Genomic DNA, 64,223 nt, shown 5'->3' with positions numbered 1-64,223 from the left:
TTTTTTTTGAGACGGAGTCTGGCTCTGTTGCCCAGGCTGGAGTGCAGTGGCCGGATCTCAGCTCACTGCAAGCCCCGCCTCCCGGGTTCACGCCATTCTCCTGCCTCAGCCTCCCGAGTAGCTGGGACTACAGGCACCCGCCACCTCGCCCGGCTAATTTTTTTTTTTTTGTATTTTAGTAGAGACGGGGTTTCACCGTGTTAGCCAGGATGGTCTCGATCTCCTGAACTCGTGATCCGCCCGTCTCGGCCTCCCAAAGTGCTGGGATTACAGGCTTGAGCCACCGCGCCCGGCCCAAAATGAGTTTTTTCAAAGGCACAAAGGTAATGTACTGGAGAAAGGATAGCATTTTCAACAAATGGTGCCAGAACAATTGGATATCCATATGCAAAAATCCCCCAAAACTTGGGTCTATACCTCATACCATACAAAAAAATTAATTCCAAATGGATCATCAACCTTAAAACTAAAACTATAAAACTTCTAGAAAAAATATAACCCTAAACCTTGGGTTAAGCAAAAATGTAGATATAATACCAAAGTACCATCCATGAAAGACGAAACATATTAGACCACCAAAATAAAAAACTGCTTTCCAAAGACACTGTTAAGACAAAAGACCAGTAACCACGAAATTTTGGCAAAGCTAAGTCTGATAAAAAACATGTATCCAGAATATATAAAGAATTTGTGGCTGGGCACCATGGCTCACGCCTGTAATCCCAGCATTTTGGGAGGCCGAGGTGGCCAGATCACCTGAGGTCAGGAGTTCGAGACCAGCAACATGAAATCCCGTCTCTACTAAAAATACAAAATTAGTCCGGCGTGGTGGCTCATGCCTGTAACCCCAGCTACTCAGAAAGGCTGAGGCAGGAGAATCACTTGAAGCCAGGAGGTGGAGGTTTGGTGAGCCGAGATTGCTTCATTGCACTCCAGCCTGGGCAACAAGAGCGAAACTCTGTCTTAAAAAATAAAGAATTCACAAAGCTCAATAATAAAACATGGGGAAAAAATGTGAACAGAGTTGAGAAGATACAGATGGCAAACATGCACATGAAAAGATGTTCAACATCATTAGTCATTAGGGAAATGCCAAATTAAAGCCAGAGAGATACTGCTACACACCCAGAAGAATGGCTAATGTTTAAAAAACTCACCATGCTATGTGCTGTTGAAGATGTAAAGCAATAAGAACTCCCAAACACTGCTGATGGGGATGTAAAACTGCACCACCACTTTGGAAGACAGTTTGATGGTTTCTTAAAACATTAAAAAGACATCTACTTTATGATCCCGTATTCCACTCCCAGGTATTTACCCAAGAGAAAAGGAAATATGTGTCCATGTAAAAATTTATACATGAATTTTCATAGCAGCTTTATTTGTAATAGCCAAAAACTGGAAACAACTCAAACGTCCATCAGCAGATGAATGGATAAATTGCGACACACCGTCCGGCGGAATACTCGGCAATAAAAAGGAACTACTGGTACACGTGAATGAGTCTCAAAATAATTATGCTAAGTGAAAAGCCATATAGAAAAGAGTACATCTGGCTGGGTGCAATGGCTCACGCCTGTAATCCCAGCACTTTGGGAGGCTGAGGCGGGCAGATCACTTGAGGTCAGGAGTTCAAGACCAACGTGGCCAACATGGTGAAACCCCGTATCTACTAAAAATACAAAAATTAGCTGGGCTTGGTGGTATGCGTCTGTAGTCTCAGATACCTGGGAGGCCGAGGCAGGATAACTGCTTGAATCTCAGAGGGGGAGGTTGCAGTGAACTGAGACTGCACTCCCGTGTGTGGGTGACAAAGTGAGACTTCACCTCAAAAATAAAAAAGAAAGTATATCCTATATGATTGCATATATCCCAAAATCTAGAAAATGCAAACGTAAAAACAGAAAGCAGATCAATGGTTGCTTTTGGATGGCGGTGGACATGGAGAGGCAGGAGGGAGGGATTACCAGGAGTCATGAGGAAACTTTTGGGGTTGACAGGTACATTTACTATCATGATTGTGTTAGTGGTTTTATAGATGCATACATGTGCAAAATCTATCATATTGCACATTGTAATCTTGTGTAATGCTTGGAATGTCCACTTTTTGTGTTTCAATTATACCTCAAGGGTTATTTTTAAAAATAAAATATTTTTAAAAAACAAGCTGAGGCTGGGTGCAGTGGCTCACACCTGTAATCCCAGCACTTTGGGAGGCTGAGGCCGGTGGATCACGAGGTCAGGAGATCGAGACCATCCTGGCTAACACAGTGAAACACTGTCTCTACTAAAAATACAAAAAATTAGCCGGGCGTGGTGGCGGGCACCTGTAGTCCCAGCTACTTGGGAGGCTGAAGCAGGAGAATGGCATTAACCCAGGAGGTGGAGTTTGCAGTGAGCCAAGATCGTGCCACTGCACTCCAGCTTGAGTGACAGAGGGAGACTCCCATCTCAAAAAAAAAAAAAACCCAAGCACAAAGGCTCACGCCTATAATCCCAGCACTCTGGGAAGCCAAGGTGGGCAGATCACAAGGTCAGGAGTTCAAGACCAGCCTGGCCAATATGGTGAAACCCCGTCTCTACCAAAAATACAAAAATTAGCCAGGCATGGTGGCAGGCTTCTGTAGTCCCAGCTACTCAGGTGCCTAAGGCAGGAGAATGCCTTGAACCTGGCGGGGCGGAGGTTGCAGTGAGCGGAGATCATGCCAGCCTGGGCAACAGAGTAAGAGTGTCAAAAAAAAAAAAAAAAATTATATATATATGTATGTATGTGTATAGTGCATAGTTGGAAAAGAAAATACTGGTCTTCACGGGTGACTGGCAGCTAGCTGTAAGTGGAAGAAGTGCATTTTCCTTTCTTTCCAGGTCCCAGAGGAAAACCTCCATGCTGGGTTGATAGCAGCAGCTAGGATCAGTTGCCCAATACTCTGGATTCTCGAGATAAAGACCGTCTGCAGAGGCTGACCTTCCTGCAGGCTCATGTCCTAAAGCAAATTATTTGCACTCAAATATCCTCCCTTGTAGGACAGAAAAGAAGTTCCCAAGTCTTGGTCACATTGGGCCTGTGGAGTACAGTATCTTTTCTACATATTTGCTTTTGATGTTCTCAGCATCCCTGCAAGGCAGGCTGAGGTGTGAGGAGTCTCAGTCCCAGGGAGCTGAAGGCAGACTGCAAGAGCTGGGTATGGATGCCGCACTCCTGGGCCTGGGCTGCCTGGGTTTTCTTCAGCCTGGGAAGTACTTCCAAACCCACTCCTCCCTAGTCTCTTACAATCCTGTGGGAGGGCAAAGCCTAAATCATCATGGCTCCTTCCACCAACTAGCTGCAGATCAGGAAAGTGAGGTCCAGGGAGGTCCTGACTGGCTTTGCTCCAGGGACAATGAGGCTAGAGGTCTGTTCCCCACAGGAGGACCATGATGGTTCTCCTGCTTCAAATGGCCTCTTTGGAAGGGGCTTGCTCATGTAGGTGAATCCTGGGGCTGAGCAGCCTCAGTGACAGTCCCTGAAATGGCTGCAGGTGAGGGAGCAGCATGCAGGCATTAACGTCACAGACTGACATCAGGCCACCTAGACTTACATCCTGGCTCCTCTGGTTTCTGGCTCTTTGAAGTTGGACAAGAAATCCCCTTTTTTTTCTTTTGAGAGACAGAGTCTTGCTCCGTCACCCAGGCTGTGGTGCAATGGCGCGATCTCAGCTCACTGCCACCTCTACCCACCAGGTTCAAGCAATTCTCCTGCCTCAGCCTCCCAAGTAGCTGGGATTACAGGCGCTCACCAACATGCCTGGTTAATTTTTTTTTTCCTTCTATTTTTAGTAGAGTGGGGTTTCACCATGTTGGCCAGCCTGGTCTTGAACTTCTGACCTCAGGTGATCCAGCACTTTGGGAGGCCAAAGCGCTGGTATTACAGGCGTGAGCCATGCCACCCGACTGACAAGTCCCCTTTCTTAACCTCTTTCTGCCTCAGTCGACTTACCTGGAAAACAGAGCACCTACCTTCTTCAAATGAGAAGAGAATTAAAGGAGTATAAGGCCATCAGAACAGTACCTAGCCCAAGGGAGGCTATGGAAGTGCTTGTTGAATTAAAAAATGGCTTAATCTCTGGCCTAGTCCCAAAGGTTTGGGTTCCTGCCATTGCTACCCAGAGAGCCCTGGGTGGAGGCCCTGCTGACATTGAAGAGTGCCTGCCCTCCTCCCCTCAATGCGGTAGACACTTTCCAAAACTTACATCATCTTCACTCCAGTGGGATAATGGGAGGCTTGGTGTACCTCGTTCCCAAGATGAGGGAACAGGCTGTGAGAGGACCACATCACCAGCAAGTGACAGGCTGGGACCAAGGCCAGGCCTGTCTGCCTCCTAGACTAGGCCTGTGTGAGGACCGGCCTTAGTACAGCCCACCTGCTTCCTCCTCTGTTTAGAGCTTGGGCTGGAGCTGTCCTGGCCAGAGCTCTCTGCCTCACCAGGCTGCATGAGCCACAAGCTGCCACTTCCTGGAACTTGGTGGCCCTGCCCTGGACGGCCTTGCTGGTGGTCATGAAGGCTCCGTGAAAGCTGTGAACGCCTGCATGGCAGTGAGGCCAGCCTTCCCCACTTGATCCGTTTCAGGCTCTGGCTCCGCTACTACGTCGTGTGCTTCTGTCCAAGAGGCAGAGACTGAAACCATCTGCCGCCGCCTGGATTCCTGCAGAGCTTGCCTAGGACACCAGCTCAGGTCCTTGTGCACCATCCTGGTAGGAATCTCTCAGTGACGGTGGAGGGTTTGTGGGCTGGCTTAGGGCCAGTGGTGGGCAGAAGTCAGCAGGGCACAAGGGACTGGAGAGCTTGGCATTTCTCCAGCAGGAGTTTCAGGGAGAGCTCAGATGTCTGCTTATGTGACAGGTTTATCAGCCTGCCTGGCCCAGGGCCGGCGCTCATAGTTTTGATTTAAATAATAGCTTGCTCACAGAATAAGTGCATGTTGGTTTGAGCTTTCATTTTCTCATAATCCTCTCTGCTGGCCCCTCCCACCGTCTACCCCATTTTGCCTCACTCTAGGGAGCCTGAACCCCCTGTTCCAGAGTAGGGGCATAGGGAAATGCCTCTATGGCTTCTGAGCTGCTGGGCAGGGCCAGTCCCTAAAACAAGGAGAGCTGGGAGGGGGCTGGACCCTGATGGAGTGCTGAGAGCTGAAAGTCCTATTTAACAATGGGGAGGGAGCAGAAACCCCGAAAAAGTAAAGGCCTGGCCAGGTCCCACGCAAGTCAGGAGCAGAGCAGGGCTGAAGCGTGACATCTCCAGTCTCTCCAAAGCCTTTAGGTGAAAAGTCCACCTAAAGCAGTGAGATCAGTGGGGCCTAAGGAAGATCCTTTTCCTCACTGCCTCCATCCCAGTCCTGGGACCCAACACCGTCCCGCCCTCACCCTCCTTGACCATCTCCTTCTGCCCTGAGAGGCTGTTAGGCATCCAGCCAGCCTGGGAATGTGCTGGAATCTGTGCACCACGGGGGATGGATACGCCGCTCACAGTCCTCTGTGGGCCGTGGCTATGAGGAAAAGTCAGAGCTGGTGGGTTGGGGTGTGTAGGCCCAGGAGGACCCCTGCCTCCTCCTTAGCCTTGGAGCCTCCCTCTGCTGCTGAGTTTCTCCTCCTCTAGCAGGGGCCCACTGCCCCCAGACCTTACCTCCTGGCTCAGCACATGATTTCCCTACTCTGGGCCTCAGTATCCCCCCGGACATCTCTAAATTCCTTTCCCGCCTGCCCTGCCTGTCTCCTGGTTGGGCTGAACTGTAACTCCTCACACAGGGCTGAGGGTGACTGTGGCATCAGGCTTCTGGTTGGGAGCCCACTCTGATGGTGCTTGGGGAGGAATGGACACGGTTCCCCCTGCCAGGGACAGCGCTAGGACTAAGGCCCCCTGCTGCTGGCTATGCCCACCTCCACCCCCCACATGCTCTCCCACATGGGGGACCCCCAAGGCCTAGAGGGAACACACAAGCACTTTGTGGCCTGCTGTGTCTCCTAACCCCACAGAGCTGCCCTTCGCCAAGTACAGGAGGCCTGGGACTGGGTACTGGGGGTGGCAGGCAGCACTGTACCCTGTGGGAGGCAGGCACCAAAACCAGAGGCCCCTGCCTCTGGTCTGTGCAGCCTTGTCCCCCGCCCAGAGGGCTCTGGTGGCAAGGCTGGCAGCCCGGGCTCGACGTGAGCTTGCTGTGGGGCTCCATGTAAAGCTTTGCTCCTCCTGGGGCTCCCAACCCGCTCCTTCGCAGCTCCCCTTCTCAAGGAGCCCAAGCCCTGCCCAGCTGTGAGGGCCTGCTCCCTGGAGGCCTCCTTTAACTCCCCAGCCCACAGGGATGGACCCAGGACCCCCATATCTTAGACTCCATGGGGGATTTCCCCAAGGAACACCTGGGGGAAGGTCAGTGTGACCTTTGTCCCTCCCTTTTGGATAGACACAGCCACCCTTTCTCCCCACCCCAGCAGCAGGGCTGTTGCTCAGTGACCCTGAGATCGGTGATGCAGAAAAGCAGAGGCGGGTGTCACTTTTTATTGCGGGGTCCACACTATGGGTGTTGGGGCTCCTCCCACTGAGGGAAGCCTGAGCCTTTAGCCGGGGCTGGCCTCCTGGCCTCCTATGAGTCCATTCTCTTTCTGTCCCTTTAATCTCAGGCTGAGCATTTGCACTGGATCTCTGGGTGCCTGTGAGTCCTCCTCGACCTTCATGGCCCACTACCATGTGCTTTAGAGCATCACAAGTCAGTAGCAATGAGCCAGGTGGGTGGTGGGTCACCTGGTGCAGCAGGCCCGGGGCTCGGGTCCCAGCCCAGCACCTGTGGAATCCCAGGTGGAGGCAGGGGTGGTGGTTCCGGCTGCACCACCCTCAGGCTCAAGGTCCAGGCCCTCGTAGATGGTGGGGAGTGAGGTGCGCTGGCTCAGCCGCCGGCGCAGGCCAACCAGCAGGGGCTGGGGCAGGGAAGCCACATCCACGTTGTTGCCCAGGTCTACCCAGGCCAGTGCAGGGAACTTGGTGGTGTCCTTGATGGCGTCGGTGAGCTTGCGGGCAGCAGCCCGCGTCAGCCGGTTGCCGTTGAGCAGGAGCTGGGTGAGGCGGGGCAGCGCCCACAGGCTGGGCAGCAGCAGGTGCAGCAGCTCATCACTCAGCCCTGTGAAGCTCAGGTCCAGCACCGCCAGCACAGCACCGTGGCTGCTCAGATAGTGTGTGATGTGCTGCACGTCCCGTACCGACAGTGGGATGCCTGAGAGGTCCACAGTCTCCTCTGCCAGTGGAGTCTTCTGGAGGCTGCCCTTGAGGCTATGGGAGGGTGGCAGGCAGGGATGGACTAGGCAACCAGGCAGTCCCCCCACTGACCAGAGACAGTGACCTGTCAGGAAAAGCCCAGGCCTATGGTCTGGCAAAGCCAGGTTCAAACTGTCACTTTCTTTCTTTTACTTTTTTTTTTTTTTTTTTTTTTTTGAGACAGTTTTACTCTTGTTGCCCAGGCTGAAGCGCAATGGCGCGATCTCGGTTCACTGCAACCTCTGCCTCCTGGGTTGAAACGATTCTCCTGCCTCAGCCTCCTGAGTAGCTGGGATTACAGGCATGCACCACCATGCCTGGCTAATTTTATATTTTTAGTAGAGACTGGGTTTCTCCATGTTTGTCAGGCTGGTCTCGAACTCCTCACCTCAGGTGATCCGACCGCCTCAGCCTCCCAAAGTGGTGGGATTACAGGCGTGAGACACCAAGCCTGGCCCAAACTGTCACTTTCTAAGTGGGTGGCCATGGGCAATGCTCAGAGCCTCTGTTTCCCCTTTAGTGAAAATGGGACGTGGTTGTTGTGAGAATTGAATACACACACAGTAAGGCTCTATCTTCATGAACTATTATTTGAAATCTCACTGTGTGCCCAGCATCTCCACACTTGTTACATTGACATCTCACTTATTTTTCAGATAGGTGAGATAACTCTTCCATGGCCACACACCACTAAGTGGGGAACCAGATCCCCAAACTGAGATGCTCTGACTCTTGAGCCCACATGTTTTTTTCCCTGTGCCACTTCTGAGGTCGATTCTTTTAGAGTAGGGAGAAATTCTTCTACAAAGGGATGGCTATTAGGCTGTACAGGGCACCAGGGCTAGAGAGGGACAGGCCCAGGGTAGTGGGAGGGGAGGTCCTGGATGTGCAGGCTGGGGACCTGCCCTGGGGGAGGGCTTCCTGTGTTTTCTCGGAAGGGAAGTTCAGAGACTGAGAAAGGACCCCCCCCACCCCGGCCCCACCAACCCTCTAGGTCTCTCCCCAGTTATCTGAACAGAGCCAACTAGGCAGACAGGCCTTTTGGGGGATTGACAGCAGTGAGCACACCCTCAGGACCCCCACCTGCCATGGCAGGGAACAACCTTGTGCGGTCCAAGCTCAGCGTGGCCTGTTAGGCCCAAGGTGGGAGGGCAGACAGGGGAGGCCTGCTAAGGTAAGCTCCCGGCAGCAGTTCAGGCCCCTGGGCCTGGGTGCCTGTGGCCAGCTCTGGGCTGAGCCTGTGTGTGAAGCTCCATGGATAGAGTCACTCCAGGATGGAGTGTCTGAGAGGGACCCATGGCAGAGGGAGGTACTGGGCAGCCACGGAGGCCTCAGCTTTAGGCAGCCTGGCAGTGGCAAAGAATTCCCAACAAGGTACAGGAAAATCAGGGTAGAGTGTGGCCTTAGGTATGCCACTTCTCCGAACCTCAGTTTCCTTCCCTCTAAAATGAGAATCACTATCCAGAATCTGCCTCCCCCACAACCTGTTGGGAAGTCTTAGCTGAAGATGCCTTCTGAGGTCACCTCAGCTGTTGGGTGGAGGGCTGGGGTGTCCAGGTCTTGTAAGAGGCCAGGGATTGAGGGACGTGTGAATGGCAGGAGGCAGGACTGTCCCATGGGAAATGGCAAACGGGTCACTCAGAGGGCTCAGCTTGGCTTGGGAAGCATCTGCTGCCACAGGTCAGGCTGACTTCCAGGGTAGGGCCCTCATGTGGACCAGGTGAGGGCCTCACCAGGTGGGATGTCAGCACCAGCCTCTTGGTGAGAGTGCAGCCTGAGAAGGGACCTTGGAACAGCAGTGAGGAGGGGCAGTGGCTAGGCTCCCCTTACCAGCTCTGGGTCTTCCTCTGGCACAGGCCGGACCCTTGCTGCTGCTTCGAGTGAGGGGTGAGGTGGTAGATGAGCTGTCGGCAGATCTTCTCCGAGGACTTCCAGAGCTCGTAGTCCTGTGGGAGGGCAGCGTCACCATGGTGAACCTGAGCCCCTCCTGCCCACCTCAGGGCCTTGGGGAGAGGGGCCCGGGCAGCCAAGTGTGTGTGTCAGCACAGCCGTGCACCATGCATCACTGAGCTGCCCACCAGGGCCTCCCCCTCCCACCCCCCAACCCGGCTGTAGCCTGGCACAGAGCCAGGGGAGGCTGCCCTCTGGGAGCTGGACAGGCTGGTCCAGTCCCGCAGTGCCCGGTGGGAGGAAGCCCAGACAATGGGCCCTTGTTCCCTGTCCTCAGGCCCAGGGCCAGCGTCTCGGGCTATCAGCCGGCTGCCTGCCCACCCTCAGCACCCCTCGGGGACTTGCCACAGGGGGAGGAGGCCAGACCAGGCCCCTCGAGGGAGCCCTGCTCCATTGACGCCAATCCCAGGGAGTAGGAACAAGCCAGGTCAGCATGTTCTTCTTCCTCTCACTCTCCAAGCGAGACTGCCCCGTGGGGTCTGGGTCTGGGCTGACAGGGCTAGGTGATGTAATGTTCTACAGCACCACCGCCTGGCTCTCTCTTAGTCCTAACTGGGCTCCTGCAGAGGCCCAGCTCAGGGCGGAATCCAGGGTGCGCGGCCCACAAAGCTGGCACTGAGCATGCTCCACTGCATCCTTTCTCCAGTCCCTCTGTGAACAGCCCCAGGAGCAGGCGGCACACACAGCAGCTGCAAGCCCTGGCCATTCCTCTGATGGCTGTGGGGTAGGCTCAGAGTCCTAGGGGCTGACTATGCAGAGACCTGGGCATTCAGAGCTGGCAGGGCCCATAGCAGATACCCTTGTTTTGGTGCGGGACTCACTGTGACTAGGAGTCGGGGGACAGTGGCTGGTCACATGGCAGCCTCATGGCGGCTCGATGCTCATGGCAGGACATCTGCAGGTGCTGTCAGAGTGGGGCAGCCGTGGGGTAGAGGCTGCAGGTGGCAAACTCCACCCCAGCAATGAGGAGGGCCTTGCTTATGACCCCAGCTGTTGTGGGTGGAAGCAGTGAGCACCTGTCCCCAAGGGTGTCTGTACAGGATGGAGACTGGTGGACAGAAGGGAGCTCTAGCCAAGGGCGGCTCTCTTCTGGCCCAGGAACTCAGAGGCTGGGGGTTTGGTTCCGTTAGTGGATTTCTCAGAACAGTTTGTGTCCCGCAGGGTCCCCATATGACTTCTGCCCAGCTAGTCTCCCCTGCCTGGGTCCCCAGGCCTGGTGCACAGTGCTGCCACACAGAAAACGGGTCTGCCCAGGACTCTGAGGGTCCTGCAAAGCACAGCTCACACTTGCTGTAGCTGGTGGCCAGCCTAATATACTGATGCTGGCAGCAGGTCTCAGACAGGGACTGTGACTTGCCTAAGGCCATACAGCAAGCCATAGAAGGACCTAGCTTCCCAGACCTCAGCCCTGGGCTCTGCTGGCCCCTGTCCACCACAGTGCCCAGCCCAGCGCCCATGCCTGCCAGCCTCACCTTCTTGGGGCACTGCAGTTCCCGGGCCAGGTTCACAAGCAGGTCATGGGAGATGGGGTCGACCAGGTTGAGGAAGGCCACATCTCTGTAGAGGATGTCAGTGAGGAGGGTCCCCTCAAGGCCCAGGTCCTGTGAGTGAGTGGTGAAGAGAAAGTTGAGTGAGCCAGTCGGGTCTCCCATCTCCAGGTCCCACCCCAGCCAGCCAGATGCTGGTTATGCCCCTTCCTGTCTCCATCTCCTCCCTAAGGCTGGCTGTATTCTCCCCACAGGCGACCATGGGCCAACTGTCCAGTGGTGGGCAAACCCTATCATTTTTCCTTATTTATTTTTTTTATTTTTTATTTTTTATTTTATTTTATTTATTTTTTTTTTTTTGAGACGGAGTCTGGCTCTGTCGCCCGGGCTGGAGTGCAGTGGCCGGATCTCAGCTCACTGCAAGCTCCGCCCCCCGGGTTTACGCCATTCTCCTGCCTCAGCCTCCCGAGTAGCTGGGACTACAGGCGCCCGCCGCCTCGCCCGGCTAGTTTTTTGTATTTTTTAGTAGAGACGGGGTTTCACCGTGTTCGCCAGGATGGTCTCAATCTCCTGACCTCGTGATCCGCCCGTCTCGGCCTCCCAAAGTGCTGGGATTACAGGCTTGAGCCACCGCGCCCGGCCTCCTTATTTATTTTTTGAGACAGGGTCTTGCTCTGTCACCCAGGCTAGAGTCCAGTAGTGTGATCTCGGCTCATTGTAACCTCAGCCTCCTGAGGAGCTGGGGCTACAGATAGGCACTACTATGCTTAGCTAATTAAAAAAAAATTTTTGTAGAGATGGGGTCTCACTATGTTGCCCAGGCTGGTCTCAAACTCCTGGGCTCAAGCGATCCTCCCAACGTGCTGGGATTACAGGTGTAAGCCACTTGGCCTTCGTGGACCCTTTGGATAAGTAGAGGGGAGGGACATGGGAGCCATCAGGGAAGTGATAAGTGAATTCCAGAACCCTTAGACCAGTTCCGTCAAGGTAAAGTGTTAGGCTATGACACTGCCTTCTCTGGGCTTAGGGCTTATCAGTGGGATTCTTTGGGGTCTCTCCTCTTATGGATGGGGGTTTGCTCTTCTTATGACCCCTCAAATTCCCCTGGCCCCAGCATTCCCTTCAGACCCTTTGCCTTCCCACCTATCCCTTGGTTTTCCTGAGCTGCTGCCAGCATCTGTTTGCGGACAGGTCTGGATCCTTCCCTTGGGGGCGGACCTCTCTCTCAGATGTCTCAAAGGCGTGCTACCCTGAAGCCGGCCTCACCACCCATGCCCCATGCCCCAGTTCAGTGTAGGGCGCCTCCATGCCCATCTTCCCAGGCACTGGGGCCAGAAGCCCTGGAACCCCCCAACACTCTACCCTCCTCCTCTCTCTCCCAGCTCACCTAGTCATCCCTTCTCTCCCCACCACTCCTGCCAGGATTCAGGCCTCCAGCCTCTTCTCCTACCCATCCCTCACCCCACCGCCTGCACAGACCTGCCCTGGCCTTCCTGCCTCACTCCTCCACTTTCTCCTCCTGTCTACTCCCACAGGACTGGTATGGGGCTGAACACTTTCAGAGGGTCTCTCTCTCTCTCTCTCTTTTTTTTTTTGAGACCGAGTTTTGCTCCTGTTGCCCAAGCTGGAATGCAATGGTGTGATGTCAGCTCACTGCAACCTCTGTCTCCCAGGTTCAAGCAACTCTCCTGCCTCAGCCTCCCGAGTAGGTGGGATTACAGGCATGCGCCACCATGCCTAGCTAATTTTGTATTTTTAGTAGAGATGCGGTTTCTCCATGTTGATCAGGCTGGTCTCGAACTCCCGACTTCAGGTGATCTGCCCACCTTGGCCTCCCAAAGTGTTGGGATTACAGGTGTGAGCCACTGCGTCTGGCCCAGAGGGTCTCTTTAGAGGAGAGATTGAGAGCTGATATGGCAGCCACAGCCAGGAGGGGCCTCTAGACCCCATGTGGGCCTTCTCCAATCCATAGGTGATATGCTGTGTGCGTGGGTCCCAAGCACAGGAAGTTGGGCCAGGCAGGGGAGTCCGTGGGTCACAGCTGCAGGGTCCTTGCAGGTTATGGAGCAGGATAGGCCCCTGGCTGGACCTCAAATCCCAACCTCTGAGACAGAAAGAGGTGACCTAGCTGGTCTCTGAGGACCCTTCTTTCCTCCAGTTTCCCAACTAAAATGCCCAACTGGTATCTTGGGCTCCAGACGGCATCCCAGACTGAGATCCCTGCCTCTGGGTGCCTGGCTGATTCAGTGCTGCTCTGCTGTTTGCCACAGATGCCAGCTAGGGAAAATCCAGAAGGAAGGCTGGCTGATGAGCCTGGCAGACCCAACAGGGCCCCAGACCGCAACCTGCCAGCCTGCCTTCCGCTGGTCTAGACAGCTCCTCTTAAAGGGACAGCTCCATTTTTCCAGCCTGCTGAACCCAGAGTTGGAGGAGGTGGAGAAGGGTAGAGAGGAAGAAGGGCACTGGCCCTGGCTTGCCCCACTTTTTCTCTATGGACCCTGGGATGACCACGTCTCCCCATGCCTCAGTTTCCCCATTTCTAGTATACCTTCTGCAGGCCAAACACCTGCATGGCTGACTTCCTGCTTACAGGATGGGGCAGGTAGTGGTGGCAGCTGCTGCAGCGGGTGGGGACGGGGTGGTGAGGAAAGTGACTTGCCCAGGTGATGGTGGGACCAGCATCCTGGGACGACCCAGGGCTTGGGATCTGGGTTTAGTGTACCTGGTGTGTATAGGAGCAGGGCTACCACTGGACCAAGTGTTGTGATGCACAGATACTAGGGGTGTGTACTCTAAGGGCATAAGCTGCCTGCTGGAGAACTGGTGATGCATGCGGTGACTCTGTGTAGGCTGCCATGGTGTCTTGGGATGAGGCTGCACCGGCAGACCAGCCCTGGGTCCTCTCTCCAGGGTCCAGTGCCTCCCCAATCCTGGAGGAGGGGGAAGCTACCTTCTTCCATTGTCTCTCAATACAAGATGATTCGACCTCACTTGCCACTCCTCCCGGGGCCCTTCCCATCTTGCCAGGGCCTGAATCTGAGCTTTTAGCACCAGGCTGGGGCCACCCTGAACACACACAACCCCTCTCAAACCGCAGAGACCGGGACACACTCAGCGGCACCCTTCTCCATACACGGTCCGCCGGCCTCACCCAGCCCTCGCTCCAGCCGGCCGCCCTCTAGCCCACTCAAGACCCCGCGCCCAGCAGCCCGTCGCGCCCTCAGAACCCGTCCGTGTGCGCCCAAGACCAGCTCCGCCTCGCCTCCCGACCCATACATGCCCACAACCCATAACCTCGCGCCTCCTAGACCCCCAGACCCTCCCTGGCCGCCAGCCCCGGGGCGGCCGGCTCCTTCTCTCGCCTGGCGCAGGAGGCGCAGCAGCTGCCGGGCGCGCTCCGGCCGCCGCTCGCGGAGCGTGGACTGGATCTCGCGGAGCCACCGCACCCGGCGCTCGTAGGGCGCGGGCCCGCAGCCGGCCGCCGCCCCGGCCTCGGAGCCTGCCTCGGGCCCGGCCCGCCGGCCCAGCCGCGCCCCCATGGCCACCGCGCGGCGGGCGCCGAACTCACAGAAGGCTGGACGGTCTGCGCCCCGCCTCCGGGGCCGCCCCTAGTCGCCCCGCCCCCACCCACCCCGGCCCCTCCCCGTGCGGGTATGAAGGCTGAGCGCCCGCCCCACTCCGCGCCGGAGCGAGGCCAGTGGGTTCCTCAATTTGGCCTGATCTTACTGGAGGAGGCCCTGCCTGTGTCAGTCTTGGCGCTAGAGTCCAAGGACCTAGAGTTGCCAGGGGAGACGCGGAGCTCGGCCCAGATGAGGTGGCTTTTGGCACCTCTCTACCTTCTGGCCCAAGTGCTGACTGGGGAATAGTCGCTTTGACGGTGCAGAGCATTCCAGGCGGGTGTGGGGGTTCCACTGCGTGTGCCAGCATTAGGTATTGCCCCCACCTGCTTTTAGAAATCTGCCCTGCATGGTGAATCTCCGTCTCTACTAAAATACAAAAATTAGGCCGGGCGCGATGGCTCATGCCTGTAATCCCAGCACTTTGGGAGGCCGAGGCAGACGGAATCTGAGGCCCGGAGTTCGAGACCAGCCTGGCTAATATGGTGAAACCCCATTTTTACTGAAAATACAAAAAATTAGCCCGGCGTGGTGGTGGGCGCCTGTAATCCCAGCTACTTGGGAGGCTGAGGTAGGAGAATCAATTGAACTCGGGAGGCGGAGGTTGCAGTGAGCCGAGATAGATGGTGCCACTGCACTCCACCCTGGGTGACAGCAAAACTATGTCTCAGAAAAGAAAAGAAAAGAAAAGAAAAGAAGAAAAGAAAAAAAGAAAAGAGAAAAGAAAAGGAATCTTCCCTGCAGCTGGCAGTTGTGGTGTAGGACCTGCTCACACTGCATGGACACTCCTGCACTGGCAAATATTTACTGCCACCTACTTTTTGGTTTGGGGCAAGCCCCCACCTCTGACTCCAGCCTGGGGAATAAACCGGATGAAGAGTGAGGTTAACCGTTAAGCCCAGCTCTAGGCAGGCTGGCAGCAGGCGGGCTGTTATCTGCCACTGGCTTCAGTCTTCCTCCCTGATAAGGGGTTGGGGGGGTTGGGGCAGGCAGGGTGAGATGGGGGCCCTGGCTCTTCTGAGGACCAGGGTGAAGTACGGACCCACCCTGCTCAAGGAGTATCCCACTTCCCAGGGCCCCCTTCACAGAAGTCTAGGTCTCTGTTGGAGGCCTGCTGGGCCCCTGCAGCCCCAATCCCAGCTCTGGGACCCTCACATCTGGGTGGGGGATGTTTGAGGCACTTATCTGCAGTCCCCACTTCCCCAAGCAAGGAGCATGTGTCTAGCCTGTGAGGATGGGTACCTGTTGTGCAGGAAGGACTGAGCACCGTCCGAGGGCATATAGTGAGGGACAACAGCCAATCACCTGTGTGTGTGTGTGTGTGTGTGTGTGTGTGTGTGTGTCTGTTAATTACCCTATGAAGATTCAAGGTTCCTTCCTTTGGGTTAAGCACTGCCTGCCCAGAGATGGTAGTAGGGAGAGGGCAGGGTGCTAGGCTCTGTCTTCCTGTGGGGCTGGGTCCCTGAGATAAGACAGAGGACAGCAGGATGTCTTAGCCCCTTGACCATCCACAGACCCCCAACCCCTGCTGGAGTGGTACTTGAATCCCCTTCTCCCCTGGTACCTGCCAGCTGGACCCAACAACCTCTCCTCCCGCTACAGTGCAGCCAGTATTGTCCTGAGGCCACCTTGGCACCATAGGTTTCCTCCCTGGCAAACCTGCATTACGGCCTTGCGTGCCTTCCTCCAGAGCCAAGGCGCTGTTGCTGAACTGAAGTGGCGACAGACCGGGTCAGAGCTTTAAGCAGCAGCCCCAGTGCCCTAGGGACCTCTCAGACCCCCTGCCCAGAGCAGGCAGCAGGTAAGCCCTCCTCCCCTTCCCCTGCAGCCTCAGGGCTGGAGCCAGAGCTGGGAGGGCTCCCAGATCCTGACCATGTCCTCCCAGAGGCTGAGCCAGGCCTGGACACTGTCCCCTCGAATGTGAGAAGACTGGGCAGGGGGAGGGGAGGGAGGAGGGGATGGAGGGCTGAGCCTTGAGGCATGAAAGAGGCAACCTAGGCAGTGGTATGGGGGAGTGCCCAGAGCTTAGAGTCCTGTGGAAGGCAGAGAACTGCCCCAGCCCCTGCCTCTCATCCTCCACCCTCTGTGTCCCTGGCTGAGAGGTTCCTAGAGGACATTTTTCCAGCAAAAGAGGGAGGGTGATGGCTGGGCCTAGATCCTTGAATGGGCTTTTCTCTGCCTACTTGCAGGGCGCCTAGGGTAAATGGGCTCTTGGAGACAATTTCTGACCTAACCTGACTTGAACAGGAACCCCCAGAGGCAGAGCTATCCCCTCAGGCGTGGGGGCGTGATTCCACCTCGCCAGCCCATGTGTTCTACACGGAAGGCTGCTGGCCCCTCTCCCTGGGGTTACCCTGAGCAGCAGAGCTGTGCTTGTTGAGACCCAGGGGGTGGAGGGATTGCGATATTGTCCTCTCAGCTCCCAGGGCTGATGTGGGAGCTCAAGGGCTTACCCTGGATCCTTTTGGGTAGCCCTGCCATCCCTAGGGAGTCAGTGAGGTCAGAGGTTGGGAGCTGGAGAATCAGGTAGGGAGGACACAGCTAGACCTCAGGCTCTAATGGGAACATACTAGGCTCCAAGTGGGACCTGCCAGGAGACAGAAATTGATGACAGCCACACCTTTGGCGTCTCGAGCCCTCTGCCATCCATGCAGTGGCCCAGTTCAAATGACAGGAACACAAGGTCCAGTTGGCTCAGTGGGCTGGTAGAGGGCTGTAGCCAGGGCTGGAACTGGCCTTGCACTGCCTCTGGGCCCTTCTCTACCCACCTGGTGGTATTCTTCAAGCCTAGGATGAAAAAGGCCAGCTCAGGGTTAATGTAACCTCAGCATGTAGCTGGGTGGCACTGAGCCTCCTGGTAGCCACTGCAAAGAAGGATACAGAATGATTTGGGGGCATTCACTAGGAGGAAGGAAGCAGATGGATACTCTGTGGAGACAGGATGTCCCCTGCGCTTGCTCTACAGTTACGGGTTGTCAACCTTCTGCAGGGCCAGGAATTGTCATGAGGCTGTAGTAGGCAGCAGAACTTGGCGGTGGGGGAGGGTGAGATCACAGGTATAGGCTCAGGGCCTGGATTCAAATCCCCTGGGCTGCCACTTGTTGGATGTGTAACCAGAGACAGAGTAAGGACCTGCCATAGCAAATTACACAACCCACTTCCGTGGCTTAAAGCAACAGAATAGTTCTGGAGGCTAGAAGTCTGAAATCCAAGTATAGGACAAGGCACGCTCCCTCTGAGGACTCCAGGGGAAGATCCTTCCTTGCTTCTTCAGCTTCTCATGGCTCCTGGCAATCCTTGGCCTTCCTTGGCTGCAACTGCATCATTCCAGTCTCTGAAACCATCTACCTGTGTGTCTGTGTGGCCTTCACATGGCCTTCCTTATTTCTGCAATGGGGTCTCACTATGTTGCCCAGGCTGGACTTGAACTCCTGGGTCCAAGCAGTCCTCCTGCCTCAGCCTCCCAAGTAGCTGGGATTATGAGTGAGTGCCACCATGCCCAGCTCACATGGCCTCCTTGTAAGAACTCTAGTGGCTGGGTGCTAGATCACGCCTGTAATCCAGCACTTTTGGAGGCTGATGCAGACAGATCATGAGGTCAGGAGATTGAGACCATCCTGGCCAACATGGTGAAACCCTGTCTCTACTAAAATACGAAAAAAAAAAAAAAATTAGCCAGGTGCGGTGATGCGTGCTTGTAGTCCTAGCTACTTGGGAGGCTGAGGCAGGGGAATCGCTTGAACCCGGGAGGCATAAGTTGCAGTGAGCTGAGATTGCGCGACTCTACTCCAGCCTGGCGACAGAGCAAGGCTCTGTCAACAAAACAAAACAAAACAAAACAAAAAAACTCAAGCTACTGGATTTAGGACTCATTCATTCTTTTATTAATTTTTAATTTTTTTTTTTTGAGACAGAGTCTTACTCTGTTGCCCAGGCTGGAGTGCAATGGCACGATCTTGACTCACTGAAGCCTCCACTTCCCAGGTTCAAGCAATTCTCCTGCCTCAGCCTTCCAAGTAGCTGGGATTACAGGCGCCCGGCACCACACCTAGATAATTTTTGTATTTTTAGTAGAGACAGGATTTCACCATATTGGTCAGGCTGGTCTTGAACTCCTGACCTCAGGTGATCCACCCCCATTGACCTCCCAAAGTCCTGGGATTACAGGCGTGAGCCACTGTGCCCTGCAGGGCTCATTCATTCTAATCCCGTATGGTCTCATCTTAACTAATTACTTATGTAGAGACCCTATTTCCAAATAAGGTCATGTGAGGAAAAACCAACTCAAACCGTGTGTTTTGGCTGAATACGGTGGCTCACGCCTATCATCTCTGCACTTTGGGAGGCCAAGGTGGGCGGATCACTTGAGGCTAGGAGTTTGAGACCAGCCTGGCCAACATAGCAAAACCCCGTCTTTACTAAAAAATACAAAAAAATACAAAAATTAGCCTGAGTAGCAGGTGCCTGTAGTCCCAGCTACTCAGGAGGCTGAGGCAGGAGAATCGCTTGAACCCAGGAGGTGGAGGTTTCAGTGAGCCGAGATAGCACAACCACATTCCAGCCTGGGTGACAGAGTGAGACTCCATCTCAACACACACACATACACACAACTACTGTGTTTTCCTTCTGTTGTCACAAGACAACAATCATCACAGAAGACTTCTGTGACCAAATGTGTGGATTCTCCCCACACACCCAGCAAGAATCAATTCTGCAGCCGACGCCAGCTGGTGTCTTCCAATTCAACTCAATTCTCATGCTGTCTACCTGGAGATGGCCTCAGAAACCACAGGTTGAGGGCTTGGTCCCACAAGACCACCCCTCATCCCACCAGTCACAAGTCTGGGCTTTGGGAACATCTGACTAGCTGGCTTCTAGTTGGGGTTCCTATAGCACCCTCTTTGGGTTCAATTAATTTGCTAGAGTAGCTCACACAACTCAGGGAGACCTGTTTGTCCATTTATTTCAAAGGATGTTTTATTTTATTTTCTCCTCAGACATACTTTATCATCACTTAAAGTCAGTAGCTCAGAGGAAACTTTAAAAGCTACAAACAGGCTGGGCACGGTGGCTCACGCCTGTAATCCCAGCACTTTGGGCGGTCGAGGCAGGTGGATCACTTGAGGCCAGGCGCTGGAGACCAGTCTAGCCAACATGGTGAAATCCCGTCTCTACTAAAAATACAAAATTAGCTGGCTGTGGTGGCAGGAGCCTGTAATCCCCGCTACTTGGGATGCTGAGGCAGGATAATCATCAGCTGAACCCGAGAGGCAGAAGTTGCAGTGAGCTGAGATCATGCCTCTGCACTCCAACCTGGGCAACAGAGAGAGACTCTGTCTCAAAAGAAAAAAAAGATAAAGGCTACAAATGGACAATCAGATGAAGAGATACATAGGGTGAGGACTGGAAGACTCCCAAGTACAGAAGTTTCTGTCCTGGTGGAGTTGGACATGTGGATGAGTTGGGGTTTTTTATTGTTGCCCAGGCTGGAGTACAGTGGCACTAACTCGGCTCACTATAACCTCTGCCTCCCGTGCTCAAGTGATCCAGCCCCTCAGCCTCCCAAGTAGCTGGGACCACAGGCATGTGCCACCATGCCCAGCTAATTTTTTTTTTTAGTTTTGGTAGAGATGGGGTCTGTCTATATTGCTCAGGCTGGTGGTCAACTCCTGGGCTCAAGCCATCCACCCATCTCGCCCTCCCAAAGTGCTCTGATTATAGGCGTGAGCCACTGCACCTGGCTGTGGATGAGTTCTTATTCACCTTCCTGTCAGCCTCCACATGAAGTTCCCCAAACCCTGTCCTCTTAGGCCTTTTTAAAAATAAATTAATTAAAAAATTAAGGACAGGGTCTCACTATGTTGCCCAGGCTGGTCTTGAACTCCTGGTCTCAAGTGACCCACCCACCTCGTCCTCTCATAGTGCTGGGATTACAAGATTAGAGATGCCAGCTGTCAGGTGGCTAGATGGAGTCAGTGTAAAGTCCTAGAAGATGCATTTTAGTAAAAACAGCCACCTGACAGCTGGCATCCATCCATTCAGTGAAGATTGTTGGGCACTGTGGATACTGTGAAGGAGGCAGCAGTAGCAGCCGGCCTGCAGAGTGAGGTGCAGTGCCGGAGGGCTTCAGGAGGAGGTAGCATTGTGATCGGTGTCTGAAGAATGCCTCAGGCCATGACAATGGAGCCAGTGCAAAGTCCCAAAGATCAGGAAGGAGCAAGAGGAAAGGACGGTTCATATCCAGGCACACCCCTCCAGAAAAAAAAAAAAAAAGGGCCGGGCGCGGTGGCTCAAGCCTGTAATCCCAGCACTTTGGGAGGCCGAGGCGGGCGGATCACGAGGTCAGGAGATCGAGACCATCCTGGCTAACATGGTGAAACCCCGTCTCTACTAAAAATACAAAAAACTAGCCGGGCGTGGTGGCGGGCGCCTGTAGTCCCAGCTACTCGGAGGCTGAGGCAGGAGAATGGCCTGAACCTGGGAGGCGGAGCTTGCAGTGAGCCGAGATCGCGCCACTGCACTCCAGCCTGGGTGACACAGCGCGAGACTCCGTCTCAAAAAAAAAAAAAAAAAGAGGAAAGGATGGGCGCCAGCAAGGTAGGACAATGGGGGCCTCTAGAATGTTTTCTTCCCAGTAGGGGAAGGGTGTGCTCAGATTTACATGCTGAGTGCCTGGACTGCAATAGGGAAATAGCAGAGGGGCTAGGGCCTGTGACTGGGAGTCTCCAGGTGAGAGGATTGGCCCGTGGGGACTGGGGGTCAGGTGAGGCTGGGAGTGAGGTATAGAGGCGGGAGCAACTGGACAGGACCAGTGAGGATGCAGGGGCGGCTGCCCCGGGCTAGACTCTGGCTGCTCTGGCCGTTGGAGGTCTGGGGAGGCAGCTGCTTAGCTCAGGCTTGGGCACGTCCACCCGGCATGTCTGAAACATTAGCCAGCAGGGGTGCAGACTCGTCAGCGAGAGCATTCCTGAGCCCAGCATCCAAGAAGCAAAGGAAGTTGGGAAGGTGCTGCTAAGAGGTGGGGGAGGTCCCCAAAAGTCCAGGTGAGAGCATGGCGTGTGTGGAAAGTGCTGGGCAGTTTTGGCAGCAGTGAAGTCACGGGGGGCTGTGTGTGAACAGGTGGGGTTGGGCATCACCAGGGAGCCTTTAGACAGGAGCGGGTTGGCTCTCCTGGAGATCAGGCCATGGCTTGGTGTCGGGACTGGGGCATGGACAGTCTTCCTCCACCCCCAACCTCTCCTTGGAGCTTTGAGACACTGCAGATAATTAGCAGGTGATGTGATAAATACTACCTGTGGAGGGTGCCTTGGGCAGGGAAGACAGCTCTGCTCTGTCCTGCTCTGAGGTGCTCATCAGGAAAGGAGAGAAACTACTACAGGCCCAGTGTTGGAGCCTGGCCAGACCCTGTGAGGCCTCGAAAGTAGCCTACCAAGGGAAGGGAAAGCCTACCAAGATACCCACACTTTCAGTGGCTGGGGTTGAGTTTGAACCCAGGGACTCTAGGGCCCATGCCTCTGCCATCCTGCCTCTGAGTTTGATAGCTGGACTTGGTCCATCAAGTGCCGGGCCAGCCCTGCTGCTGGGTGCTCCCAGGCATGCACAAGCTGACAGTTCTGAAGGGCCCACGCATTTGGCCATGCTCCAGCCTGTGTCCTCACATCAAAGGTAGGTGCTGGAATAGCAAATGCTGCAGATGGCACGGGGGGTGTTGGCCAGGCTCTGGGGCCACAGGAGCTCTGCCCATGCCCACAGTTGGCCTGTGCTGACCTCCCTCCATCACAACTGAGTGGCACCCGCCCTTTCATTGGGCTGAAGTCTTCCTTCTATCCCTTCAGTGTGGTCTTTGTGACTCAGAGAGGCTGTGGCCAGGTACAGGATCTGGGGTGGCCCCTGCTTCTCTGCTCTGTGGCCTTTGACAGTGGGCAGGATCTGAGGTCAGGCCCACTTGCAGCAGGTGTTACAAAGAGGCAAATTGGGGCTTAATGTTGGGAAGAACTTGCCAACCAACTATAGTCCCATTGTCTTTGGAGGTAGTGAGCTCCCCATTGGGGAAGGTATGTAAGCCAACCTTTCTGGGATGTTGGAAGATCAGAGACCAAACACTTGAGATTCTGTGATCCTAATATTAACTCAAATGCTATGATGCTTGGATTTGAAGTCAGTTTCATTTAGCCAGTTTACCAAGTGTCTGCTTGGTGCAGGACACCAGGGAACACAAAATGTCCTGGATAATACTGGGTTTCTGGCTCCCAGGGTTCCCTCAGATGTTGTTCCAGTGGTTCTGGAATATGGGCCAGGCATGGCTTGCATCTGGACCCATCAGCATTGCTCGCTCAATGTGAGCTTCATGACTGCAGTTCGGCATGTCACGGCCCCACGCGCCCCCCTACCCCGCCCCGCCATGACCCTCACCATGGCCCACTCAGGGCACAAGGCTTTCTGGGTGATTCCTGGAACTCAGTGTGGTCAGTTTTCTGAACCTGACAGTGGGGTGTGTCTGCAATGAGACGCCAGTTGCAGGAAGTGGTTTGCACAGCCTTCCTGGTGTCGTGGGTCACTGTCTTGCCAAGTGGCTTTGGGCAGGTCCCTTCCCCTCTCAGGCTGCAAGTTCCTATGCCAGGAGCTTGTTTTCTCAGATACAGAGGTGGGGCAGATCCCAGCCCGTTGAAACAGACAGGGCTTTGGAGGCCATGGTGGGCCCATTTCTCAGAGGGGCCATGTGGCTGGATGCTGAGCCGGGCACTGGACTGGCCCCTTGCGCCTCCTGTCAGGCTGAGGCCCCCGAGGCAGTGTGGGCTGCTGGTGCCAGCACACAGGGGTAATAAGGAGATGAAAGTCACTAGGATGGTGGGGCGGCACCCTTCCCGGGCTGTGTTGGCAGCTGCCCCTGGCTGGAGGCCAGCTTGGCCCTGGAACACTCCTCAAGGAACAAGGACACAGAGAGCCAGCTCAGCCAGCCTCCACCTAGCGCCCCAATCAGCACTCCCTTCTTCCCATGACCCCTGCCCTTTGCCCGGCTCCTGGAACTGGTCAAGGAGCTAATGGACACCCACTAGGGTCTTAATGAGTGAGCCAGGGTTAATGGTTACTGGGCCTGGTGACACATTCACCAGCCTCCCAGGGATCTCAAAGTCCAGACTGCCCTGGCCTTGAAGGTCTTAGCTCGGCCACCTCCTTTTCCAGCCTTGACACCTCGGGGCTCAGGAAGAGCCTAGGGTGGTCAAGAGGTCCGCTGAAGCCCTCACTTCCTGGAAAAGGCTCCATTTCCTGGCCTTCAGGGTCAGGTGGTTCCTTCTGCCTGGCAGATCCTCCCCAAATCCAGTCCCAGCTTGGGCTGGATTCCCAAGGCCCCTATTCTGGTTGGTGTCTGCCCCTCCCCTAGGGCTCTTCCCCCTGGGGTGACCATACTGTCTCATGCCCAGCCAGGTTGGGGCATGAGACCTGGAGAGAAGAATCTGGAGGGGCCAAGATTTGATGGGAGAAGGAATGATGGAATGAAAGAAGGAATTTAAGCATGTGCCTTGCTAAGAGTGACAATTCTGGCAGGCTGAAGACCATGTGTGGACCTCAGTCTGAGGGCTGAGAGGCTTGGGCCTGCCAGCCCTGTGGGGGCACCCACACCATCTTATCTCATTGAGTGGGGCAGAGCAGGTGAGGGCATGATGGACAAATGGGCCTCATCCCCCTGCTTCAACTGTCTGGGGTCCTCTGTCAGCCTGTCTGCTCAGACCCCTGAAATTGGGGGTTGAGGAAGGACCTTCCTGGATCATGTGACTCCCTTCAGCCCAGGTGACCAGGGTCCTTGGAGTGACAGTTCCTAGAACCCTGCCTGTAGCCCTGCAAGTTGGGGAGAGGGCCTGTTAGGAGAGGCATCCCTGCCCTGGGTTTGTAGAGGTGATCTAGGCTCCTCAGACCTTGTGGGGCCTCAGATGCTTACATCTCCAGCCCCTCCTGGTGTGGGCATCTGGCTGCACCCCAGCTCTGTGGCCTCATCTCCTAGGGAACCTTTGGTCTAATCTGCCTCCCGCTGAAACCTGGCCAGATTCAGCTCCACCAAGGCCTTCAGAGCTCAGGTCTCTCATTCAGGGTTTGAGGCCCCGCCAGACTCAGACCTGCAGCCGTCCCAGATCACACAGCCCCAGGGATGGGACCAGGAGCCAGCAAGTGTCCCACCTGGAGCAGTTCCTGTGCCTTTAAAGCCTTCCCTCCTCCCACCCCGCCCCACCCACCCCTGGGCCACTAGGGGAGGGAAGGAGGAGCTGGGTCACAGCAGGGAATCTTACCTTGGTTTGCTGGATGACCAGACCAGGAGTCGGGTGAGCCAGGAAGTGAGGGCAGCTGGCTGTGCCCCAGTGCTGTGTGACCCAGAGGCGCCACTCACCCTCTCTGAACTGGTGAACATCATAGGTGGGGAAGCTCAGGCCAGGGCACTCCCAGGAGTGTCTGGAGGCCTGAGTTCCATTCTCAGCTGTGCCATATGCTTGCTGCGCTCTAGAGGAGCGCCTCTTCCTCTCCGAGCCTCGGTTTATGCGCCTGTGCGGTGGGAGTGAGTTGCACTTCAGGGTGAAGGGGGTGAGACTGGTGTGGGCGCACCCTGCAGAAGGATCCCACAGGTGGGCAGAGCCCTGGGTTTTTTATCCAACTGAGTCTGGGCTGGGTGGGGGGGCCTCCGTTTCTTGACTGATGAGTGGGTTTGAGTGAGGTATGCGGGTGGGTGAAGGAGGGCTGGGGGGAGTCACCTGACTTAGGCAAAGAAGACCTTGAGACAGCTGTGGCTTCTTGGAATTAAGAGGGAAGAGTGCAGCATGGAGAAACTGAGGCCCGGGAGGATTTGGCAGCCCTGAGTGGGGGTGGGGGGATCAGCTCTGGAGTAGAGCCAGAGCTATGATGGGGTTGGGGGACCCTGTGTCCTTGGGCCATGCTTGTCCCACTCCTGGGCTCTGTCTGTGGCTGTGGATTGGGGTGGGACAGGGCTGGTTGTGCGAGGGGTCATTGCCCAACTCCAGAGGGTGCCTGCCACCTCTCAGCTCTATATAGGGATACATATAGTTCTTTCGACAGGTTTCCAGCAGGTTGTGGTTATTAAATCTTACTGAAGGGGTGTTTTTTCTAATTGTCAACTCTGCGCCGCAAGGGTGGAAACTGTGAGAGACTGACTCCAACTCCAGGTCTGGGTGGTAAGCATCCAGTCCAGGGGTGTAGACAGGCCTGGGGAAGCCTCAGACATCTGTGCATTCTCATACCCAGGGATAGTGACTCCATGCTGGGGGCTGTCAGCGTAAGGGGTGGGTGGGTGCTGGGCTTACCTGCAGTTCTGCAGACCTCCTGGGGCCAGCTGACCTCGGTAAATCCCTTTTGTCTAAGCTTCAGTTTCCTGCCTGTGAATGGGGTTGAGGCTGTGCTCCAGTTTCACCCTTGTGGCTCTGGGGTTGTGGTGAAAAAGCCATCAAGCTGGGTTGGAGACTGGCTGCTGTGTCTACCTCTTCCTCATACTCCTCTCTCTGCTGCATCCTGGGAAGCTGCTCAGCTCAGCCTAGATTAGGCTCAGTTGTGTCTGTGTGTGCACGTGATTGCACATGTGTTGGAAGTGTGTGGTACTGACACCAGAGTCAGTGTCTCTGGGTGAGTGAGGCTTGCACATTTCTGGGGACAGGGAACTCACTACCTTATGTGCCCAGAACAAGAGCTTTGGGGTCTGGAGAAGACTTCTAGGCCAGCCCCTGCAGTCTTTCCTCAGGTGACATGGCTTCCCCAGACCCACTTCCCTGGAGGTGCCCTGTCTGCATTCAAGGGGTAGAAGGCTGACTGGGACAGAACGCGACACACTCAGCATGTGAGGAAAAGCCTCCTTCATTCTGTAGGCCCTACCTCTGTTGACATGACCTTTGATAAAGTGCCTCCCTTCCTGTCTCCCCTCTCTGGAACCCTCAGCTGCTTCCATGCTTCAGCTGTGCCCCATCACAGGCAGCTCTCTGTCTCCCTACTTTCCCCAGCCCAGGGTTTTCCTTTTGGGGTCAGCTACAGGGGTCTGGACCATCCTTTGCCCACTCAGTCATTCTTCCTGCCCACCTGCTGCTGAGAATCCTGCATGTCTCATATGCTCTCAGGCAGAGAGGAAACTGCTGAGCCGGCCAGGGCAGGGGACGGAGCCCTGTGACTCTCCACTTTAGACCCCTCCCAGCTGACTGCTGTGGAATGCAGCCACTTAGCAGAGCCAAATCCCCTGAGGTTCCTGTCTGCTGTCTAGCCTTCAGGGACAGGTCATGGGGCCTTGGTTCCTGCCCTGTCATCTTCCCAGTCACCCTGATCTTCAGGGGGAGGAACAGCCAGGGAAAGGGTTTGGTCATGGTACCTCCACCCTAGGGCTATTGAGGATCTCACAGTTGTGTGTCTGGTGGGTTCTGTCCAGAGCCCATTTGAGAGCAGTGGGTGACAGGACAGGCCTATGTGACCCAGGCAGGCAGCAATATTGGGTCAGCCTTCGTGTCCCCTTCTGTCAGCTGGGGCAGCCTGGAAGGATGATTGTGGGGTAGGTGTTATGGGAGTAGACCTCAGGTGGAGGCTGCAGGGGCTCTCCAGCACTGTAGGCACAGCAGGCCCAGGAGCAGGGGAGGCAGCCATGACTCGTGGAGCCTCTGGCCCATATCCTTGGCAGATGAGGGCCACAGGGGAAGGGGCAGCAGTGTCTAAGGTCCCCTGGGCTGGGCCCATGGCTGTTCCTGGCTCAGACTTCTTGGTGGGCTGGTCAGGAACATGCAGTAGCTTGGGGCAGTTACCAAGTGGCCAAGCCTGCACTGCTGGGCTGTATGAGCTTGGGCCAGCTCAGGCCCTCTCTCGGCCCTGCCTTTCTGGGCTGTTCAGGTGGTTCCTTGGGCCTGGGGTGCTAATGTTTCTGGATGGGCAGCAGAACCGGTCTGCACTCAGGGCCCCAGGCCATGTTCCCGGAACACACCTTTAGCATTGACATCAGGGTGTGGTGAGGCCCCTTAGGCTGGGTTCTGGTCTGGTGCCAGGGGCACCACTACTCCACTGCCTCCAGAGCCATCTCTGGGACACTGGCTGTGAGTTCAGATGTTCTGAACGGGGACAGGGAAAGCCAGAGGAGGACCCAGCCTGGGGCTAGCTGGAGGGGCTCGTGGGGAGACAGCGCCCTTTGGAGGGAACTGAGTCTGGAAGGAAGCCCTTTCCCCGGGTCACAGCACCTGGCACCCACGGCCCTCCCAGGGCTGCGTGAACTTTAGTCACATGGTGACAGGCCGAGTCACCGTGCCAAGTCACTGTGCGCCTCCTTGCTGCTGTGACGTCAGCTTCCCCATCCTCCCAGCCAGGCTGGACCTCTGTGAGAGGCTTGCCTGTCCTGCACCCTGTGCAGATGCCTTCCACTGTCTGCTGGGGCTGATGGGCACCTCCTGGCTGGTCTCTTATACTAGGTAAGCTCATGGGTCCTCCGGCTGCTCCTGCTCCTTCCCTGCCTCTGCTCCTCCTCGGAGGTGGCCACCCCCAGATCCCAGTCCCAATTCAGAGGCCCCCTGAGGAGCACTGCAGGGGGCCGCAGGCGTGGCTCTGAGCCGCTCTAGAGAGTGAGGGAGCCCAGCCAGTTCTGTGGCCGGGACTTTCCCAGGCAGACAAGTCTGTCTCTTCCTCCCCAGCGGGTGCAGCCCAGAACTGTCTTCTGAGGAAGAGGTGCTCTCCTGGGCCCCCACTGTCCCCAAGCCTCAGGTAAGCCCATCAGGGTCACAAGGAAGGGGATCTGGGTTTGAGGCCAACCATGGCAACTGACTTACTTTCTAGCCTCAGTTTCCCCTAGGGTGTGCAGCTCTCACACTGTTTGGGTGACAGCCAGCCCTCTGGGCTTGGACATTCTTTCAGTGAGTCTTGAGGGTGGAGGGATGGGAAATGGAAGCCCAGGGCCTCAGCAGGGTGTCTTCCTCCGAGCTGGGGACATCTGCCTGTGGGAGGCTGGGCCCAACCTCCCTTGCTAACCTGCCCTGGGAGGAAGTGACAGGGCCCAGCACTGCCTACTCCCCTCCCCATGCTTTCTGGCAGTCTGAGCCTGGCTGGGTGTCCCCTGCTCCTCCAGGAGCCTACTTGGGCCTTTGGGTAGACAGATTAACAGACAGGGGAGGCTGGGTCATGGTTGGGCCACCCCAGGACCCTGATGGAGGGGCTCAGCTCATGACCCTGAGCCTGGGAGAGATGAGGCCATGCCTTTCAGGGCACTCAGCATGACCCGGCCCAGTGGACGGGACTGGGTAGCTTCCTTGGTGCAGGGGGTTGTCATGCAAGGATGGGGGCACCGACCAGGCCAGGCCCCCGCCCCATGACATGTGGTGGAAATGTCCGTTTGTTTTGTTTTGTTTTTTGCTTTTTATTTTTTGAGATGGAGTTTCACTGTTGTTGCCCAGGCTGGAGTGCAGTGGTGCAATCTTGCCTCACTACAACTTCTGCCCCCCAGGTTCAAGCAATTCTCCTGCCTCAGCTCCTGAATAGCTGGTATTACAGGCACCTGCCACCATACCCAGCTAATTTTTTGTATTTTTAGTGGAGACGGAGGTTTCACCATGTTGGCCAGGCTGGTCTCAAACTCTTCACCTCAGGTGATCCACCTGCTTCTGCCTCCCAAAGTGCTGGAATTATAGGCACAAGCCCCTGCATCTGGCCATGTGATAGGAATGTTCTGTGTCTATAATGGATACTGCACTTTGCTGGTCCAGCTCCTGAGTCTCCTTGGATCTCTAGGAATCGGTGTTTCTATCAGGAACCCTTAACCCTGTCCCAGACTCCCTGCTGGGACCCAGGGTGTTGGAGTGGCAAGAGGGCTGTCAGGCCTGGTGAAGGGTGTGAGCTGTCCCATAGGGCAGGGAGGAGGCAGGACCTGTTCTGTAGCTGGACAGACAGAGCCCTCTAGCTGCTTTCTGGAAGACTGAAGGGCAGGTGATGTTAGAGGGAGGGAGTGCAGGCAGGGGCTCTGAGGGAGTTCAGGTCAGAAACAAGTGGCACCTGGATTCAGGCTGTGGTGGTCACGGTGGGGATGAGGGGCTGCTTCAGATTCTGCTGGGGATGTGGGGTGGTGCGCTGCTGCTTGACTACTCCCAGTCCCCTCTGCTCTTGGTGTCTGCATCCAGGGCTGGGAGGCGGTCAAATGTTTCACACTATTGGCCCCAGGCCTGCCAAGTCTGGGGAGGTGGCCAACCTTCCACGATGGCATTTGGATGTTCCCTGTATGGGGGGAGGGCACAGGGGCTCCATTCCTAGACCACCTCTGGGACAGTGTGTCTGGCTCTGAGGTCAGATGCTCTGCCCTGGGACAGGGTGGAGTGGAGGGGAACCCAGCTTGGGGCTCATTGGAGGGGCTTGCTGGCAAACACTGCACTTTGTGGGAAACTGAGTGTGGGAGGGGGAACCCCCTACCTCTGTCACCACATCCCTCTTCGCTGTTGGGGTCATACCTGTCACCTACTGCCATAGCCATGAGACTTCCCAAGGGTCACTGCTGCACCTTACTGCACAGCCCGGAAGGGAGTCCACAGGGGACATACAGTGAGCAAGAGACCTGTGCCACTCAGGCCTCCTGGGGGTGTCCCCAATGCAGCCATGATAATAATCACAGCCACCATTCACCAAGCCCTTCCCACAGTCTAACCTACTCTATTCACAACACTCTCAGCAGCAAGGCAAGTGAGGTGCTGCCGTCATCCAGACTGGATGGTTCATTGATTTGCCTGAGGCCCCACGGCAGGTGAGTGGCAAGTCCAGCCTCACAGCAGGGCAGGCTAGCTATGCTCCCTGAGCCCCCTTTGCCATGCTTACCACATGCACATCCTGGGCTTGTGCAGGAATGCCCTGTCTCCTCCGTGCCCTGCTCTGTGCAAAACCCTCTTTGAGCTGTGCCTGGGAGATATGCTGAGAGAATTCATGGAAACAAATGTGTTACTGACAGCCTCTTTGCCTCCAGAGTTCAACTGGAGACCAGAGAAATCAGCTAGAGGCAGAGGGAGGTCACACGGAGTCCCCCAGAAAGGACTGGGCTACGCGCGCTTCAGGTAACCTTCTTGACCTTTAGGAGAATGAGAAGGCTGCCTGACCAGAGAGTCTCTGAAGAAGATTCTGTGGCTACATGCTCCTGCAGAGTGTGAGGGAGACCCTGGTTATTTCCTCAGCTGTTTCCACCAAATCCTCCCATCTTTCGTGGCCAACACCCCAGGCAAGGCTTGGTGCCCCCGTCTGCTGCTGGACAGTAAGTCCTGGCTCCGTGACAGTGAATCTGTGGGGTACTCTGATTGTGGGCACTATGGAAGCTAAACCCCATGCTCCAGGTGGGGTGGAGGGTCCTCAGGGGACTCCTGGACAGTGCCAGACTCTGGGCTGAGGTGGGGGACACAAGAGAAACCAGGCCAGGCCCGTCCCTACCAGAGCTTCTCCCTAAGCAGTGGAGGCTCAGCCACTGTGAGAAGGTAGGCAAGGCCCTGCAGAAAGAGGGGTGTGGAAATATGGGGGCTCCCAGGAAGGGCCCCTGCTGGAGATGGGGTTCTTACCAGGATGGACTCTGAAGATAAGCAGGGAGGATTTGGGAGGGCAGAGATGAGGCCCAGAGCTTCTGACAGAGGGCATGGCCTGGGCAAAGGTCTAGGGGCCGGACAGCCTGCACGAGTTCTGGGAAGTGGGAAGGAGACACTGGGCCTGTGTTTCTGAGGCCTGACTTTTGACTGTGCCCTGTTGGGGGAGGGACCAGGGAATGTCTGAGGCTGGACCTGACCCTGCTTCTTACCCTGTGGGTGCAGCAGAGCCATGAAGAAGAGGTTAGTGGTGCTGGGCCTGCTGGCCGTGGTCCTGGTGCTGGTCATTGTTGGCCTCTGTCTCTGGCTGCCCTCGGCCTCCAAGGAACCTGACAACCATGTGTACGCCAGGGCTGCCGTGGCTGCAGATGCCAAGCAGTGCTCGGAGATTGGGAGGTGAGTGGGGCAGGGCATGGGGGCATGGGCCATGAAAACTGGGCAAGTGGACCTGAGCAATACCTTCACCCCTGTGAGACTTAGTTTCCCCACATGTAAGCTTTGCTTGGACTCTCTCAGTAGCCTCTGGGAAGGGGACGTGACTCCGAGAGCAGGGTTTGGGTGTCCTAGAGCCAAACAGCGCCCCTTTTCTCAGTTCTAAGAGTCTCTTTCTCTTTGGATAAACTCCACTGTTTTATTATTTGGTTGTTATTTTTACTTATTTCTTCATATATCGATTTATTTAGAGATGGAGTCTCGCTCTGTCACCAGGCTGGAGTGTAGTAGGGCAATCTCAGTTAACTGCAACCTCTGCCTCCCAAGTTCAAGTGATTCTCATGTCTAAGCCTCCCAAGTAGCTGGGATTACAGGCATGTGCCACCACACCTAGCTAATTTGTGTGTGTGTGTGTGTGTGTGTGTGTGTTTCTTTTTCTGAGACAGAGTCTCACTCTGTCACCCAGGCTGGAGGGCAGTGGTGCGATCTCGGCTTACTGCAACCTCCACCTCCCGGGTTCAAGTGATTCTCCTGCCTCAGCCTCCACAGTAGCTGGGACTACAGGCTTGTGCCACCATGCCCAGCTAATTTTTGTATTTTTAGTAGAGACAGGATTTCACTATGTTGGCCAGGCTGGTCTTGAACTCCTGACCTCATGATCCACCTGCCTCTGCCTCTCAAAGTGCTGGGATTACAGGCATGAGCCACCACACCTGGCCTAATTATGGTGTTTTTAGTAGAGACAGGGTTTCACCATGTTGGTCAGGCTGGTCTCGAACTCCTGACCTCAGGTGATCCACCCACTTGGGCCTCCCAAAGTGTTGGGATTACAGGTGTGAGCCACCATGCCTGGCTTATTTTTTTTTTAAGGTGGAGTCTTACTCTGTCACCCAGGCTGGAGTGTAGGGGAGCGATCATTGCCCACTGCAGTTCAAACTCTTGGGTTTAAGTGATCCCCCTGCCTCAGATTCCTAAAGTACTGGGATTATAGCTGTGAGCCATGGTGCCTGGCCTCTACTGTTTTATTCTATTTTAGACTCCTATCTCATGTTATATACAAAGACTTAAACAGAAAATATCTTTTTTTTTTTTTGTTTTTTTGTTTTTTTGTTTTTTTTTTTGAGACAGAGTCTCGCTTAGTCGCCCAGACTGGAGTGCAGTGGCGCGATCTCGGCTCACTGCAAGCTCCGCCTCCTGGGTTCACGCCATTCTCCTGCCTCAGCCTCCCGAGTAGCTGGGACTACAGGCGCCCGCCGCCTCGCCCGGCTAATTTTTTTGCATTTTTAGTAGAGACGGGGTTTCACCATGTTAGCCAGGATGGTCTCGATCTCCTGACCTCGTGATCCGCCCGCCTCGGCCTCCCAAAGTGCTGGGATTACAGGCGTGAGCCACCGCGCCCGGCCTTATGTTTTTGATATTTTGAGATAGGGTCTTGTTCTGTCACCCAGACTGGAGTGCAGCGGCATGATCATAGCTCACTGCAGCCTTGAGCTCTTGGGCTTAAGCCATCTTTCCACCTCAGCCTCCTGAGTCACTAGGACTACAGGTGTGCATCACACCTGACTAATTAAAAAAGACTGTTTTGTAGAGATGAGGTCTAACTATATTGCCCAGGCTGGTCTTGAACTCCTGGCCTCAAGTGATCCTCCACCTTGGCCTCCCAAAGTGTTGAGATTATAGGTGTAAGCCACCATCTCTAGCCGGAAAAAAAAAAAAAAAAAGTTATTAATAAAATATAGCAATTTCCGGCCGGGCGCGGTGGCTCAAGCCTGTAATCCCAGCACTTTGGGAGGCCGAGACGGGCGGATCACGAGGTCAGGAGATCGAGACCATCCTGGCCGACACGGTGAAACCCCGTCTCTACTAAAAAATACAGAAAACTAGCCGGGCGAGGTGGCGGGCGCCTGTAGTCCCAGCTACTCGGGAGGCTGAGGCAGGAGAATGGCGTGAACCCGGGAGGCGGAGCTTGCAGTGAGCTGAGATCCGGCCACTGCACTCCAGCCTGGGCGGCAGAGCGAGACTCCGTCTCAAAAAAAAAAAAAAAAAAAAAAAAAAAAAAAAAAAAAAAAAAAAATATAGCAATTTCCCTTTTTGTCCCAATTATAAAAGTCATGTACATTTGTTTGCTTGAAAAAGAGGAAACTATCTGGGCGAGGTGGTTCACACCTGTAATCCCAGCATTTTGGGAGGCTCGGGCAGACCACCCAAGGTCAGGAGTTCGAGACCAGCCTGGCCAACATGGTGAAACTCCGTCCCTATTAAAATTACAAAATAGTTAGCTGGGCGTGGTGGAATGCACCTGTAATCCCAGCTACGCAGGAGGCTGAGGCAGGAGAATTGCTTGAACCCAGGAGGCAGAGGTTGCAGTGAGCTAAGATCACGCCACTGCACTCCAGCCTGGGTGACTGAGTGAAACTCTATCTTAGAAAAAAGAAAAAAGAAAAAGAGGAAACTGTAATCCCAGCACTTTGGGAGGTTGAGGCGATAGGATTGCTTTAGACCATGAGTTCAAGACCAGCCTGGGCAACATAGAAAGACCCTATCTCTACAAAAAGACAAAAAATTGCCAGCCATGGTGGTTCTTACCTGTAGTCCCAGCTACTCAGGAGACTGAAGTGGGAGGATTACTTGAGCCCAGGAGGTCAAGGCTGCACTGAGCCATGACGATGCCACTGCACTTCATCCTGGGTGACAAAGTGAGACTCTGTCTTATAAAACAGAGGCCAGGCACAGTGGCTCACACCTGTAATACCAGCACTTTGGGAGGCCAAGGTGGGTGGATTACTTGAACCCAGGAGTTCTTGACCAGCCTGGGCAACATGGCAAAATCCGATCTTTACAAAACATACAAACAAACAAAATTGGCTGGGCATGGTGGCATGTGCCTATAGTCCCAGCTACTTGGGAGGCTGAGGTGGGAGGGTCAATTGAGCCCAGGAGATTCAGGCTGCAGTGATCTGAGATCACACCACTGCACTCCAGCCTGAGCAACAAAGAGAGACTTTGTCTCAAAAAAAAAAAAAAAAAAGACGACAAGGTGGGCGGATCATGAGCTCAAGAGATGGAGACCATCCTGGCCAACATAGTGAAACCCCATCTCTCCTCAAATATAAAAATTAGCCAGGCGTGGTGGCGTGTGCCTGTAGTCCCAGCTACTCGGGAGGCTGAGGCAGGAGAATGGCTTGAACCCAGGAGGCAGAGGTTGCAGTGAGCTGAGATAGTGCCACTGCACTCAGGCCTGGCAACAGAGCAAGATTCTGCCTCAAAAACAAAAAAAAAAAAAAAAGAAAGAAAAAGAAAAAGAAAGAAACTAAAAACAAAAACCCCAAAACTCGAATGGACTTCTCTTCCATCCTCCGTTAGGCAGGTGGGCAGCAGGGTGTGTATGCAGGGCCAAGATGGAAGCCTGCAGGTTCTCACGTCTTTATGTGCCACATGGCAGGGATGCACTGCGGGACGGTGGCTCTGCGGTGGATGCAGCCATTGCAGCCCTGTTGTGTATGGGGCTCATGAATGCCCACAGCATGGGCATCGGGGGTGGCCTGTTCCTCACCATCTACAACAGCACCACTCGTGAGTGCCTTGGGAGAGGCGAGGGAGAGGGGCAGGGGGTGTGGGTTGGGCCGTGGCACAGCTGGGTGGTCCCCGGGCTCACGCAGCATAAAGGGTTTGGGTGGGTCTGCCTGCCTACCTGCTTCTCCTTCTAGGAAAAGCTGAGGTCATCAACGCCCGCGAGGTGGCCCCCAGGCTGGCCTTTGCCAGCATGTTCAACAGCTCACAGCAGTCCCAGAATGGTAAGCTGTCCTGCAAGCTTGGGGTGTGGGTGCAGAGCCAGCTGGGCCACTGGGAAGGGGCCTTGCCCACAGGATCCTGGAACTGTCAGGGTCCAGGGGCAGTTCTAGCACCTCCATCCCTTCCTGGCCCCATAGCATCCTCCCACAATGAGTGGTCAGGACCATCATCACCAGGGTAAAGGGCTAGGAGCTTCTGTTATTTCTGCTAAGGCCTCCGGGGCCACCCTGTGCAGCACACGGAGAGAATAATTATTACACTAGCAGCCCTCATGGACCAGGGCTCACTGGGGCCCACACTCTGCTCTGTGCTTTTCATCCATGAGTCCCTCACACCCCTCCCTGCTCCTTTGGGGTAGGGAATGCTATGTGGGTTCCCATTTTACAGGGTGGGGATGCTGAGGCCCAGAGAGGTCATGCAAATCAGCTGAAGTCACATAGCTGGGAGGTGGTGAAGTTAAAATTGAACCCAAGCTGTCTATACCCTGCCTTTTCAACAGGCATCCCATTCACTCATTTGTTCATTTGTGGGGATGGCGCTCTAGAGTGTGAGATGGAGTCTCTCTTTTCCAATCTGGTCTTCAGTGGAGAGGAGGCCCCCAAATTCCCCAGGTACCTGAGGGGAAGCTACTGTCCATCCAGGAAGCCACTGTCCATCCTCAAAGGAGGCACAATAGATTATGAGATTAAAAATTGGAAGATTGGGTGGGTCTCAACAGCTCACGCCTATAATCCTAGTACTTAAGGAGGCCAAGTCAGGAGGACTGCATCAGCCCAGGAGTTTGAGACCAGCCTGGGCAACATAGCAAGACTCCGTCTCTACAAAAAATGAAAAAAAAAAAAAAATTAGCCAGGTGTGGTGGTATGTGTCTATGGTCCCAGCTACTCGGGAGGCTGAGGTGGGAGGATCACTTGAGCCCATGAGGTTGAGGCTGCAGTGAGCCATGATTGTACCACCGCACTCTAGTTTAGGCAACAAAGCGAGACCCTGTCAAAAAAAAAAAAAAATGCTGGATGTGGTGGCTCACGCTTGTAATCCCAGCACTTTGGGAGGCTGAGGCGGGTGGATCACCTGGGTCAGGAGTTCAAGACCATCCTGGCCAACATAGTGAAACCCTGTCTCTACTAAAAACATAATAATTAGCTAGGCGTGGTGGCATGGGCCTGTAATCCCAGCTACTCAGGAGTCTAAGGCAGGAGAATCACTTGAACCCGGGAGGTGGAGGTTACAGTGAGCCGAGATCATGCCACTGTACTCCAGCCTGGGCAACAAGAGCAAAGCTCGGTCTCAAAAAAAAAAAAAAAAAAAAGTTGGAGGATGGAGGAGCAGGGCACACTCACCATAGCAAGTCTTAGACCTCAGGTGAGGATCCTGGGTGGTGCCCTTTGGAGTCTTCTACAACATACTCAATCTTTGATTTTTTTTTTTTTTTTTTGAGATGGAGTCTCACTCCTGTTGCCCAGACTAGAGTGCAGTGGTACAATCTTTGCTCACTGCAACCTCCGCCTCCCAGTTTCAAGTGATTGTCCTGCCTCAGCCTCCCAAGTAGCTGGGATTACAGGTTCCCGCCACCATGCCCAGCCAATTTTTTCTATTTTTAGTAGAGAGGGGTTTCACTATGTTGTCCAGGTTGGTCTCGAACTCCTGACCTCATGATCCGCCCCCCTCGGCCTTCCAAAGTGCTGGAATTACAGGTGTGAGCTACTGCACTGACCAATCTTTCATTTTTTTAATACTCATTGAGAAACTCAGCATCTGTAGACATGAAGTTGCTCAGGGTAAGAGAATGCAGGAATCATAGGCTTGGTACCTTGTGGACGCTTGGAATCATTTCTTTTTTTTTTTTTTTTTTTTGTTTTTTTTTTGAGACGGAGTCTGGCCCTGTGGCCCAGGCTGGAGTGCAGTGGCCGGATCTCAGCTCACTGCAAGCTCTGCCTCCCGGGTTTACGCCATTCTCCTGCCTCAGCCTCCCAAGTAGCTGGGACTACAGGCGCCTGCCACCACGCCCGGCTAGTTTTTTGTATTTTTTTAGTAAAGACGAGGTTTCACCGGGTTAGCCAGGATGGTCTCGATCTCCTGACCTCGTGATCCGCCCGTCTCGGCCTCCCAAAGTGCTGGGATTACAGGCTTGAGCCACCGCGCCCGGCCTGAAATCATTTCTTTAACTAGAATGTATTGAGCATCTCTTAAAGAATCAGGTGTTGTTCCTGAAACTGGGGTGAAAAACAAAGATGGCAGATGAAATCTGTGACATTCCAGCTGGGAAGGAGAAACTAGGCAGGTGTGGGTGTGCTATGGAAAAACAGACCTGGGGGGCCTCAAAATCTGGGATTCTATGGAGGGTGACCTAGTCAGGGAGGGGATATTTGAGCAAAGACCCAGAGGCAGAGGTGGGGTCAGGGGAGCTGTGTGGTGTCTGGGGGAAGACCAAGTGATCCAGGTGTGATGGGCAGGGACAGAGCCCTGTGGGGAGCTGGGGAGGCTGCAGCAAGTGACCCGAGGGGGACGGCCCAGGTTGTGTGGGATCTCTTAGGTCATGGTGAAGCCTCTGCCTCTTGTCTCAAGGAAGTGGGGGCCCGTGGAGTGTGTGAGTGGAGGGGGATGTATCTGACCTGTGGACCCCTTGGGTTGCTGTGTAAGGGACAGGGAGCATGTGGGGACCTGTCCAGAGGTCACTGCAGTAATTCATGGAGAGGGTGGTGGGAAGTGGCTGACGCTGGACAGATACACTTCGAAGTGGAGCCTGCAGATTTGAGGATGGGTTGGGTGTGATGCTGGTGTAGGGAGTCCCCGAGGACCCCAGATCCTTTGTCTGTACCTGGAAGGATGGGGTGACCCTAACGGAGACAGGCAGGGCTCTCAGGAAGCAGGTCTGAGTGGACACTCAGGAGCTCGATTTTGGGCACGTTTAAGTTTGAGATGCTTTCTTCAAGCAGGCAGGTAGATACTCAGGTCTGGCGATTTAAGGAGCAGTCCAGGCCAGCAGGTCAATTTGGGAGTTGTCAGTGCTTCAATGGAGGCTGAAGCTCAGATGTCAGGCAGACCACCAGGAGAGAGAGCAAAGACAGAAGGCAAAGCAGGAGCTAGGATGGCAGGCGGGGGACACTCAGGTGGAGCCAGGTGCTGGGATGCAGGGGTGGCTCTCAGGGAGAGTGATGAGCCTAGTAAAGCTGAGAGGGGGCACTGGGTCTGGCAGTGTGGGGGTCGCTGGAGAGCTTGGCAAGTGTGGTGGCATAACAGCCTGATTGGAGTGAGGTCAGGAGATTTTTTTCTGATATTGATACATGATATTTTCTATACATATGGGTACATGTGAGTGCTTGTTACATGCGTAGTGTATGATGATCAAGGCAGGGTATTTGGGGTCTCCGTCACCTTGAGTATTTTTCATTCCTGTTTGTTAGCACCATAGTCTTCTCTTCCAGTTACTTTGAAATATACAAAATACTGTTGCTAAGCATTGTCACCCTGCTCTGCTGTCAAACATTAGAACTGCTGTCTTGACTGGGCCTGCGGTGCGGTGGCTCATGCCTGTTATCCCAACACCTTGGAAAGCTGAGGTGGGTGGATTACCTGAGGTCAGGAGTTTGAAACCAGCCTTGCCAACATGGCGAAACCCCATCTCTACTAAAAATACAAAAATTAGCCTGGCGTGCTGGCATGTGCCTGTAATCCCAGCCACTTGGGAGGCTGAGGCAGGAGAGTTACTTGAACCCAGGAGGCAGAGGTTGCAGTGAGCTGAAATCATGCCACTGAACTCCAGTCTGGGACACACAGCAAGACTCTGTCTCAAAAAAAAAAAAAAGAAAGAAAGAAAAAAAAAAAGACGTTCTGTCTAACTGCAAGGGGGAAGGAATCATATGCTGGGTGTCAGACCTTCCAGGATGTATGTGCAGCTTCTAAGAATTGAAACCACTGGCTCTTGGAAACTTGTGCCAGGCTTCAGGGTGGGAGAGGCAGTTCTAGAGCCACAGCCACCAAGCCTGGGAGTAGCCAAATGGCCCCCGTCATCTCTGGCGAGAGCAGGAAAATACCTGGGCGCAGAGGCCACGGTTGTATCTTTCTGGGCAAAGGGTCAGTGTCTATAGTGTACATATGGTCAGTGAGGCTCGGGGGGGAAGCAGGACCAGGGGTCTGTTTCCAGTGACCTCCTCGAAAGTCAGAACTGGAAGGCAAAACCCCTTATAGGCTGGGTGCACCTGTAATCCCAGTATGTCGGGAGGCTGAGGTGGGAGGATCACTTGAGGCCAGGAGTTTGAGACCAGTCTTGGCAACACAGCAAGACCCCTGTCTCTACAAAAAAATAGAAAATAAAAAATTAGGCTCGGTGTGGTGGCTCACGCCTGTAATCACAGAACTTTGAGAGGCTGAGCAGGGTGGATCACCTGATGTTAGGAATTCAGGACCAGCCTGACGAACCTGGTGAAACCTGTCTCTACTAAAATTACAAAAATTAGCAAGGCGTGGTGGTGCATGCCTGTAATCCCAGCTACTTGGGAGGCTGAGGCAGGAGAATTATTTGAACTCGGGAGGTGGAGGTTGGAGTGAGCCAAGATTGTGCCATTGCACTCCAGCCTGGGCAACAAGAGTGAAACTCTATCTCCAAAAAAAAAAAAAAAAAAGCCACATGTGGTGGGGTGTGTCTATAGTCTCAGGTACTTCTGAGGCTGAGGTGGGAGGATCGCTTGAGCCTGGAAAACCAAGGCTGCAGTGAGCCGTGATTGCACCACTCCACTCCAGCTGGGGCAACAGAGTGAGACCCTGTCTCAAAACAAACAAAAAACCCTTATAGTTGGATGGGGAAACTGAGGCTGGCAGAGGGGACAGGACGGAGGTTAAGGCTCAGGTCTTGCCTCTGGAGCAGTTGAAAAGAGGAAGAGAGCCCTTTCTTAGGGCTGACTGGGTCTTGAGGGTGGTCTGTGCTTGACCTGGGTTGGGCAGGACCTGCTCTTGCTTTGGCACATTCTGGTGGATCCCATGAGTGTTACAGGATAAGGCCTTGTGGTCAGTGAGATGGGAGAGGATCTGGCCTGGCACAGGATTTTAGACACGCAGGCACCTGCACAGACACCTCATCCTGGGACAGCGAAACCCAGTTGCATGCTACTGCTTCCCCTCCTGTGCCCTCCTCAGACATCCCTGGTCCATGTACTCTCCTGCCTGCCGAGCCCAGATATGACCTTAAACATCCCCTTCTGCTGGGTGTGGTGGTTCACTCCTGGAATCTCAGCTGCTTGGGAGGCTGAGGTGGGAGAATTACTTGAGTCCAGGAGTTTGAGACCAGGCTGGGAAAGATGGCAAGACCCCATCTCAAAAAAGAACAAAAAATATCTTTCGTCCTAAGCCTCATTGACCCATCTGTAAAATGAGTCAGGGAATGTGCCTGGGATGCTGCCTGTGAGAGATTCTGATGTCCCCTACTCAGGGCCACTAACTGTAGCTCTCTCTCCCCAGGGGGGCTGTCAGTGGCGGTGCCCGGGGAGATCCGAGGCTATGAGCTGGCGCACCAGCGGCATGGGCGGCTGCCCTGGGCTCGCCTCTTCCAGCCCAGCATCCAGCTGGCCCGCCAGGGCTTCCCCGTGGGCAAGGGCTTGGGGGCAGCCCTGGAAAACAAGCGGACCGTCATCGAGCAGCAGCCTGTCTTGTGGTATGTCTGTGGGTGCGGCCCCCTGACACAGGCAGTGCAGGCACAGCCCAAGGACCCTGCAGGCCCCTAGCAGCAGTGGAGCGGCCCTCTGCCCTCAGGACCCCGCACTGATAATGGGCTGAGGAGATACAGACCCTTCCCACCACGTGTGGGGATACATTCTGAGGTGGGGTCCTAGTGGCCACTGTGGCTGGCCATGTGTCCTGAGTGGCAAGGGACACTAGGAGGCTCCCGGAAGGGACATTGGGAGGATGAGTGCTGAGCGACAGGGCCACCCACCTGTGACAGGTGCTGCCCCTGCTTTGCTCCGTTCTCCTGTGTGGATGGGTGTCGGGGATGGTCTAGCTGAGTCCATCCCACCTGCTTCCTCACGTGAGCCCCCTCTGCCCCAGTGAGGTGTTCTGCCGGGATGGAAAGGTGCTTCGGGAGGGGGAGAGACTGACCCTGCCGCGGCTGGCTGACACCTACGAGACGCTGGCCATCGAGGGTGCCCAGGCCTTCTACAACGGCAGCCTCACGGCCCAGATTGTGAAGGACATCCAGGCAGCTGGTGAGTGGATAACCTCAGGAGTGAGGAACCCTGCAGTGGAAACCCTGAGCTGTGGCCCAGAGCCCTGGGGTCTTCCTGTCCTGCCTGAGCCTGCAGGAAGTTCCTGGTGGAGGAGGGTCAGTGGCCGGCCATGTGGGTTCACAGCTCCTGGGTATGTCAAAGCCAAGAGAGGCCTTGCGGTCCAGGAGAGCAAGCCCCTGGTGGGGTAAATGCAGGTGTAGGCAAGAGCCAGGGCTAGGGAAGCACTAGAATACGGCCTGAAGATCCAGGAGGACTTGGAGGAGGTGGTGACTGGGCTGCAGATAACTGTGTTAGGCAGGGAGAGGAAGGGATTCCTGGCAGAGGAGCAGCTGGGCTAAGGCCCAGGGAGAGGGGGCTTTGATTCACCAGGAGGGTTATGTGGATGAGGGTCACCTTGAGAGAGGCGTGGGGAAGGGGCTTTGTGGGGCAGGGGCCTGGAGCTTGGCTGTGGCTTTCTTCAGGTAATTTTTGTCACTGTTTCATGGAGAAGGATGACTAGTGTGTCGACCTTTACCACTGAGGCTGGAAATTAGCATGCCAATACCCTGTCTGTCTGGAGCTGACTCCAGGAGAATTAAGAGCCTCCCTCCCTCCCTCTATCCATTCATCGTGAGGAGAAGAGGCCAAACGGCTGGGACACCGGCAGGAATTCTCCACTTAGAAAAGGCCCTCTGAGCTGGGCGTGGTGGCTCACGTCTGTAATCCCAGCACTTTGGGAGGCCGAGGCAGGTGGATCACCTGAGGTCAGGTGTTCAAAACCAGCCCAGCCAACATGGTGAAATCCTGTCTCTACTAAAAATACAAAATTAGTCGGGCATGGTGGGTTGTGCCTATAATCCCAGCTACTTGGGAGGCCACGGCAGGAGAATTGCTAGAACCCGGGAGGCTGAGGTTGCAGTGAGCCAAGATTGCACCACTGCACTCCACAGATACTCCATCTCAAAAAAAAAAAAAAAAAAAAGAAAGAAAAGGCCCTCTGAGGCCAAGCTTGGTGTCTCACACCTGTAATCCCAACACTTTGGGAGGCTGAGGTAGAAGTTGAGGCCAGAAGTCCAAGACAAGCCTGGGCAACATAGTGAGACTACAAAAAACATATTGAGACTCTACATAAATATAGTGGGGGTGGGGCTGGGGAACAAGAAAACATAAAAAATTCAAAGCATACTGAAAAGAAATACAGCAAGACCCTACAAAAAAATTAAAATTTGCTGAGTGTGGTGGTGCCACCTTTAGCCTCAGCTACTGGGGGAGGATCTGCTGGAGGATCACTTGAGCCCAGGAGTTCAAGGCTGTGATTAAGCCACTGCACTCCAGCCTGGGTGACAGAGCAAGATCCTATCTCTAAAAAAGAAAAAGGAAAACACTGTTTGGCCATAGAGGAGAGAAGGCAGACAGGAAGCCAGTAAGCCAAGCAGGCAGAGGGCAGGTGGCCCCAGCCCAGCTGTGGGGTGGTAAGCAGTGTCAGGGAGACAGGAGTTCAAGAGCGAGTGAGGTTCCCAAGGGGGCAAGGTTGCCTGTGGCCCCCTCCCAGGGCACAGTCCCACCCCTCCAGTAGTGCACTCTGTCCTCCCTGGTAGGTACAGGCTTTTCCCCACCACTATGGTGCAGCCATGCCTGCCCCCAACACCATTGGTGCAGCTCCATCCTCCACACAAGGGTGCAGCCCCTTCCCAGCGCCCATTCGAGCTGCCGTCCCGTTGCAGGGGGCATTGTGACAGCCGAGGACCTGAACAACTACCGCGCTGAGCTGATTGAGCACCCGCTGAACATCAGCCTGGGAGATGCGGTGCTGTACATGCCCAGCGCGCCGCTCAGCGGGCCCGTGCTGGCCCTCATCCTCAACATCCTTAAAGGTGAGTGGTCGCGCTACAGCCCTGTGGTAGGACCCATGACACGCCCCACCCCTGCTGCAGCTCTGCTGGCCCCCATGCCACGTCTTTGCATCACTGAGCTCCCAGGGAGTGCTCCTGCGTCACAGCTCACCATGTCCTGAAGGAGGCAGTGCAGAGCCACAGGGCTGAAGTGGGCAATGCTCAAGGGTTGGAGGAGGAACAGGAGTCATCAGGACGGAGAGAGGTACAGGAGCTCAGGGCTGCAGGGCTTGGTCCAGAGGGCATCCCTGGTCCAGTGGGTGGCCCTGCCACTTGGTCATTGCGTGGCCAGAGCTGATGCGTGACGTGAGATCCAGGTTGGGGAGCCTTTACCTTACTTCACTCTCACCACAGCCTTCTGAAGCAGCTGCTGCTATTGGTTATTAAATGCTCCTTGAGGTGGGCAAAGTGGCTGAGGAAGGTGTTCACCCTCTGAGTCCCTCAGATCCTCTGGGGCTCAGCAACGTGCACCTGGTTCTGATCAACCAGGGTACAACTTCTCCCGGGCGAGCGTGGAGACCCCGGAGCAGAAGGGCCTGACGTACCACCGCATCGTAGAGGCTTTCCGGTTTGCCTATGCCAAGAGGACCCTGCTTGGGGACCCCAAGTTTGTGGATATGACTGAGGTAAGGGGCAGAGGCTGGCCCACTGTAGTCGTGGGGCCTGCTGTAGAGGCGTCAGGTGGGCTTCCCAGGGCGGCTGCAGCCTCACATATGCTTTATGAATCCATTCCTGCCACAAACTTTGGTTGCGGGCCTACTGTGTGCTCAGATGGACTGGTCGGTGACCCCGAGTCTTGGCCTCTGCCCCACAGAACTGACAGTGTGGGGAATTAGTGGCCACACTCCTACCTCAAGTGCTTTGCACATGCTGTGGTTCTCGAGCTCAGTGCTGAGATGAGGAACGCATGGGGGCATTGCAGCCCTCGGGCATGAGGAGAAGGACAGATGAAAGGGAGAGCTCCATGCTGGGTCCCTGTGAGACCCTGTCATATCCCTTCCCGCTGAGGATTCTCACATCCCTCCTTACCTACTCGGGTCCTTGGCATTCCCGGGCAGACCTGCAGACCCCTCCACACTGACCAGGGACCTCCCCGGAGGGGCCTCAGCTGCCCGGGTGGTGTCTTCTCTTTCCCCATGAGCATTCTGCACCTCTGACTCCTGCTGTAGCCAGTGACCTGGTGTCTTGTCTCTCTGAGGGGACAGGGCCACTACAGCGTGTCCCCTTTTAGCTAAGGCCAGCTCTTCCGTCCACTTGCTGGCTCAGGGCACTGTTCCTACAATGCTCCTCTCTGCCTCTGACCATTTACTTCTTTATAACGGATTATTCCCGAAAGAAAGGCAGCTCTTGTAGCTCTAGAAACTTCCATCTGCTGCCTCCTTCTGTCCTCTGCTCCCCTTACAGCAAACATGGCTGGGCTATGTCCTCTCTCCCTTCAGGGTGTCCCCTCCCCTGCTCTATCCCCATGCCACCAGATCGCCACATCCAGCCTCAGTTTCCCCATCAGGCCCCACTCAACAGCATCTCACACAGCTCACCACACTCTCCTCGAGTTTTCATTTTGCAAATTTTCACACCTACGAAAATGTTAAAAAAACCCCAAACCGTCCAAGTGTCAATGTTCCCTTTCCCTAGAGTCCGCAGTGTGGACGTTTCTGCTGGATTTCCTCTCTCTCCGTCTCCACCCACGTCTATTGGGATTCGTGTTTTTCTGAGGGATTTGACAGTAGGTTGCTGATGTCACACCTCAGGGTGTGTCTCAAGAGTGAGACTTGAACATACCACAGCAGGATGCTGGGGTGACACAACCTGCTGTCCCTTCTCTTTACCTACAGTAGGCTCCCTTGGCTGTTTTGTTTCTGTTGTGTTTTTGTTTGGACACAGTCTCTGTCATCCAGGTTGGAGTGCAGTGGTGTGATCTCAGCTCACTGCAGCCTCAACCTCCAGGGCTCAAGAAATCTTCTTACTTCAGCCCCTCCAAGCAGCTGGGATCACAGGCACATGCCACCAAACCTGGCTAATTTTTGTATTTTTTTTTAGAGATAGGGTCTTGCCACATTGCCCAGACTGGTCTCAAACTCCTGGGCTCAAACGATCCTCCCACCTCAGCCTCCCAAAGCGCTGGGCTTACAGGTGTGAACCACAGTGCTCGACCTGTTTTGTTGATTTTTAAAGCCCAGGGCAGTGGTCTGGAAGATGTCCCACATCCTGGATTTGCCTTTCTGTTTCCTTAGGGGCAGATTCAGACAGAGCACCTTGCCCTGCGATTGCTAATCTGTGGGGGTGTTGCTGAAACTCTCCTGAGGCATTTTCTTCAGCCTTCAGGGCCCATCCTCTCTGTCTCCTCCTTCACCTCCTCATCTCCTCGCCACGGCCTTGGGGACCTTGGCCAGGCTCGTGGCATCCGGCAGCCTCTCAATGTCAATACCTCCATATTCATCCCTCAGCCCGCCCTTGCCGGTGCACCCATGCTTATACATGCACCCATGCTCTTCAGGTCTGATGAAGCATCCAAAGGCAAGCTCCTGACCATCCCCAAACCTGCCCCTTCTGCAGGATTTGCCTCCCTAGTTGGCGCCATCCTCAATTCTTCTCTTTCTCCCACCCAGGCCATCATCTCTTGCCTGGTTGATACCCGCAGCCTCCCCTTTGGGCTTTATCTTTATCCCCCTCACAGCTGCCAGAGGGACCCTGTGAAAACACTCCCCAGCCTGCTCATTCCTCTGCCCAAAGCCTGTGTGGCACAGAGCAAAAGCCAGCCATTATGGGACCTAGGAGGTCCTGTGGGATGGGCCCCAGCCTGCATCTTCATATTCTTCTCCTCCCTAACCCATTCACTCTCTGCCTATCGCTTACCAGCCTATACCACCTGCCTCAGGGCCTTTGCACTGACCATTAAGGCCGCATTCCAGGCTCTTTTCACATGTTGCCTCCTCTGAGAAGCCCTCCCTGACCACTCTACCCATACCTCATGCCTCTCAATTCCCCTTACCTGGTTTGTGGTTTCAGCACTTTCCTCATGTGCGTTTGTTTTTCTTGGCATGAGGGCAGGGACCTAAGTGTCTGTTCCCTGTTGATTTTCCAGTGCCAGGCATGCAGTGCAAACTCTAGAAATATATTTTTGCATGAGTGAGTGAATGAGTGATTGAATGTGGCAAGGGTCTGGAGGCTGAGGGCCAGATAGACAGACATTCAGAGTTGCTGGAAGGCGACAGAGACAGAGAGTCAGACTGGTCATGCAAAGTCCTGGGCCTGTCCTTGAGCCCTAGGGAGCCATGGAAGGCTGTGGGTGCCAGAGGGTTGTGGTCAGAGTCACAGTCGGGGGCCTTCTGAGACCTGTGCCCCCTCCCCACCCTCCCTCCCCACCTCCTCAGGCCAGCTCTGGGGTCTCGGCAGGTGGTCCGCAACATGACCTCCGAGTTCTTCGCTGCCCAGCTCCGGGCCCAGATCTCTGATGATACCACTCACCCGATCTCCTACTACAAACCCGAGTTCTACACACCGGATGATGGGGGCACTGCCCACCTGTCTGTCGTCGCAGAGGACGGTAGTGCTGTGTCCGCCACCAGCACCATCAACCTCTAGTAGGGGCTGCTGGGCCCCCTGGGTGGGACAGGGCCAGGGGCATGTGGTCCAGGGACTGCCCACTTATCCAGTAAGGTGGCTCCATCACCCCTTTTCCTGGTGGGAAACTGAGGCCTGACCTTGGTAGCTTATCCTGGGCCTCTCAGGGAGTAAGTTTGAGCCCAGGTTGGGTCGGGCGAGGTCAGGCGCTGTCTGACCTGGCTGGGCGGTAGCTTTGGCTCCAAGGTCCGCTCCCCAGTCAGCGGGATCCTGTTCAATGATGAAATGGATGACTTCAGCTCTCCCAGCATCACCAATCAGTTTGGGGTGCCCCCCTCACCCGCCAATTTCATCCAGCCAGGTATGGGGTGGAGGTCTGGGGGTGAAGGGCTGGGGTGGAGAGGAGTGTGTCCTGGGCAGGCAGCTGACCGGCATCCCTGCCTTCTCCCATCGGCCACAGGGAAGCAGCCGCTCTCGTCCATGTGTCCAACGATCATGGTGGGCCAGGACGGCCAGGTCCGGATGGTGGTGGGAGCTTCTGGGGGCACGCAGATCACCACGGCCACTGCACTAGTATGTGTCACCCCTTTTCTCCCTGGCTCTGCCCACCCTGCACAGCCCCCAGGCCATGCTGATCACACTCCCATGCCCCAGGCCATCATCTACAACCTCTGGTTCGGCTATGATGTGAAGCGGGCCGTGGAGGAGCCCCGGCTGCACAACCAGCTTCTACCCAACGTCACAACAGTGGAGAGAAACATTGACCAGGTGCGCTGGGGGTTGGAGAAACTGAGTCACAGTGTGGGGTCCCAGGGCATCCTGGATTGGAGGCCTGGATCATCACGGAGTGGACAATGGTTGGTGTCCTCTCTCTGGTGCCTGGGCCATCTGGAGCGTCTGTGCCATGAGGGCCAAGCCCCTGCTCCAGTGAGACCCAGCAGGCCCCAACCTGCTGTTCCTGATGACCTGGCCCAAAATGGCACCACCTGGGCTGAGGCCTGTGACCACACAGGCATGGTTCAGGTGGCATCTGGAGCCCTGCTCAGGCTTCCTGTCTCCTCCCACCCCCAGGCAGTGACTGCAGCCCTGGAAACCCGGCACCATGACACTGAGATCGCATCCACCTTCATCGCTGTGGTGCAAGCTGTCGTCCACACACCTGGTGGCTGGGCAGCTGCCTCGGACTCCAGGAAAGGCGGGGAGCCTGCCGGTTACTGAGTGCTCGGGGCGGACAAAGCTGACCAGCAATCCAGGGACAAGATACTCACCAGGACCAGGAAGGGGACTTTGGGGTCTCCTGTGAGTGGTAGAGCATCACAATAAATGAGGCCACTGTGTCAGGCTCCAGGTGGCCTCCCTGGCCTGGCTCCCCACTCTCTGGGCCTCAGTGTATTGTGTGTGAAATGGAGCCATCTGGCTGGGGAGGAACGGAGAGGTGGGATTCGGAGATCTTCACACTGTGGGCGCTGGAAGTAGCCTCAGCATCTTCAGCATGGGGAGAGCCAGGTGCGTGGCTAGGGGCCAGGGGAAGGTCCATGCCAACCCCTGCCCCTTCCCACCCTGATCCCTTGGACTTTGGGGCCAGGTGCTCCCTTATTGGGGCTGCACAGTGACACCTAGGACTAGCCACCAGGGGGTGCCGCACCCCTGGTGCTTTCTTAGGCAGTGGGTGGCCAGCTGATGCTGGGAACCTGGGCACCTTCTCAGACCCATGGGCATCCAACTCATCCTGCTAATGACACGAGAGGTGAAGCTGAGTTCCAAGGAATGGGAATTGGGCATCACGCTAGAGGAAAACATCTTAGTCAGAGCCAAGCCCCTGGGGGGTTTCCAAGTATAAGCCCAGAGTGAAACCCAAGCTTGTGACCCTCTCCAGAGGAAGGCCTGGTTTTCAGGGAACAGCAAATGGGAAGAGGTCCCCAGATTCCAGGGATCAGGGCTTGGACCAGCCAGGGACGCAGCCCAGAGGGAGTGGGTCTGGAAGGGAACAGCTAGACACAGCAGCCTTCACCATCGGCAGCCCCTCCCGGCCTCCCTCGGGGTCTGCTCCCTCCTCCGGGCACCGTTCCAACACCTGGGGCAGGGATCTGGGAAAGGCTGGTGGAGGTGGGCTGGTGGGGGGCGGTGATCACAGCCCAGCACCTGGATATTACCAGGGGCACTGGGGCCAGGGCCCAGGTGAGGCCGGGTTGGGACTCTCCTTCAGGAGCCTCAAAAACCTGATGATACCAGAGGGCCCACAGACAAACAGGGTTTTGTGCCTGCGGAGTAGAGTACCACTGGGTCTAAGCCCTGGAGGGCTGTGTCCCTGGGGCTCCCCAGGGTGAGATGGAGGTGGGCTCAACTGGTGTACCCGTCACTCCTCAATCCTTATTTTATGTATTTAATTTTTAAAAAAAAATTTATTTGAACAAATAGAGATGGGGTCTCACTATGTTGACCAGGCTGGTCTTAAACTCCTGACTTCAAGCAGTCCTCCCAGCTTGGCCTCCAAAGTGCTAGGATTACTTTGGGGATTACTTTAGGGATGAGTCACTGCACGCAGCCTCAATCCTTATTTTGGCCTGAAAGGAAAGGCCGTGGCCCCGTTTGCAGGGGAGAAGACTGAGGCTGGAGGGGCAGGCCTTGCTCTGGGTTGCATAGCAGCAAGAGCAGTGGGAGCTGGCCATGAGGCTTCCTGGACCCGAAGCACTGGTGGGGTTCACCCTGGTTCTTCAGGTCCCATGGGGCTCAGCCCAGGACTACCTTGGGGGGTGGGAGACTTAAATCCTCTCCTTCATTCTCATTGTCCCTTCCCCCATCATTTCCTGAGGAAGGACATTCAGGGACCTCCCTGGCTGTGCCTCGGTGCAAAACCAGAATGACACCCATTCCTTTCCCTGGGCCTTTGCTCAGGCGGTCCCTGCACCCTGGCCTCTGCCTGACCAGGGTGGTGGGGAGAGGAGGGGGGACGTCCCCTCCGCTGCTGTCTCCACTGTTCCTGCTGCCCTGGCCTCTGGGCTTCCAGGACTGCAGCGGGTGGGTGGGTGGGCTGGCCTGAGCCCAGGAATGCACTTCGGCTCCTGGTTGAGCAAAGTCACTGAGACTTGGGAGTCGGGTCGGGTTGGGAGGAGGAGTCCACAGGCCCCCACTACGAAAGGCAACCGTGGGAACAGTCTGCCTCTAAACAACCACTCCAGGCTGGGCGCGGTGGCTCAAGCCTGTAATCCCAGCACTTTGGGAGGCCGAGATGGGCGGATCACGAGGTCAGGAGATCGAGACCATCCTGGCGAACACAGTGAAACCCCGTCTCTACTAAGAAATACAAAAACTAGCCGGGCGAGATGGCGGGCGCCTGTAGTCCCAGCTACTCGGGAGGCTGAGGCCGGAGAATGGCATGAACCCGGGAGGCGGAGCTTGCAGTGAGCTGAGATCCGGCCACTGCACTCCAGCCTGGGCTACAGAGCGAGACTCCGTCTCAAAAAAAAACAAAAAAAAACCAAAAAAAAACCAAAAAAAAAACAAAAAAAAACAACCACTCCAGCCCAGGCTGACCAGGGGCTCTGGCTGGACATAGGGGCCTGGCAGGCTGTGTGGCCTGTAAGGACACAGTCTGTCTCTGTGCCTCAGTTTCTCTGCTGCCCAGTTGGGCGTCCCAGACTCCAGGTGTAGACATCTGGAGCAGGCAGTTCTCAGATGGGAAGGAAGTGGGGAGGACTGTGGGAGCCACGTGTGAAGGATTCCAACCCACATCACCTGCACTCCTGCTGAGCCTGGTCAACAGAGCCCCTCAGTGGGTCCTCACTCCCCTGGCTGCCTCCCGGTTAGGCACCCTGAGGTCTGGGGAGAACAGGGCCAGGCCAGTGTCCCCAGAGAGGCTGCGCTGCCAGCACAGTAATAGCGGATTTGGATTCAGGGAAGCAGACCCGCAGCCAGGGTGGGGAAGAGCTGCAGGCTGGGCGTGGCACCTAGGCGGCACAGCCTCCCTCCCTGGAGGCCCACGCTGCATTTCCAGGACAGCAAGTCCCAGAGATGGATGGTCCCAGGTGCCAAGGGCTAGAGGCATGGTCTGTCTGCATTCCCCACATGGACGTCTTGTAGTCACCAGCGTTTGATGCTGTCAAGTCCCCCTGTCCTCTCTGCGGACTGAGAAGCCCTTGGTCATCCTTAGGGGGTTGTGGAACCCAAACCAGGCTGCAGAAGCATAGGGACTTGAACCCAAGTCCTAAGTGACACCACCTTTTGTCCCCCCCCTCGGTCTCTGTTCAGTTCCACTTTGATATTGCCTGTGCTGGGCCAGGCAGAGAGGGTTAGGGGATAGAGATGGGAACTGGGGAGTGGGGCTCCACTCTCAGAGAGGGGCAGCCTTGCTGGATCCAGGGGAGATAGTTGAGCAGCCCCAGCTCTGCTTTCCTGGAGCTGCCGGGAACCCTGGGAATGGTGTGGAGATTCCTGGGAGCCCTGCCCCCACTTGACAACCACAGTGCAGCAGGCGCCAAGTTCTCCTGCACATTGGGACAGTGTGACCCTGGGCTCTGGTGAGTGGCAGGTGGGGCCTTGGGACCTACCAGCAGTGAGGGAGTTAACACAGCAGCTGGCTTCTCTAGGGAAGGAAAACTCCCTTCAGACACTTTGGTGCCTGGCCTCCTGCCAGGAACAAGCAGGAGCTGAAAACTAGAAGTTGAGGCGTGAGTTTGGCCACTCTGTAGTGTGTACCTGGGGAGGGCAGCAGCTCGCCACAGCTGCCAGCTGCCAGCCGTCTACCCATTCACCTGGCAGCCCGCTTTTCAGACCTGCCTGTCCACCCATCTATAAGCCCATCTCTGTCCCGTTGTCTATCTGACCATCTTTCTCTTACTGTCCTCTCTGTCCAGCAATCTGGCCTGTCTGTCGATCCATCTTCTTGTCTATCTGTGGCCCCACCTATTTGTCCATCTGTCCAATTACCTTTGATTCTATCTGTGCATCTTCTTGTCCATCCATCTGCCCACCCGTCTGTCCCTGTGTCTGCCCACCGGCCTCCCCTCTCCTCCTGGGCCACAGAGCCATGGCCCAGGGCTGTGGGTCCTTGGTCAGCCTGGTGCTGCTGGGGTTGGGGCTGGGGCTGGCTGTCACTGTGCTGGCTGTGGTCCTCTCTCGCCACCAGACTCCCTGTGGCCCCCAGGCCTTTGCCCACGCTACTGTTGCTGCTGACTCCAAGGTCTGCTCAAATATTGGACTGTGAGTGAGACGTGGGAGGAAGCTGGGTGGCCTTTGGCAGCCAGCCCCTCCTGGAGAAGGCGTGTGTGTTTGAGTGTGTGAGTGTGTGGGCGTGCGTGTGTGATTGCGTGTGTGAGTGTGTATGTATGTGTGAGTGTGAGTGGGGGGTGTGGGGGTGTGTGAATGTGTGTGATTGTGTTTGGGTGTGTGTGTATGTGTGTGTGGGTGTGTGTGATTGTGTTTGTGTATGGGTGTGTGGGTGTGTGTATGTGTGAGAGTGAGTGCAGGGGGTGTGCGTGTGTGAATGTGTGTGATTGTGTTTGGGTGTGTGTGTGGGTGTGAGGGTGAGTGTGACTGTGTGTGTGTGGAAGGGGTGTGGGTGTGTGTGAATGTGTGTGATTGTGGGTATGTGTATGTGTGGGTGTGTGAGTGTGTGTGTGTGTGTGTGTACAAGTGCACTGGCCCAGGAAGCAGGAGCTGTGTGTGTGTGGGCTTCAGCACCTGCAGGGCTTGGGCACAAGGAGGCAGCCTCAGGGCCCTTGCACAGAACAGGTGGCAGGGTGTGCCCATGGGGCAGATGGTGATTTAGGGACAGTCGTGTGTGAGTCCACACCTGGCTCCAGGATTCAGGAGACCCATTTGCACATCCCAGGTGGGGCCAGTACAGGCCCCTTCAGTGAGGCCAATTCTCCAAGGCTGGGGTCTTCTCCCAGGGTCATAGGTGAAGGGCTTCAGAGGCTCCCTGTGTGGGTACTGGCCTGCTGGGGTACACACAATGCTGCCACAGCCAGTCTGCCCCAATTCCCAGCCCATGACCACATCTCGGGTCTCTCTGTCCTGGGGAGGCTGGTGCCCCACCCCTCACATCCTCTCTCCCTGAGTCAGGGCCTGGGTCTGGTGAGCTGAGTGACTGATACTTGGTGTCCGGGATGAGGGTGTGGTGGAGAGGGGCCACGGTGGGTGTTCCCTGACCCTCTTCCAGGAAACCCAGCCCAAGGGAGGCCTCCGCTGCTGCCACTGCAGAGAGGACACATACAGGATGCCCCTTCCTGCCCCCTGCCTCCCATTGGGCCCACAAAAGCCGGGGGAAGCCTCCCCTCCCTGCAGCCACCTGGTCTGCTTCCCAGAAGTTCTGTCTTGCAGTCCGTTGGGAGGATCCCAGTGCTTTGTAAACTAAAGCAAGGGAGGCGTGGCCGTTCTCTCTCTTTGTTCATTCATTCACCTTTTGAGTCATTCCTTCCTCCCTCCATTCCCCCATCTGTCCATCCTTCCCTGCCCCGATTGCTCATGCCACCCCCCAGCCCCTCCTGACCTGGTCCTTTGGTTTCTCTTCATGGCTTTCTGTCTCCTCCCACAGGGCTGAGAATGGCAGCTCAGGGACAAGTAGAGCCTGGTGACTGCTTGGTCTCCTGGGTGGCTCCTAGGGGATTTGAGGGATTGATGCCTGCTGAGGCTGTGCCCCTCCTCTGCTCAGGAGGACATACAGAGATGTGGCACCCACTTAAACTCAAAGTTGCACAGATGCAAATGAGACTGGGGTCTCAGGCACCAGAGACCACCGTGGGCACATGGCCTTTGGGAGTGGGGACCTGCTGCCACAGATCTCTGAATGGAGTCTGGACCTGCTAGGTCTCCCTGAGTGACTGTCTGGGGGTCTCTGTAGCATGCCCTGCTGTGCGTGTGAGGGTCAGTGGTTGGGGAGGGGTCTCTGCTCTAATGCTCCCTCCACCGGCACTCCCTCAAACTCTCCCTTGGTGAAGAGAGAGGATGTGGTTTGCCCCAGTGTTTTATTGAACAACTCTCTCCACTTCCTGTTTTCAGAAGCTGGGAGTGGAAGAGAGCCTGGGGCTGGCCCCAGCTGCTGCTGCGGAACAGGGGTCACTGGACGCTGGGACCCTGGCCGGGCTGGCTGGGGGCCTCAGGAAGAGGCCTGCTGCAGCGTCATCCTGGCCAAGATCCCTCCCTGCAGGGGCCCCTGGCCATGCTGCCGCAGGATCTGCTGGGGCCACCAGAAGCCCATGCTCCTGCCTCCATCTCTCCCCTCTGTGCTCACCTCTCACCAGCAGGCCCTCCCAGAGTCCAGTCTCTTCTGCTCTTTTTTTTTGTTTGTTTTTTGAGATGGTGTCTCACTTTGTCACCAGGCTGGAGTGCAGTGGCGCAATCTCGGCTCACTGAAATTTCTGTCTCCTACTCTTTCAGCATCAGGTTTTATTATTGGGATTCTGCTACAGCCAGAGACCCTGGGAGCAGATTCCTAAGGCATATGTGAGTGTGGACCCAGCACCGTGCCTAGCAGACATACAAAAGGAGCATGGTGACAGTGAGGTCTGTCATCTCCAGCTTAATGACTGTTTTGATCCTTGTCAAAAAGGTGATTTTTGGCTGAGCATGGTGGCTCACACCTGTAATCCCAGCACTTTGGGAGGCCGAGGCGGGTGGATCACTTGACGTCAGGAGTTGGAGACCAGCCTGGGCAACATGGTGAAACCCCGTCTCTACTAAAAATACAAAAATTAGCTGGGCATGGTAGCGGGTGCCTGTAATCCCAGCTACCTGGGAGTCTGAGACAGGAGAATCACTTGAACCCAAGAGGCAAATGTTGCAGTAAGCCAAGATAGCACCACTGCACTACAGCCTGGGTGACAGAGCAAGATTTGGTCTCAAAAAAAAAAAAAAGAGATAAAAGTTTATATTTTTGTTCTAAAACTTATCTTAATGTCTTCATTCTATATTTTATATAATTATAAGAGCTATATAAGATATACTACCCCTAGTACTTTGTTTTTTGGATATTCTATTCACTCCTGATGGTTAATTTATGTGTCAACTTTGCTAAGCTATGGTGCCCTGTTGTTTGGTCAAATACTTGTCAATATCTTGCTGGGAGGTTATCTCATAGATGTGATTAACATTGACAGTCAGCTGACTTTAGGTAAAACAATGTGATTAACGCTGACAGTCAGCTGACTTTAGGTAAAACTGAGGTTTCCCAGAGAAGCAGGAATTCTACTTTAACACTATAACATGTAAATCCTGCCTGAGTTTCTGGCCTGCTGACTGCTCTACAGGTTTTAGGTTCCAGACTTCAAGATCAACTCTTACCTGAATTTATAAGCTGCTGGTTCGCCATACAGATTTTAAACTTGCTAGTCCCCACAACCGTGTGAGCCAATTCCTAAATAAATCTCTCTCTATGTATAACCTATTGGTTTAGTTTCTCTAAAAACCTTTTACATCTAGTTTCCTGGATGTTAAGTAATACTGAAACTAGCTAGTAACTTCTTTTCTTTTTTTTTTGAGATGGAATTTTGCTCTTGTTGCCCAGGCTGGAGTGCAGTGGCACGATCTTGGCTCATCACAACCTCCACTTCCTGGGTGCAAGCGATTCTCCTCCCTCAGCCTCCCAAGTAGCTGGGATTACAGGCATGTGCCACCATGCTCGGCTAATTTTTGTATTTTTAGTAGAGATGGGGCTTCTTCATGTTGGTCAGGCTGGTCTCAAACTCCCGACCTCAGGTGATCCACCTGCCTTGGCCTCACCAAGTGCTGGGATTACAGGCATGAGCCACCGCGCCCGGCTCCTAGTAACTTCTTCTTTTCTGTGATATGTCTCTTGTCTCTAATAATACTTTTCTTCTTAAAGTCTACTTCATTAAAAATAGTGATGCTGGGCATGGTGGCTCATGCCTGTAATCTCGGCACTTTGTTGGAGGTTGAGGTGGGTGGATCACTGAAGCCCAGGAGTTCAAGACCAGCCTGGGCAACATGGCAAGACCCTGGCTCTACAGAAAAATACAAAAATTAGCCGGGTGTGGCTAATATAATTCTAAGTTAGCACATCTGTAGTCCCAGCTACTTGGGATGCTGAGGTGGGAGAATCGCTTGAACCTAGAAGGGAGAGATTGCTGTGAGCCAAGATCATGTCACTGCACTCCAGCCTGGGAGACAGAGTGAGGTTCTATCTCCAAAAAAAAAAAAAAAAAAAAAAAAAAAGTTATACAGCTTTCTTGGTTAATGCATGCATATTTTTCATTATTTTCCACCTTTCTGTATCCTTATATAAAAGGCATTAGTTGGGTTTTTATTTCTAATTAGTTTAATTTTTATTATCCTTTTAAATGTAACTATTTATTTGGGTTGAAAGCCACCACCAATTTGTTTTCCATGCCTATTCTCTTTCTTCTTATCTCCTCCCACATCTTGTTTTGCATTTATTATTTTTATTATTTAATTTCCTCCTCTATTAGTTTTGTAACTGTGCAGTCTTGGAGTTATTTTAAAAGATGACAGCAGATTATTTTAGAGCTTACAACATGCATCCTTCACTTACCAAAGTCTAACACGAGCTAGTACTTTTTTGTTGTTGTCGTCATTGAGACAGAGGGAGTCTTGCTCTGCTGTCCAGGCTGGAGTGCAGTGGAGCAATCTTGGTTCACTGCAACCTCTGCCTCTTGGGTTCAAGCAATTCTCCTGCCTCAGTCTCCTGAGTAGCTGGGATCACAGGCGTGCACCACTATGCCCAGCTAATTTTTGTATTCTTTTTTTAGTAGAGACAGGGTTTCACCATGTTGGCCAGGCTGGTCTTGAACTCCTGACCTTAAGAGATCCGCCTGCCTCGGCATCCCAAAATGTTGAGATTACAGGCATAAGCCACTGCGCCTAGCCTATGAGTTGGTACTTCTATCCCCTTCCTAGTCAGTACAAGAACCTTGGAACAGGAACGAAATTTACCCCCAATGACTTATATGCTAATATTTTTGTGTTTTTTAAATATATGTATATGTGCAGCTGGGTGCGGTGGCTCACGCCTGTAATCCCAGCACTTTGGGAGGCCGAGGCGGGCAGATCACAAGGTCAGGAGATCGAGACCATCCTGGCTAACACGGTGAAACTCCGTTTCTACTAAAAATACAAAAAACTGGCTGGGCGCAATGGCTCACACCTGTAATCCCAGCACTTTAGGAGGCCGAGGCGGAAGGACAACCTGAGGTCAGGAGTTTGAGACCAGCCTGACCAACATGCAGAAACCCCATCTCTACTAAAAATACAAAATTAGTCGGGCATGATGGCGCATGCCTGTAATCCCAGCTACTCGGGAGGCTGAGGCAGGAGAATCGCTTGAACCTGGGAGGCGGAGGTTGCAGTGAGCCGAGATCGCACCTTTGCACTCCAGCCTGGGCAACAAGAGCAAAACTCCATCTCAAAAAAAAAAGATAAAATAAAAAACTAACTAACTAAATAATACAAATTAGTCGGGCGTGGTGGCGCATGCCTGTAATCCCAGCTACTCTAGAGGCTGAGGCAGGAGAATGGTGTGAACCTGGGAGACGGAGATTGCAGTGAGCCGAGATCGCACCACTGCACTCCAGCCTGGGCGATAGAGTGAGACTCCGTCTCAAAAAAAAAAAAAAAATATATATATATATATACACACACACACACACGCACATATATATGTGCGTGTGTGTGTGGTTTTGTGTGTGTGCGTGCATAGATGTATCTGTGTGTTTTTTGTGTTTTTATTCCTATTTATGTTGAGAGTGTAGAGCTATGTAAAAGTAAACAGAATTGTATAATGAAGCCCCATGTATCCATTCAATTTCAACAACAATCTTTTTTTTTTTTTTTTTTTTTTTTTTTTTTTTTGAGACGGAGTCTCGCTCTGTCGCCCGGGCTGGAGTGCAGTGGCCGGATCTCAGCTCACTGCAAGCTCCGCCTCCCGGGTTCCCGCCATTCTCCGGCCTCAGCCTCCCGAGTAGCTGGGACTACAGACGCCCGCTACCGCGCCCGGCTAGTTTTTTGTATTTCTTAATAGAGACGGGGTTTCACCGTGTTAGCCAGGATGGTCTCGATCTCCTGACCTCGTGATCCGCCCGTCTGGGCCTCCCAAAGTGCTGGGATTACAGGCTTGAGCCACCGCGCCCGGCTCAACAACAATCTTATGGCCAAGCTAATTTCATGTATACTCTTTCTCTTTCCTGCTTCCTTCTACCCCACATTATTTCAGTGCAAATCCCAGATATATAACTTTACCCATACATATTTCAGTATGTTTTATTTATTTTAAACCCCACAAAATACCATTTTCTATACTACTACAATTTTATAACAATAACATTCATTTAGATTTACCCAAACATTTACTTCTTCTGTTACCCTTTATTTTTATTTATAAAAATATATTTGGGAAAAAATATCTTTGCACACATAGTCAAGGATCTCCTGAGGGCTATGTCATGGCCAAAATATACATATATATTCCATATTTATATCTATATATACACACACATACACACACATATATATACACACACACATATATGTATTCCACTTTCACTTTTTTGTTTGTTTTTTGAGACCGAGTCTCGCTCTCTTGCTCTGTTGCCCAGGCTGGAGTGCAGTGGTGCGATCTCAGCTCACTGCAACTTCTGCCTCCTGGGTTCAAGTGATTCTCCTGTCTCAGCCTCCAAGTATCTGGGATTACAGGCATGAGCCACCACGCCTGGCTAATTTTTTTTTTTTTTTTTTTTTTTTTTTTGGACGAATTCTTTCTCTTTTGCCCCGGCTGGAGTGCAGTGGGCCGATCTCGGCTCACTGCAACCTCTACTTTCCTGGTTCAAGCAATTCCCCTGCCTCAGCCTCCCGAGTAGCTGGGATTACAGGTGCACACCACCATGCCCAGATAATTTTTTTGTATTTGTAGTAGAGACAGGGTTTGCCTATGATGGCCAGACTGTTCTCAAACTTCCGACCTCTGGCAATCCACTCACCTTGGCCTCCCAAAGTGCTGGGATTATAGGCATGAGCCACCATGCCTGGCCTGTTTTTTTTTTTTTTTTTTTTTTTTTTTTTTTTTTTTTGAGATAGAGTCTCGTTCTGTCACCCAGGCTGGAGTGCAGTGGCAAGATCTTGGCTCACTGCAACCTCCGTCTCTGGGGTTCAAGCAATTCTTGTGCCTCAAGAATTGAGTAGCTGGGATTACAGGCGCCCACCACCACATCTGGCTAATTTGTGTATTTTTGGTAGAGATGGAGCTTCACCATGTTGGCCAGGCTGGTCTTGAACTCCTGACCTCAAGTGATCCACCTATCTTGGCCTTCCAAAGTGCTGGGATTACAGACATGAGCCACCACGCCCGGCCATTTTCACTTTTGAAGGATATTGTTAGTGCACATAAAATTCTAGGTTGGCAGATATTTTCTTTCCTCAGTTTGAAAACATGATTCCCTTGTATTTGATTTCTCCTGTTTTTATTGAGAAGCCAATTCTCAATCTAATTTTGCTCATTTGAAGGCAATGTCTTTTTTTGTTGTTGTGTTTTTTGAGATGGAGTCTCACTCTGTCGCCCAGGCTGGAGTGCAGTGGCGTGATCTCAGTTCACTGCAAGTTCTGCCTCCTGGGTTCACGCCATTCTTCTGCCTCAGGCTCCCGAGCAGCTGGGACTACAGGTGCCCACGACCACGCCCAGCTAATTTTTTGTATTTTTAGTAGAGACGGGATTTCACCACGTTAGCCAGGATGGTCTCGATGTCCTGAACTCGTGATCCACCTGTCTTGGCCTCCCAAAGTGCTGGGATTACAGGTGTGAGCCACCGCACCTGGCCCCTTAATTGTTGTATTTTTAATAGAGATGAATTTTTGCCGTGTTGGTCAGGCTGATCCCAAACTCTTCGTTTCAGGTAATCCACCCTCCTCAGCCTCCCAAAGTGCTGGGATTACAGGTGTGAGCCACCCCTACACCCCGGCCTGAAGGCAGTATCTTTTTTCCTCTGGCTGCTTTAAAAAGGTTTGTCCTTGGCTTTGAGCAGTTTTACACTGATGCATTTAGGTGGTTCTTCATTCTATGACTTCATTCTTTTTTGTCCATTTTAGAAAATTCTCAGCTTTATCTCTTCAAGTGTTACGTCTTTCCCATCCTCTCTCTTCTCTCCTTATGAGACTCCAATTTCACATGACTTATACCTTGTTAAAGTATCTCCCATGTCTGTTAATCCATTTCCTGTGTGTTCTGTCTATTTTTCTCTTTGTACTTCAATTTGTACATTTTGTATCAAACTATCTCCCAATTAGCCGGACATGGTGGTGGGGCACCTGTAACCCCAGCTACTTGGGAGGCTGAGGCAGGAGAATGGCTTGAACCCGGGAGGTGAAGGTTGCAGTGAGCTGAGATCATGCCACTGTCCTCCAGCCTGGGCAACAGAGTGAGACTCTGTCTCAAATAAATAAATAAATAAATAAATAATAAATAAATAAATACCAGTTCATTATTTATTTATTTATTTTTTATGTTTGTGTCTACTGTGCTGTTCAAATTGAGTTCCTAATTCCATTTTTTTTTTTTTTTTTTTTTTGAGACACAGTCTCTATCTGTTGCTCAGGCTGGAGTTCAGTGGTACGATCTCAACTCACTGCAGCCTCTGCCTCCCAGGTTCAAGTGATTCTCGTGCCTCAGCCTCCTGAGTAACTGGGATTACCACCATGCCTAACTCAGTTTTGTGTTTTTAGTAGAGACGGGTTTCGCCATGTTGGCCAGGCTGGTCTTGAACTCCTGGCCTCATGTGATTCACCCCGCTGTCTCCCAACGTGCTGGGATTATAGGCGTGAGCCACCACTCCCAGCCTCCATTTTTTTTTTTTTTTTTGAGACGGAGTCTCGTTCTGTTGCCCAGGCTGGAGTAGAGTGGCACGATCTCGGCTCACTGGAACCTCCACCTCCCGGTTCAAGAGATTCTCCTGTCTCAATCTCCCGAGTAGCTGGGACTACAGGCACATGCCACCATGCCTGGCTAATTTTTGTAATTTTAGTAGAGATGGGGTTTTACCATATTGGTCAGGCTGGTCTTGAACTCCTGACCTCAGGTGATCCACCCACCTCAGCCTCCCAAAGTGCTGGGATTACAGGAGTGAGTCACCATGCCCAGTGCGTCTATTTTTTTATAGTGGCCAGTTTTCTGATTAAATTCTTGTTTCTTTATATCCTTGAATATAGATATAAAGTACTTATTTTAAAGTTCATGGTCTGACAATTTCATAATCTAGAGATCCTATGGGCCTTTTAAAAAATTGTCTCTGCTTTCTCTTGAGCTTTGTTCCTGCTGTCTTATTTCCTTGTTTGCTTGGTTGTTTTTAATTTGGCAATGGAGGGTGTGTATAAAAATTGTTAGAAATAATTTTTTTTTTGAGATGGAGTCTCGCTCTGTTCCCAGGCTGGAGTGCAATGACATGATCTCGGCTCACCGCAACCTCCACATCACAGGGTTCAACTCTCCTACCTCAGCCTCCCGACTAGCTGGGATTACAGGCAGGTGCCAGCACGCCTGGCTAATTTTTGTATTTTTAGTAGAGATGGGGTTTCACCATGTTGGTCAGGCTGGTCTCGAACTCCTGACCTCATGATCTGCCTGCCTCAGCCTCCCAAAGTGCTGGGATTACAGGCGTGAGCCACTGTACCCAGCAAGAAATAATTTTTAAAAATAATTTCCAGCCCCAGCACGATGGCTCATGCTTGTAATCTCATCACTTTGGGAGGCTGAGGCAGGCAGATTGCTTGAGCCTAGGAGTTCAAAATCAGCCTGCGCAACATGGTGAAACCCCATCTCTACAAAAAATAAAAAATTAGCTAGGCGTGGTAGTGTGTGCCTGTAGTCCCAGGTGTTTGGGATGCTGAGGTGGGAGTCTCACTTGAACCAAGGTGATCGACGCTGCAGTGAGCCATGATCCTGAGACTGCACTCCAACCTGGGCAACAGAGTGAGATGCTGTCTCAAATAAATAAATAAAAATAAAATAACGTGAGGCCTAGAAGTCTGAAATTCTGGGATCTCCCTTATCCATTTGAGTGGCTGAGATGATCTGAAGCTGGATCCAGTGCTCCTGAGGGCTGCTCTATTTCTGGTTGACTGTCACTCCTAGAGTAAGAAACCTGCACCCCACGTGTGGGGCATTATGGCATCCCCTCCCTCAGCCACGTGAGTAGGTCAACAGCACTGCTCTAGACCAGGTGTGGTGGCTCACGCCTATAGTCCCAGCTACTCAGGAGACTGAAGCAGGAGGATTACTTCAGGCCAGGAATTTGAGACCACCCTGAGCAATATATTAGGTTGGTACAAAAGTAAGTGTGGTTTTTGCCATTAAAAGTAATAGCGACCCTGTCTCAGCAAAAAAAAAAAAAAAAAAAAAAAAAAAAGGAAGAAGAGAAAAAGAATCAGCTGGGCATGGTGGCTCACACCTGTAATCCCAGTACTTTGGGAGGCCGAGTTGGGTGGATCACAAGGTCAAGAGATTGAGACCATCCTAACACGGTGAAACCCCGTCTCTACTAAAAATATGACAGATTAGCTGGGCATGGTAGTGGGCACCTGTAGTCCCAGCTATTCAGGAGGCTGAGGCAGGAGAATGGCGTGAACCCGGGAGGCGGAGCTTGCAGTGAGCCGAGATCGCACCACTGCACTCCAGCCTGGGTGACAGAGTGAGACTCCGTCTCAAAAAAAAAAAGAAAGAAAGAAACAAAAAAAAAAAAAAACCACTGCTCTGTCTCTCAGCCTCCTCTTCCAGCATTGGCTGTCATCTTGAGGGGAATGCTGGCCTTGCCTGTCTCCAGCCTTGTTCTTCTCTGCCTCCTATGCCTTTAAGCACATGTTTTCTATTTGCTGGGCTGTGAAATCTGCACTTCATCTGATGGGGTTTGCTTTATAGGTGACTAGATCCTTTTCTCTTGGTGGTTTTAGAATTTGCATCTTCACATTGACTTTAAATAGTCTGATTACAGTTTGCCATGGCAAAGACCCTTTGCATTGCATTGTTTGGGGATATTTGACCCTCTTTTATCTGGATGTCTAATCTCCTGTTAGATGTGAGTAGTTTTCATTATTATTTCATTAATGGGCTGGCATGTGGGCCGTGGTTCCAGGGGGACTCAGAGAGGCAGCCGCCTGATGTCTGACCGCTTCTCTTTCTGTCTCTTTTCTTACCTGGACTCTGGGTTGCTTGTTAGCTGCTTCTGCCAGTTCTGAGTTTTCAAGGGGAGAGGGGCCCAGTGATGGCTGTTCTTTGAAGGAAAGGGAAGAATGTCTCCTGCTTAACATGTTTCTATGTTTCCAGTTAGTTAGTTAGGTTAGTTAGTTAGTTAGAGCCAGGGTATCTCACTCTGTTGCACAGGCTGGAGTGCAATGGCATGATCTTGGCTCACAGTAGCCTCCACCTACCAGGCTCAAGCAGTGCTCCCACCCCGGCCTCCCAAGTAGCTGGGACTGCAGGCATGTGCCACCATGCTTGGCTACCTTAAAAAAAAAAAATTTTTTTTTTTGATACAGACAAGGTCTCACTATATTGCCCAGGTTGGTATTAAACTCATGGGCTCAAGTGATCCTCCTGCCTTGGCCTTTCTAAGTGCTGATATTACAGGCAGGGTTTCAATTTTTTAAAGCTCCCAGCAGGGGTATTAAACTCTCCCTTTCCAGAGAAAGCACACTCTGTCCCCATCCCTCATGTTATCCTCTCCTGCCTCTGCTTAGGGTTCACTCTGGGGGAAGTGCCACTTGAGAGATTCCTTTTTGTGTGTGGCTTCTGACTGACCGGTCCCTGCTCACAGCTGCTGCTTCTCAGGGTGGGGTCCCTGAGGCCTGGAGTGTGGCCTCTGAAAACCTTCAGGGCCAGATGCAGAATGAGAGCCTGTGGCCACACAGCCCCTGGTGGGAGACGTCCTGCCACCCTTTGCTTCTTTGTGTCACTCTGGCTGTACATTTCAGATCCCTGGGAAACGTTAACTGGTAGGACCTAGAAGGGGAGGTGAGGAGGGGTCACCCCCCAGGTGTGCCTGTGGTGAGCCTTTGTGCTGAGCAGGTGCAGGGAGGGAGGCCCAGGTGCACACATCTGTGAAGTAGGGGCAGCTGGTTGGGCTCCTTGACCTGCTCCAGAACTTCTTATTTTCTAGCCACTTCACCTGCAGAAGGCCCAGGTGGCTGTGGTCTCGAGGGTCCCTTGCAGTGAACATGATGCCTGTCCTCAGCCCCTCTCTAGGCCTGGTGCTGTGCTCAGCACCGTCGTATGTGTGTATGTGTGCACGCACGTGAATGTGTGCAGGCATCATGAGGTGTGGTCCCTGCTCTTAGGCAGCTTGCCTTGTGGCTGAAATGAACCATCACCTGCATCAAGGGGTGGAAACACAAGGCCAGATGCAGTGGCCTTGTCTGGAGTCAGATGGTGGCTCCGTGACCTGGCTTCACTCCAGAACTACCTGGGGTTTCTAGTTGTGCAAATCCCAGGTCCCACCCAGATTATGAGT

General features: G+C 53.9%; 3 protein-coding genes across 7 annotated transcripts in view; 2 read left to right on the top strand and 1 right to left on the bottom strand.

The window, feature by feature from the left end:
• The first annotated feature begins 4,599 nt into the window (after positions 1-4,599).
• On the top strand, positions 4,600-48,140 carry GGT1 (gamma-glutamyltransferase 1). 4 transcript variants are annotated; one of them, XM_025398432.1, is made up of 16 exons: positions 4,600-4,732; positions 27,981-28,050; positions 30,002-30,070; positions 30,287-30,568; positions 31,113-31,283; positions 34,762-34,892; positions 35,027-35,113; positions 40,566-40,758; positions 41,151-41,308; positions 43,033-43,182; positions 43,690-43,826; positions 46,597-46,784; positions 46,998-47,125; positions 47,225-47,337; positions 47,419-47,532; positions 47,836-48,140. In XM_025398432.1, the coding sequence occupies exons 5-16, from the start codon at positions 31,120-31,122 to the stop codon at positions 47,980-47,982; spliced, it is 1,710 nt and encodes a 569-aa protein (XP_025254217.1). In that variant the 5' UTR covers positions 4,600-4,732; positions 27,981-28,050; positions 30,002-30,070; positions 30,287-30,568; positions 31,113-31,119; the 3' UTR covers positions 47,983-48,140. The 4 variants fall into 4 exon arrangements, with proteins under 4 accessions (XP_025254217.1, XP_025254216.1, XP_025254219.1 ...); XM_025398431.1 differs by lacking the exon at positions 4,600-4,732 and adding an exon at positions 24,583-24,944; XM_025398434.1 differs by lacking the exon at positions 4,600-4,732 and adding an exon at positions 27,681-27,761 and having other exon boundaries at positions 31,116-31,283.
• Positions 6,498-14,292, bottom strand: LOC112632637 (leucine-rich repeat-containing protein 75B). 2 transcript variants are annotated; one of them, XM_025398440.1, is made up of 4 exons: positions 14,077-14,283; positions 10,700-10,828; positions 9,108-9,223; positions 6,498-7,292 (listed from the first exon to the last, which is right to left on the bottom strand). In XM_025398440.1, the coding sequence occupies exons 1-4, from the start codon at positions 14,251-14,253 to the stop codon at positions 6,767-6,769; spliced, it is 948 nt and encodes a 315-aa protein (XP_025254225.1). In that variant the 5' UTR covers positions 14,254-14,283; the 3' UTR covers positions 6,498-6,766. The 2 variants fall into 2 exon arrangements, 1 of the variants encoding a protein (XP_025254225.1); XR_003121424.1 differs by having other exon boundaries at positions 7,028-7,292; positions 10,049-10,828; positions 14,077-14,292.
• A 3,650-nt stretch (positions 48,141-51,790) lies between the features above and the next one.
• Positions 51,791-64,223, top strand: part of GGT5 (gamma-glutamyltransferase 5) — a 245,990-nt gene continuing 233,557 nt past the window's right edge. The window contains exon 1 of the mRNA XM_025398436.1: positions 51,791-51,963. Within this exon, the coding sequence (XP_025254221.1) occupies positions 51,791-51,963 (173 nt within the window). The remainder of the gene's footprint in view (positions 51,964-64,223) is intronic.

This window comes from Theropithecus gelada, chromosome 10, assembly GCF_003255815.1.
Source record: "Theropithecus gelada isolate Dixy chromosome 10, Tgel_1.0, whole genome shotgun sequence".
In the NCBI taxonomy this organism is placed as follows: Eukaryota; Metazoa; Chordata; class Mammalia; order Primates; family Cercopithecidae; genus Theropithecus; species Theropithecus gelada.
The sequence above is the reverse complement of the archived record's forward strand: the minus strand, read 5'-3'. Positions and strand labels throughout refer to the sequence as shown.

Excerpts from the sequence above, each read along its gene's own strand:
- GGT1 (XM_025398432.1), top strand. The coding sequence starts at position 31,120 with ATGAAGAAGAGGTTAGTGGTGCTGGGCCTGCTGGCCGTGGTCCTGGTG. Across the intron at positions 34,893-35,026 it reads CATCTACAACAGCACCACTC|GAAAAGCTGAGGTCATCAAC; the intron begins GTGAGTGCCTTG and ends TTCTCCTTCTAG. Across the intron at positions 41,309-43,032 it reads GAAGGACATCCAGGCAGCTG|GGGGCATTGTGACAGCCGAG; the intron begins GTGAGTGGATAA and ends GTCCCGTTGCAG.
- LOC112632637 (XM_025398440.1), bottom strand. The coding sequence starts at position 14,253 with ATGGGGGCGCGGCTGGGCCGGCGGGCCGGGCCCGAGGCAGGCTCCGAG. Across the intron at positions 10,829-14,076 it reads TGCTGCGCCTCCTGCGCCAG|GACCTGGGCCTTGAGGGGAC; the intron begins GCGAGAGAAGGA and ends ACTCACTCACAG. Across the intron at positions 9,224-10,699 it reads AACTGCAGTGCCCCAAGAAG|GACTACGAGCTCTGGAAGTC; the intron begins GTGAGGCTGGCA and ends GCCCTCCCACAG.